General features: G+C 42.8%; 1 protein-coding gene across 3 annotated transcripts; it reads left to right on the top strand.

Moving 5' to 3' along the window:
• The first annotated feature begins 16,502 nt into the window (after positions 1–16,502).
• On the top strand, positions 16,503–63,194 carry RGMB (repulsive guidance molecule BMP co-receptor b). Of its 3 annotated transcripts, XM_083151733.1 has the most exons (5): positions 16,503–16,787; positions 17,946–17,997; positions 30,770–30,963; positions 45,923–46,431; positions 61,528–63,194. In XM_083151733.1, coding segments are annotated over exons 2-5 (1,368 nt in total). In that variant the 5' UTR covers positions 16,503–16,787; positions 17,946–17,995; the 3' UTR covers positions 62,191–63,194. The 3 variants fall into 3 exon arrangements, with proteins under 3 accessions (XP_083007859.1, XP_083007860.1, XP_083007861.1); XM_083151734.1 differs by lacking the exons at positions 16,503–16,787; positions 17,946–17,997 and adding an exon at positions 18,018–18,553; XM_083151735.1 differs by lacking the exons at positions 16,503–16,787; positions 17,946–17,997 and having other exon boundaries at positions 28,083–30,963.
• Positions 63,195–72,089: the final 8,895 nt, after the last annotated feature.

The raw sequence follows: 72,089 nt of genomic DNA, 5'->3' as shown, positions 1-72,089 counted from the left end.
CCCCTGGGCGGTGGGCATCGAGCTGATAGAGGTGTAAAAAAAAGAACAAACTATTGTTTTTGACTGTGGCACTACAAGTGCCAGCAAGCCTCCCCAGCAAGCTGGGACTTGGAGAACCACAAGTCCCAGCCTGCTGGGCATTAAAGGGCCCGCTGGCACTTGTAGTGCCACAGTAAAAAAAATAGTGAAATAAAACACACTGACACCCATTTAAAATAAAAGTTTAATACACACATAACAAACATACTGATACTTACCTATCTTGATCCCGTAGGTAGGTCGCTGGCTCTGGTGTCGGCGGCTCCGGGGTCGGCGGCTCCGTGTTGGCGGCTCCTGTGTCGGCGGCTCCGGGGTCGGCGTCCTGTCCGAGGATAATCCATGTTGGACCTGTGGAAGGAAATCCTACTCACCAGGTCCACCATGGATGGTCTTCTGTCTTCATCTGTCGACATCCTGGAAGTCGTCAGCAGCTGCCGGCATCTTCCGCGACGCTCCCCGGCTTTCAGAGCCGGAGAGATCCTCTCTCTTCGCCGTCTGGGCTCAGAATGAATTCTGGCCAATCAGGAGGCGCCTAGCCGCCTAGCGGCCAATCAGGAATGAATTCTGGCCAATCAGGAGGCGCCTAGCCGCCTAGCGGCCAATCAGGAGAGACCTCTCCTGATTGGCCGCTAGGCGGCTAGGCGCCTCCTGATTGGCCAGAATTCATTCTGAGCCCAGACGGCGAAGAGAGAGGATCTCTCCGGCTCTGAAAGCCGGGGAGCGTCGCGGAAGATGCCGGCAGCTGCTGACGACTTCCAGGATGTCGACAGATGAAGACAGAAGACCATCCATGGTGGACCTGGTGAGTAGGATTTCCTTCCACAGGTCCAACATGGATTATCCTCGGACAGGACGCCGACCCCGGAGCCGCCGACACAGGAGCCGCCAACACGGAGCCGCCGACCCCGGAGCCGCCGACGCCAGAGCCAGCGACCTACCTACGGGATCAAGATAGGTAAGTATCAGTATGTTTGTTATGTGTGTATTAAACTTTTATTTTAAATGGGTGTCAGTGTGTTTTATTTCACTATTTTTTTTACTGTGGCACTACAAGTGCCAGCGGGCCCTTTAATGCCCAGCAGGCTGGGACTTGTGGTTCTCCAAGTCCCAGCTTGCTGGGGAGGCTTGCTGGCACTTGTAGTGCCACAGTCAAAAACAATAGTTTGTTCTTTTTTTTACACCTCTATCAGCTCGATGCCCACCGCCCAGGGGCATCGAGGACAGCACCAGGCTTCAGCCTGGTCAGGTAAGTCCTGGAGGGGGGGGACCCCTTTATTGGGGGGGTCCCCACTCCCCCAGGGCCCCTGGCCAGGCTGACTGGTCGGTAGGGTTAATGCTTTGGCCGGGGGGACTTGCATAAAAAGTCTCCCCTCGGCTGTGGCATTACCCTGCTGGCTGGTTTTGCCTGGGGCTGGTTCTTAAAATACGGGGGACCCCTACTCATTTTGTCCCCCGTATTTTGGGAACCAGCCCCAGAGTAGGAGCCTGGGGCTGGTTGTTAAAAATCGGGGAACCCCTATTTGTCGGGTTCCCTGATTTTTAATTACCGGCTCCAGGCTCCGTCAGCCTGGTGCTGGTTTCGGCTGTGGGAGGGACCCCACGCCGTTTTTTTTTAAATTTATTTAATTTTTCTATTTTTTTACACCGAAGCCTGCACGGATCTGACTGATCCGTGCAGGCTAAAACGCAAATAGAACAGGAAAATGGTGTTCTATTTTCCTGTCGTATTTGCGTGGGTGTTTTACACCACTAAGCAGCCGTATTATCAGTATGGCTGCTTAGTAAATCAGAAACCACCATTCTTTGAATGGTGATTTCTGTCGTATTCTATCGATGGTGTAGACATTCGTATTTGTAACTACAAATACGAATGTTCCATCTTTAGGACTACGAATTGTTGTATTTTTGGGATTGTAAATCCCGAAAATACAAATTCGTAAAAAAAAGGTGTATTTCTCCCTACGAATACACCTTTTTTCTACGAATCCATTTTGGTAAATGTCCCCCATAATATCCAGGTAGGTATATTTTTAGATATAAAAACCAACCAAAAGGAGAGTCTCTGTGTACTTCACAAATGTATAATGTCTCGTGTAAGTGGAGACTTTTATCTCACCCATATTTTGCTCAGCACAAAGGATCCTCTGAGCAGAGAAAAATACGGCAAATAATATATTAGTTGGGGAGCTGAGAAAGCTATACTACATATACTATAGAGCATGGGGATAGACATACATATTCATGATAATAAAAAAATGAGGATGTTAATGGAAAAATGATGACAGGCTTTTCTGTTGGAATTACTATGTAGGGCTGGTGGGTGGTTCCACCCCCTGCTCCCCCCCCCACCCCCCTTTAACTCCTGCATACACCTATGCAACAATGGGTGCCAAAATTATTTGAACTTTAAATGCGGGCCAATTTTTTCAAATAAAAATGTTCAACTCCAACTAGAAGTAACAGAATTGCTGACCTCTAAGTCCAAGGGTGATTCTTGTTTTAAATGATTTTTTTTTCAGTTTAAAAAAGATCTAAAAAGAAATATAAAACCAGCATTGTATTAGCTGAAACACCATTAGATAAAACCTTCTCTGGGGCTAAAGTACACTTTTACAGTATTGACTGTCATCATTATTTTATGCACATCACATCTTGTACTATAAGCATGATCGGAGAGGGGCTGAATACACTCCTAGGATTTTATTATCAAGCTAACGTCCTGCTTTACTGATTACAGCAGAGCTGCATTTCATAAATGAAAGCACCGAGTAAATTACCACCTCATGTTAATACAGACTGCAAGAAGGGATTTCTAAATCCTTCTTAATGAGAAGAACATATTCAATTGTGTGTCTCAAGCCCATCAATTTCAGGTCTGCCTAAGAAAAGAAGCCAACCTATTATGTCCAATAGGACTTGCTAATATAACAGTGGCATCGTTAGGAGGATAAATAAACCAAGACCTATTTTCTCTAAGCACGGAAAATAGTATCGCCTTACAGGAGGATTAGTGTATGCAGTCTCGTGGCTCTTGTATGGGTGTCTAATTTAAATTTGAATAGATTAACTAGTTTTGCAGTTTTTCCTATCATTTGTGTCATTTATAGGAAAAAATATATTCTAAAGGGATTTGGGTTTTAACTGAAAAAGTCCTAAAAATCCAAAAAAAATATTACTGAATGGTGTTTTACAGGAATTTTCAGTTAAAACTTCTGTGTTGTCACTTCATATGTGGGGCAGTATGGATGGTGTAATGGTTAGTATTACTGATTTACAGTGCTGAGGTCATGGGTTCAATTCCCACCATGGCCCTAAATTTGTATATTCTCCCCGTGCTTGCGTGGGTTTCCTCCAGGTTCTCCGGCTTCCTCCCACAATCCAAAATGGCTCCCAACAAATTAACCCTATAATGTCTGTGTGTGCATCTACATGTGGTAGGGAATATAGATTATAAGCTCCACTGTGGCAGGGACTGGTGTGAATGTTCAAATAGTCTCTGTAAAGCGCTGCGGAATATGCGTGCACTATATAAGAAACTGTTAATAAATAAAATAATAAATATGGGGGCACAGAAAGCAATGTGGTGAGGTTATTCAGCTGATCTGTAAATCCCACTGGCTCATTCAAGCTTTACTATAAAAATATGCCCCTCTCCTGGGCTGGACATAGAGGCCTTCAGATTTGAGATAATAATATCCTCTTGTCTGGAACCTTCTCCTTTGCCCCATGTCACAGTCTAATGTGAGATCTCTCCTTGACATCTATAGTTCCATTGGCTCCATTTCCACTGACCTACTAAGGTGACCTCTAATACAAGTTCATCTTCAAAATGTATATACAGTAGTTATTATGGAATGACATTTTATGGTATATTTATTTAGCACTGGAAGACAAAAACACACGAAAAATAGAAATAATAAAGATCAAGATTTCAAAGAACACTGCAAAGTGAAAGCCCCAATTGTATGTCATAAGTCATATTCTATAAGTGTCAGACATAGAACTTCTCCCTGTTACTGATGAGGCTTCTAGCGCAAGTCAGTTCAAAGGCTGTGATACAATGAGAGTAAATGATATGATGAATATGGATTCTGATAGATAGCTGTAAACAAGTGAGTTCCCGAGGCATGATCACTATTGTTGGGCTGTTTTACAGAATAAACAGAATACTTAATTATTAAAACAATACAGATATGGGAAAAATGTTCAAAGCAGTTATGAATAGTGACAATCGTCAAAAACAAATAGATTGGATAATAACTGTGCTACGGCATTTGTGTTCTCTTTTCCCAAATTGGTTACCTATTATCGATTAAACCCACGACTTAAAACAACAACAACTAAAAAAACACTTGTCTCTGCTGCGTGAAAGTAACAATCTGTCCAATCATCTGATTCCTATAACTATTGCTGGGCATATATTATAAATATATCTATGTGATTCTTTATATTAAATAAAATCTATATGTCTTTACACTTTTGAAAAAGTGTATTTTTCAGAGGGCCTGTAACCAATATATTGGTTCACTAATAACTAAAACATTGTGACATACCTGATTTGCATTTGTGTCTCTCTGCAGCCAGCTGGGTATACGCAGTGAGACTGAGGTCTTCTTCATCTACATTTTCCTGGCAGGTAGTTATCTCTACAACCATGGGGAGGGCAGGTGCATAGGGCTGCAGTGATCAGTTGCACAGCAGCCACATGGCATGGATACAAGGATACAGAAGAACTGGGAGGTCTGACAGTTGCATATGCTGAAAGATTTTCTTCCAGCAGCTGTAAAAGTAGGCATTTGTAACTGGTCACATAAGATGTTACCATGGCAGGGAAAGATCAGCCTGGCATGGTTGCACCAGCCAGGCAAATAGTTACATCATTATGGGGTATATTCCATTAGAGTCGGATTCATTCCGACAGACATTTGTCGGAATGGATCCGGCAATGCCTATTCAATGCAGCCAAATCCAACTGTCGGATTTGACTGGTGCTGCTCACCCGGCCCGGCGCTGGGACCAGGTGAGCGATGGCAGGACAGCACCGGGAGATGGGTAGACAGGAGGCGGGAGGATGGTGGACGGGAGGACAGTGCCGGATGAGCTACTGCTGCTCACCCAGTGCCGGGAACGGATGAGTGGCGGGAGAACGGCAGAAGGGAGGATGGCACTGGGTGAGCTGCTGCTGCTGTCCACCCTGGCTCATCTCTTCAATCCGACTTAAAGTCGGATTGAGAATGTCAGAATCGAGTCAAAACCTGTTGAATTTGGCCCCGTTTCCAAGAAAAGCACGCAGATTCACGGCTATTACACCAATCCACATGGTTCCCTTCAGGTCAGAATTCCAACCTGTCGGAAAAATTTTTAATAGGTTGAATCACGGATTCAACCTAAAAATGTTGGAAACTGACATTTTTCGACAAACAGCAGTTTCCAACTCTAATTGAATATACACCTATATCTTTTATTCATGCATAGAGACCACTAAAGTGGACATCTGTTCTTAAGCCATTATCTCCTATAGAAAGTCTCTTTTGACATGACTAGTGCATGATCTTCTTTGGGCCCCTACCAAATTTAGAAGGTATGTGAGTATCCTACACACTGTACGATACACTCCCCAAGCGATATTATCAATGAGTTTCCTATAACTGCCTCCCGAACAATATAGTGCATGCACATGGAATGATATTGTTAATAACATTGTTCAGGGATGTCATCAGCTTCCTGCTCCGTATATATAGTCATTAACAATATGGTCAGATTGAGCTGATGGTACAGACCACGAGTGTGTGTGTGTGTGTGTGTGTGTGTGGGGGGGGGGGTGTTGTTGTTAACGGCCCATGGGAGTGCGTATCATTCATAGTGTACACACTGGGGCGATATTTTAAATGGTATTGCTCAGAAGGGCCAAAAGAATGTTATCCTTTAAAATATCACATAGTGTGTAATTGAGAGCTTTATGCAAAAAGGGAAAAAAAGAAATAGCTGAAGTTCATCACTAACACACAGGTGGGTTCCATGTGATCTAGAATGGCGGTGGAAACCCATAAGACGCTGAGCGGACCCCTGTGAACGCCCCCCTTGTGTCCATCATTATGCGAACGCCCCGCATGAGCATTGCACATGAGCATTCCCCCACCATTGGGGATGAGGCCAAATTCGGACCTGTGCAAACAGCTGCACCGACCACAGTGGTGCAAGTAAGGGGATACGTCGTGGTATGGCGTACTTTTAAAAAATATGCGGTACTGAATACCACCCTGCATTGCCTCCTGCCACTCATAGGCGTGTGCACGGGTGGTGACGGGCACCTCCTAATGACCGCCGGCATGCAAAATGGATTCACAGCGGCACCTCGCGGCAGTCAGGACTTGCCTGCTGCCGCAGGTCTCCAGCCGGCACGCCAACAAACAGATCACAGCAGCCTGGTGCATACCAGGTGTTGCCGCTACAATGGACGGACCTGTGGTGCTGGTTAGGCCCCGCTCCTAAAGACGCATGTCTGCTCCATCCCAGAGCATGTAACCCCCCTCCTCATATAAGCATATAACTCCCCCCTGGCAAAGAGTATGGAACTCCCTAGCACGGTACATGTAATTCACCCTAGCAATGAGTATGTAACTCTCTCTTAGCAATGAGCATGTAATTCCCCCTAGCAATGAGCATGTAACTTCCCCCTGGCAATGAGCATTCATGGAAATGAGAATGAAACCCCTGGCAAGAAGCATGTAACCCCTAGGAACAAGCGTGTAGGTAAGCGTCACTTATGTGGCATAATATGTATTAGGCATTATTGTGTGTAGTGTAATGTGTAGTAGGCATATATGTGTGGTATAATTAGTACTGGATATTACAGTTGGTGTCATGATGTGTAATGGGCATTACCGTGGGTGGCATTGTGTAATGGGCATTACCGTGGGTAGCATAATGTTTCATGGGCATTACGGTAGGTGAAATTATGTTTGATGGGCATTACGGTGTGTGGCAGTATGTGGAATGGGCATTACGGTGTATAGCATTATGTGGAATGAGCATTATGGTGTGGGGCATTATGTGAAATGGGCATTATGGTGTGGGGCATTATGTGAAATGGGCATTATGGTGTGTGGCATTATGTGGAATGAGCATTACAGTGTGTGGCATTGTATGGAATGGGCATTAAAGTGTACATTTTTTGCAGCGCGCCTATGGTGCAAACTGTCCCCTTTTCTATGTTTAGGGGGAATGATTCATTCTGAAGTACATATACATAAGTAAGTCACCTTCTATTTTGTTTGCATTGATGTCCAATAGGCATTGATAGATACACCCAGTAGATGGTGATAGACATGCCCAGAAGGCAGTGATGGACACACTCAATAGGTGGTGACGGATATGCCCCTACAATGGTGCACCCCCTAAGACAATGGGCTGCGCATGCCTATTCTGCCGCTGCTGAGAGAGCAGAAAGCAGCACCGCAACTTCCCCCACCCCTTCGGCGCCTCCACCAATGCATTCCCGGTGAGAGTAGAAGAGCGGAGCACATCGCTTTCGCCCACCCCTCCAGCGGCTATCGGCCATTTCAAATGCGCTGCTGCTGGCCCACGAGCTCCGATTGGCTCACAAGTCAACATGCCATATTTTAAATGGCCGAAGGGATGTGATGTGAGGCCAGGGCCCTGTGACTTGTGGTTTTCCCACATTGTGCATTGACCCAGTTTGCAGCACCAAGCTGCCTGCATCTTCCATCTGGAAGTCTATGCCATGATCACCAGGAGTGAACACTGACAAAGTGAGCAGATATGGCTATAGGGTGCAAACTTCCACCTAACTGCCAAAGTACCCCCCATCCCTCCCCAACCCCACAGTATTCTGTTATTGCATCTTATAGATGAATTTTCTACTGACTCTGAAGCCCCTACACACTAACCGATCCCTGCTGATGCCAATATTGGCGGTGGTGGGAACTGGCAGGGGAGCCGGCATTGATGGGCAACATTTATTAAATATATATATTTGTTATTATGAGAAATATACCCATGCACCTGCCCTGGTCAAGTTTAATATATGTATGCTGCAAAGTAGCACTTCTCTCGCTGCGTCCTGCCTCAGTCATTTATTATGTATGTAAGCTGCACAGTACTACCAAATAATTAACAGGTTAAGGGGCTATAAATGTGGTTATGCCCCATTTGTCATGTAGCCACTCCCCCTTGTGTCATATGGCCATCCCCCTGACCATGCCCATTTTTTCGGGCGCGTGGCACAGTGACAAAAAAGCACAATGGGGGTGTTCCCGCACAGGGAAATCCCATCGATCTGCAGATTACATGGAATCAATAAATTTCAGTGCTGTAATCCCTGATTTTAGGCATGGGGAAAAAAAAACTATTTATTTTAAAAACCTTAGCTAGATTTATCAAGCGTGCTGTATATTAATCGCTGGGGCGACATGGACGCTTAGGGCCGCACATCGCTATCGCTATGCCCTTACACGCGGAGCAATGTAGGGGCACTTTCTAAGCGATCTAGTGAGATTGCTTAGAAAATACCCCTTAATTGCTACGTGTGTAGGCCCCATTACGCTTTGCGTCTGTCACTTTAATTCAGTCGGCAGAACAATGATATTGAGAAATCTAGATCGCATAGCACCTAGGCCCTCATTCTCGTTGGCTCACAAAGCAGCATTAGTTTGCCCAACATGCGCTACAAGCCCGCCCACTCACTACTTGACGATTTTCCCTGCAGCACTGCGAATGGATGTTTTGCATATACATCAATTTGCAGCCTTGCATGGGTGCCCGAAACCATTCCATGGTCGCCGACCATCAAATGATTTCTGTAGCACTCTCTGGTGACATACATTAGCGGCAACCTTCTCCGAGAACAGGGCGGGCAGCTCACATCTGGTGATGTCAGCCGCCCACCCCAGAAGGCAGGTGGCCGCCTCCGTTCACATGGAGACACCCAGCTGTTTCCTGGTTGCACCCAGCGGTTTCGTGGTTATGCCCAGGAAATGCAGGGCATTCATATGCCAACGCTTCCTACTTGCCTCCTGCATGCATACCCCCACATCCCCGCGAGTGCCACGGAGACTATGCAAGTCTCCGAGGGTGCCCACAGTGAAGACCTGCACATGCGCAGAAGATTATGAATGTAAACCGGCAGTAAACATCGATCACAGTTGCGAATTTGCAACGTAACGATCAGCTCAGAATCGCCCCCCTACATCAAAACACATGCGATGTGCTAAAGCACTGTGCGTTTTCAACGGGTGTGGTATAGGGGTTTGACAGTCGGGATCCCGACTGGCCAGACTCAGACAGCATGGTAAGCACAACAAAGCCCCTTGCGGGAACGGTGGCTTGATACGCTCGCCACCTATTCTATTCTCTCTCTCTATGGGGGTCCACAAGGGAGAATAGCAGATGACCGTCGGGAACCCGGCTGTCTGCGTTTTGACAGTCGGGATCCTGACGTCGGGTAAATGCCTGTCAGGATCCCGACTGTCGGACCCCATCCGGCACCCGTTTTGAACTAGATACAATGCGATCTATTGCAAAAAAGTATGTGCAGCACACTTTTTGTACTATACGATGTGATGTGTGCGGGAGCGCGCATTGCATCAGCAACCCAAAACGATCCGTGTATGGGCACCTTCAGTCCTAGGTGCTAGAGTATCATCATTCTTCTAACAATTTATATTTTTTCCTTACATAAGGTAAGATTTTCTTTTAATTGCAATGTAGTGACACCAGCTGCGTGCTGGTTTTTTGGTGATGACATTAAGGAATGCCCCATGGGGATCTCTCACTAGTCTTCTATCATTGCCAGGAAGTATGAGCTCAGACGGATAGTAGTAATCCAAAGCTAATAGAAATGATTTGCTTACAGTAAGAACCTTGCTGGTATGAGAATCACGTGCTGAAGTACCAGACAATAAAAGTCAAACATAGCCAGAAGAAAAAAAGGATAATATAATGGTTTTCAGCAATTGAAGGGAAAATAATATTATATGATTAAAAGATTATGTAAAACAATGTCCTTTGAGGATCAGTATAGCGGTGTATAAATATGCAGATAAGTAAGTTAACATAGAACTAATACTGAATGTGTAATTCATGAAGACAATATAGAATCAGAATCAGGTATGAAAAAAGACTTTAGAGATGAATTGGTTTTATTACACTTTTTTAAATAACATTTTGGTTTTATTAACATTTTTTAATCCTAGCACATGTAGCTTACTAGTTATGGGAATATTAATGTTGGCTGTTCCATGAAGGGCATTATTGGGTAATACTTTGCTTATCACTAACAGAATGGATAATACCAGGACTGGTCATCCAGTTTAAATTTACCAAATTATCAAAAAGATCATTCAAAAGCTAATTTTATAGTTGTTCTATTTAATAAGAGACACTCGTCATGAATATCCCAGATCTTTCCATTACATACTGTACATGCTTTCAGTTCACATTGCATTATAACAAGTAATTAAAATTTTTTATGACCATACAAGAATGGGGTACACAACTTTTTTGGTGGCATACACTGAACAAATTTCAGTATTGTCACCACGGGATGCAGTCAATTTACCTACAATCAAAATCCCGACGGTCAAAATACCGACAACCATTGACCGACGGTCAAAATACTGACATTTAAAATGTCGACACGGTCAAAATACCGTGTCACGGTCAAAAAATTTAGACAGGTCCAAAAATCAATATGAGTTTTTCATGATGTTTTTTCATTGAAACCAACTTGTACATACTTTACCATCCCAGTGGACATGGAGGGGGAATATAAGGTACTTGTTTCCTAGAACGGCCACAATCGTGAGTGATCGTGGCTCTTAATTAAGGGACACGATCCTCACGATGTGGCCGATTTTTTACAATTTTTTCCCTTTGATTGACAGAAATCGGGTCAATCGGTCGGTCGCGACCAATTAAAATCGGCCGCGATGCGACCGACCGATTGACCCGATTTTTCCATAGACTTCAATGTTAAAAAATCTTTTAACATTGAAATCGGTCGGTCTTGTGCCATTATAATGGCACAAGATGAGATGGGCTTGATTAAGTCCATCTCACATAGGGAAAAATGATAAAAAAGGTGAAATGGGCCAATATGACCCATTTCACATTTTTTATGTGCCCGCCATGACCCCACGATAGACGTGAACCCGAAGCGTGGCGAGCGCAGCGAGCCCGCGAGGGGCGGCGGTGCGCGTCCTCCGACCTTTTCATTCCCCTACTATCCACTAGGGCGTGGAGTGAGAATAAAATAGTGTGGCGAGCGCAGCGAGCCACCGAGCCCGAAGCGTGGCGAGCGCAGCGAGCCCCGCGAGGGGACGCGTATACCAGTGAAGTTATACGCGTCCCCTCGCGGGGCTCGCTACGCTTCGGGCTCGGTGGCTCGCTGCGCTCGCCACACTATTCTATTCTCACTCCACGCCCTAGTGGATAGTAGGGGAATGAAAAGGTCGGAGGACGCGCACCGCCGCCCCTCGCGGGCTCGCTGCACTCGCCACGCTTCGGGTTGACGTCTATCGTGGGGTCTAGCCCACTTAGTAACATTTGGGGGGGCAATTGAAAATAAGCATGTGAAAAAAAAAAAAAATCGGGTGAAAAATCGGTCGATCGGATCGGTCGCATCGTATGCGACCAAATCGCATGCGATGCGATCGATCCGATTTTTTATCTTACGACCACAACGATCTAAATCGTTGTGGCCGTTCTAGGAAACAAGTACCGAATATAATAGTGTGCCCGAAGCATGGGGTTCATGTTGACCTATGTCAACATACAGACCCAAAAAATATGACAAACATGTGTCTAATTTTTGACCTGTCTATATTTCAAATGTAGGTATTTTGACCATGTCAGTATTTTGACCGTCAGTCAATTGCTGTCGGTATTTTGACCATCAGGATTTTGATTGTAGGTAAATCATAACGAACGCGTCACCACTATTACCACATGTATAACTATTTACAAAAGTAATAGATAGGTAATAATAATGTAAGTGGATTCCTATCCTTGAGATTTTGAAACGAGCTCAGGTTTATGCTTTTAGTTTGATGTCCGGAAATTAAGATATTTCAGAATTTCGGGCGTAGTTCCAATGTCTGCAAATCTGTTCACCAGGCCTTTGCATCTGTTTCTGCAACGTTGGTTGCAGTTCTCCAAAACCTGCAGCATGATTGATATGCTACTGGTGTTTAGGGCTTGGATGGGGAGTGTTTCAGTAATGAAGGTATCTAGGCTCCATTTTCAGGGATTGGTGAGGCCAAGAGCTGCATCCTTGGACACACTTTTACTGACTTTGGAAGTGCGATTTAACCATAATGTCTTGAGTAATCTGAGGGTCATTCAGATGATTCCGCAGATCATTTGATGCTGCATCTTCACCTCCTGCAGCATTTGCCTATTGTCACACAGTCTATTGTCACTGCAGTAGCAGTGACAATAGCATTTATCTCTGAATCAGTCTCTTTGTAGTTTTATTCACTGTGAGCAGGACTGTTGTGGCTAGGTTCACTCCCCATTGACTCAGGCTTCGCTGACTGCCACACTTGTTTCCTCTGGGTTGGAGAGGAACAAATAAGGTCTCCTCTTTGAAGAAGATAGAGTAGGAGGAAAGGAGCAGCATGCCTAGTAGGTGAGGGACTAATATATGGGTGTTACTCAAAAAATCCTTGTGTGCAACCTTGTAACAATAGGAGCAAGTGCTGCTTATGTCTGCTCTATCTCCTGCATTCTGTTCAGAGAAGAAGACAGATGGGCTCATACATAACCTTGGGCACACTACTGGAAACTGTTCTGTGCGCTACTTCTGGTTGTATGCACCTTAGAGATGGATGACTGATATAGGAGCATTAATTAATGGGCCAATGCCCTTACATATAACATGGAATTTTGAAACTCTGAATTATGAAACTTAAACTCATATATGCAACAGTGAAATATATCTTTATTGCCTGCATAGCTCTCAAATGTTTATATGGTCATGGAAATTATTATTGAAATAAGTTTTTGGATGCACAAAAAGTATTATATTTACAACAAAGTGAACATTACATCTTTTCAAAGTATTTGTCAGAAGAGTCTATTTTGCAAAGCTCCAAAGCAGACAGATGAAGGTCTCTGGACCTTCATGCTTCCAGCTAATCAAAATGAATCCCCAGGACCAGTGGCATAGCTTTGTTTTGGGCGCCCCCCGCCGTTAATGGGGGGGCGCCCCCCCTCTCTCCCCCCCCAGCTGCCCGTGCCCCCATGTCCCCTCCCCCCATTGCCGCAGGCTTACCTGTCCGCCGCGCGTCCCGGCTCCCCTCCTGGCTTCAATTAATTCTATGCAGACGGACCACGATAAAATGGCCGCCCCCATACCGCAGACAGTTTCCGAGAACAGTCTGCTTTATGGGGCGGCCATTTTATCGTGGTCCGTCTCCATAGCATTGATTGAAGCCAGGAGGGGAGCCGGGACGCGCGGACACTGGACAGGTAAGCCTGCAGGGGATGGGGGGCGGGGGGGATTACTATAGCACCGCAGCCCCCCCCCCCAAGCGCCCCCATATGCACAGCGCCCCCCCCGCGACCGCGGGGGCTGCGGTGCTATAGCTACGCCCCTGCCCAGGACCATTCTTGGCCACAAAAACAGCCACTACCTGCTTGGACATGCTGCATTCTCATCAGAACTTCTTTGACGGCACACTTCAAATTGGAGTCCACTAGGCCGACTGTTTCTTTGTTGGCCTCAGGTTGAAAACTGTAGATTCATTATTCATTGTCACAAATGATCTCCCAGACTGAGTTTTAGCAACCACTGCAAACCTGGCCAGCATGTTGCGGCACTAACTCACCCAAGCCTCCTTATCCTCTTGAGTCGGCTGATGCAGTGTGCACAAACCTTGCTCGGGCAAAGCTTTTTCTGATGTAGGACACAGGTCGGCCACAGCATTCCTCATCTTCCACTGACCATCTCCCACTCCAAAATTACACCTATCACTCAAACACAGTGGTTTTGGACAATGCTTCCACCCAAAAAAAGCTCACAGTCAGTAAAAACTGTTCTGGTTTTGCAGACCACTCTTGTAGTGGTAGAGGATCATGACTCTCCAGTGGCCTCTGTTGAGCTCCAACAAGTGAACATTATGACTTCTTCTGTTTTTAATGCAGCTTATATACGGTTCAGTGCCGTGGACTTTAGTAAGAGATTACAGTTCACAACCAGATAGTAAGATTGTGTCAACTGTACCTATGCACTGCACATCTGGAAACTTATTGTATGCCTCTCATATGTAATCATTGCCTGCATTATAACTGTCAAGCTAATAGACAGAGCTTCTGAACTATGATGCTGAAACAAGTTTAGAGATGAAGGACCAATCATTCAGACAAGGCTGCAATATTCTAGAGCTAGCTCCATGACCTTCAAAGAGCATAAGCAAAACAAAAGGTGAAGAATAGATGCCATGCGCATTGGCCAATGCAGGTGGATGGGGGAGGGGGGGTTGTTCTTGGGTGCCCAGAAACCCCCTTCTTTTGGCCAAGAACTTATTTTATGACCGCAATAGTATATAATATAACTAGAGTTCTTGCCACAACATGCAGTTTAAGGGACAGAGCGGAGCTGCTGTACATGTCCAGTGGTAGCAGGTTTTTCTACCTAGGTTGCTTTGTGTGTGTGGATCTGAGCCATAAATCAGTGCTCTGGACCAGAGAGCAGTTGCCAGGAAGAATTTACAGGTGACTTAACATGAGATGGAAGGATGGCGGAAGAATATGTGCTTAGAAAATGTGGTCTGGTTTATTCATGTCCAGGGTCAGTATTTAGTTCTTCTACCACTGCCTCAGATGTCTGTGCTTGCTTCAGTGTTCCATAGAGTGGGATACTGTGTAATTGCATTTGGAAACTCTCTTCTGGAAATCCTGTGTTTGCTCCTGGTGCGCATGTGCATAGCATCTGTCCACTGAAAAGAGGGTTTGGGGCAGCGCAGCAGCTCTAGGAGTGCTGGGCATGCCCCCAGCATAATGAAATGAAGTCACAGCATACTGTACCAAAGAATAAGAGAACGTAAAACAGCAGGACAGAGGTAAGATGAGGACCCAGGTGTACTCCAGAGAATCATGTAGAAAATGGGTGATTTCTTTTGGAGCAGAGTACATGGGTGCCACTGCCAGTGGTGCTAATTAGCTTTTTGATATTGGCTACATATCCTACATTAGGCTTTTGTTACATAACTAATACTAAAAATAATGCAGAAACTTTAATGTCCACATGATTTAAGTAAAAAAAAAAAAACTACTAGGCTTGATATATGCAGGCCAAGTGATGTGATTTATCACCCTCTCCATTCCAGTTGCAGGCTGGCACCCAGATGCTATATAAATAAGATATGGACATTATAGGAAATACTTCCCTGTAAGCCTTCTGTGCGCCCCTTTACATGGTTGATGGGACTATAGCTTGACCCTGTTTAAGTAATATTGCTGACTTGTGTAAAAGAAAGTGGGACTACCGGTGAAGGCAATGCGCACTTGTATATATGGAGTATCTCGGCATTCTAATAACAGGTTCACCAAGATTACGTTATTTCCTACAGAAATAGTTCTAGTACTGTCTGATGTATACTATATTATTATAAAGATAATGGGGGTTATTTTGGTTCACTCCTTCTGGCAAATTCCTTCTTAGATGGACAAAACCATGTGCACTGCAGGTGGGGTAGATGTAACATGTGCAGAGAGAATTAGATTTGGGTGGGGTTTTACTTCAAAGTGAGATCTATATTGCAGTGTAAAAATAAAGCAGCCAGTATTTACCCTGCACAGAAACAAAATAACTCACCCAAATCTAATTCTCTCTGCACATTTTACATCTGCCCCACCTGCAGTGCACTTGGTCACTGTTGACCATTAGTGGTTGACCTAGTGACTGTCAACCTACACATTGTCTACCCAGTGACCACATACCCCCAGCATGCCAGCAGCCAGCACTCATGTACAGTACCGTGTTATTACCACTGCAGTACTGTGTCAAGCAACAGACTACTAGCCTTGAAAGAAAAAGTAAAGATGCACGTCTGTCATATATAAGTGACAAGTATTCATTAACAATGTCTCTGATGCTTCCAACACATGTTTAAATCTGACAAGCCATCATAATATAAATGTGCCTATATCATTTATGTATTCTTATATCACCCATGGAAAAATAATATAAAACGTATCTGTAATAAATGGATGTTATATATTTTTTTATAAGTTTACATAGAAAAATAGCTGTTTTGAGCTGTAACAAAATACAAAATATGTGCATATAATACGCAGGTCACAGCCGTAGGTTCATTCCTCTGATTGCTGATCAGCTTTTACAAACAATAGTTGTGAATGTAGCCTGCAGCTAGCTTGGACCACCCTTTGTCTGTAATGATGTGCAGTGAATTGTACACACAGAGACCTGCTATCTGGCTTCTGACAGTGGCTTATACTGTATGTGCCAAAACACCACACCAGGCTGTCTTTACTTCATGCTAGTGTGTCACTCTTGCAGTGTTGAGAACCTTAATTTTCCTCTTACAGCTGAGAAATAAAACACACACACAAAGAAGGCGAGAGCGCAGCAAGTAGAGGCAATGCAGGCACTTCCAAGCCCCAGATAGAGGCAGCAGCTCCCTGACCTGTCTCTGGTATGTGTCAGCACCGCTACATGCAACAGCTGGGCATCAGGCACAAAGTCCTCTTCTGTCTCCTTACTGGTAAGTGACTTCACAACCATTATGCGTTTTTCTTCACTTGTTTGTCCAGATGCAGATCATTATCACATCTTCTGAGGTGGGGGACACCTTCTTTTATCCATGCACCTGTCATTGCAAATAAATAAATGTCAAGTTGATAGAGGTGTCAGGCGTGTAGCTTAAGGTTGGCAAAATTGAAATCTATTTGTACAGCTTGGTACCTGAGTCTGCTAGGCTGCATGCAAATATTGAATATACAAATACCCTAAATACACATTGCATAGTATTTCCATGTTATTACAGAGGGACACTTCCAATGGCTTACTGTGCACTTGCATTCATTGTAATTGTTGTGCAGTGTTATAGACTACAGTATATACTAGGATATAAGCTGCTTCTTTGTTTGTCTGCTCTGTACATAGTAACTGAAGGATTTGTGCAACATTTTTTTAAATAGGTCATACATATGTGTAACTGTAAGTAACATTGTAACATGCTATACTCATTTTAATCATTTCGGAACCTAAAGTAAATGGAAGTTGTTATAATACTTTATAGTCAGAGAATGGGACCATTTGGTGTTTATTCGCTTCTTCCTCTGTGATTTATAGATAAAATATAAATATTTTTGCATCATAACAGAGAACAAATTCAAATATCATTGCACGTCCAATTTAGAAGGTCACAACGTGATTTTTGTAGTAGCTATTGAGTTTTGTGTTGGAACCAGAAGTGGCATAAATAAAGATCAGAAGGGCCAAAAAGCATCTGCTCCTGTTGGTAATTGACTTTACATTACTTCACCTTGAAAATACATTATTGACTAAGTATTCACTGCAAAGCTTTCCTGAGTGCTTGACTAATGGGGAGCTAAAAGTGTTTTAGGAGTGGAGGCTGCGTGCCGTTTAGCAACTTACCTTAGGCAGTGATAGGCATGGAACTCTGTGCATCTGACCTGGAGAACCAACTTCCCAATCCTTAGCAAATGACTACCATTGCGATTATTTATTTATAATCTGTCATCCGTCTATGATTAGGGAGTTGTTCTATAGAGAAAGCTGCTGTTGTGGCTTATGTGAGTGCTAATAATGAAGCTGATGTTCTGCAGAGCTTACAATCTCTGCAGTACTATGTCCGCATAAACCAATTATCCAAAATAATTCTGATAATGTTTTTCAGCTTGAAGACTGCAATGACTCACTGACTCATTATCTTACATCTATTGTACCATGTAAGTATTAATACAGGTCCTGAGTAATATTGTCTGTCTGTGTATCCATCCACCTGTTACCATTCCTCCTGCAATGACTCACTGACTCGTTATCTTACATCTATTGTACCATGTAAGTATTAATACATGTCCTGAGTAATACTGTCTGTCTGTGTATCCACCTGTTATCATTCCTCCTGCAATGACTCACTGACTCGTTATCTTACATCTATTGTACCATGTAAGTATTAATACATGTCCTGAGTAATATTGTCTGTCTGTGTATCCATCTACCTGTTACCATTCCTCCTGCAATGACTCACTGACTCGTTATCTTACATCTATTGTACCATGTAAGTATTAATACATGTCCTGAGTAATATTGTCTGTCTGTGTATCCATCCACCTGTTACCATTCCTCCTGCAATGACTCACTGACTCGTTATCTTACATCTATTGTACCATGTAAGTATTAATACATGTCCTGAATAATACTGTCTGTCTGTGTATCCATCCACCTGTTACCATTCCTCCTGCAATGACTCACTGACTCATTATCTTACATCTATTGTACCATGTAAGTATTAATACATGTCCTGAATAATACTGTCTGTCTGTGTATCCATCCACCTGTTACTATTCCTCCTGTCCACTATCTTTCTAGTTACTTTCCCTCCCTCCATGTCCCTTTTTCTCTTCATCACACCAACATCCCATATCTTTCCAGTCTTTCCCTCCATCATTCTCCATTCTCTTATATCTCCCCCCTTCATCTCACTCTTCCAGGTCTCCGCTCTCCCAATACTATACATCAGGCATGTCCAACGTTGGCCCTCCAGATGTTGTGAAACTACACATCCCAGCATGCTTTGCCACAGTTTTGCTATTAGAGAATGCTAAAACTATTGCAAAGCATGCTGGGATGTGTAGTTTTCAAAACATCTGGAGGGCCAACGTTGGACATGCCTGCTATACATACTGGCCTTTATTCAAATCTGATTTGTTCTCAAAATGGGCAAGCCCATGTTGCAGTGCAGGTGGGGCAGATGTGACATGTATACAGAGAGTTAAATTTGGGTGGGGTGTGTTGAAACTGAAATCTAAATTGCAGTGTAAAAATAATGCAGCCAGTATTTACCCTGCACAGAAACAAAAGAACTCACACAAATCTAACTCTCTCTGCACATTTCGTCTCTTTATTCACCTCCATCTCCGTGCCTGAATCTTTCTGTCTCTAGTCATTCTTTCTCTCTGATCTATTTTCCTTTCCTCTGTTCCCAACATCTGTCATCCTTTCTGTCTTTGCCTTACCATATAGCATTACAGTGGATGATGTACTACAACTCCCAGCATCATTTTAAACAGTTAAAAGAGATCACATTTTTCTGGCCAAGTTTGCAGGTTCTGTTTTATACTCCTAACATGTGACCTTCTCACTAGCAGCATAACTGTTGGAGTTTCACATATGGCTTCCGGAAAAGGAGAATTCATTCCTTTGAAAAATCCATTAATGTGTGTTGCATGTGTTTCAGCTCAGAGCAGCTGCATATCCATTTTGCTGTGTTCCTGGCAGTCCCTAGGCAAAACTAAGGAAATGTGATGTCGCCAAAGGATCGTAGTTATAACAATATTTGGCAAATCAATGATGTGTTGAATCAATAAAGGGAAATATCAAAACATTGTATTTCTTAACATGGGTTCAGGTCAGAGAGTCTCAGTGCTGGATTATGCCCAGAGAATATTGAATATATAAGAAAATATTAGAAACACTGATGCATGCAGTTAGTCATTTAGAAGATTGTGCCCAGAGTGTCATAAAAAGTGACTAGTGTAATTGCATTGTAAAAGCTGTGTAATCTTGAAGTATAGCTATGAAAATTAATATTTTCTAACATGGCTATCAATGCATAATAATCATAAATATTCAAATGCGGGCGCACTAAATTATTACCAGACTTTTCCTTTCCGGCTGAGCTAAAGATGATTTGCTGTCTGTTACGATTTCAAATTTTCTAACTCAACACTGCCCTCTGTTGTTTGTATTGGGAAAGCACAAATTATTGGCTATAAAAAACATAAGTAGATTATAGCAGATACACTTGCGGCCAGTAGCTCTAAAGCTATTGTGAATTACAAGTTTTAGAAGTCCCTGACTGGTGTTGTTAGTAAATGCTGTGACTTGTAGTTCAAAAGCAGATGAAGATTATATGTGTGTCTTAAATATTTATAATTTTTTTTTTATTAACAGTTATTTATATAGCGCACACATATTCCACAGCGCTTTACAGAGAACATTTAAACATTCACATCAGTCTCTGCCCCAGTGGAGCTTACAATCTATATTCCCTACCACATGTACACGCACACACAGACATTCTAGGGTTCATTTTTTGATGGAAGCCATTTAACCTACCAGTATATTTTTGGATTCTGGGAGGAAACCAGAGTACCCGGAGTAAACCCACGCAAGCACGGGGAGAATATACAAACTCCATACAGTTAGGGTCATGGTGGGAATTGAACCCATGACCACAGTGCTGTGAGGCAGTAATGCTAGTCATCACACGGTCCATGCTGTCCACATACACTTTCACTTAATTTTACAGACAATAAAAAGTAGAATTTGAATATTTATGATTTAAGTATTTTAATGCATATTAGTACTAGCAGGTAACCTAAGTTTGGGGAAAAAAAAAAAAAAAACCCTTACAAACAGACTTATACGGGATGATGTTTAGGGAAAAGCACCCGTCAAAGAGCAGGGATGCAGTTCAGTAAGACCATACAGAGAGTTAACAGATTGTGTGAAGATGGGTGTGGGGGATGGGAATTGGCAATGTGTATTCAAGTGGCAGAGAGCATTCATGTAGATTAGATGGCACTTCACACTTACTGATAACAAACCACTTTAATCTTTCCTCACTACCACTGAATGTGATTGTCATTTATTGTTGTATATTATTTATATAGACTAATTACATAACAAGTTGCTTTTACCTGTCCCAGATCTTAAAGTAAGCTAATGAACAAGTATCTGTGTGCTCTGCATCAAATCCCTGCCTTGTGCAGAACACTTTCCCCATCCCCCTCTATTATATACATGTTGTCAGTACATTCCTCTCCCTTTGGCTTCAACTAAAACTGTGAACTAATTAGGTGAAGACAGACCCTAGATAATAGACAGTAAAGAAGATATGTTTGAAAATGCAGAGTACGCACAAGAGACATTGACTTTGTCTGTTTTATACGGCTACTGAGAACAATCAGACAATATTTGATTATTTTTTTATTATACATGTATATTTTATGAAATGTGCTACACTACAAAACAGTCAATGGTTCAGGGTAAAGTGTACTTAAGCATTCTATTTAAATAAATTATCAAACTGGTTTAAGGCAGAATATTAAAAAAAATGATTACACAAAATAAAAAAAAATAAAAAACAAAAGAAAACACAACAAAGCAATACTACAATTCAAGAAAGCCTTGCTCAACGGATCAATGGATCTATGGGGTAGTAAGGATGATGTAATGGTTAGCATTACTGCTTCCCAGCGCTGAGGTCATGGGTTCAATTCCCACCATGGCCATAACTGTGCAGAGTTTGTATTTTCTCCCCATACTTGTGTGGGTTTCCTCCCACAATCCAAAAATATACTGGTAGCTTATTTGGCTCCTAACAAAATTAACTCTAGAATGTCTGTGTGTGCGTGTACATGATGTAGTAGGGATTGTAAGCTCCACTGGGGCAGGGACTGATGTGAATGTTCAAATATTCTCTGTAAAGCGCTGCAGAATATGTGTGCGCTATATAAGAAACTGTTAATAAATAAATCTACGATATTATGGTCAACCACGCTTAGTCAAACCTGTCTAGTTAGACTCCTAAAGTTAGTTGACCATGTCTAGATCAACAGTAACAGAAGTTAGATGCCAGCGTTAGAGCGACGGGAGTGTGGTTGACGGTCACATGGTCAACATGACTTTTTCACGTTTTTTTGGTGCCGAATGTCACAGGTCGACTTGGTTCATACTTTGCTATCCAAGTGAACATAGAGTGAGATTATAATAGTGTACCGAGCGTAGCGAGTCATTTTGCCTGAAGCATGGCGAGCGCAGCGAGCCATGCGAGGAGACACTGTGCACATATACAGTGGCCACAGGGACCCCTGTGACATTTGGCACCATTAAAACGTGAAAAACTTATGTCAACCATGTGACCATCGACCACTCTCCCGTCGCTCTAACGCTGGCTTCTATCTACTGTAAAGGCCCCCATACATTAGTCCGACTTTTCCTAAGGACAAGTCGGACCTGATTTCACCCTGCAGCTCCCCGGGAGGGGGACACACGATTAGGCACTTGATGTGCCAAGGTTTGCATATGATAAATCGCATGGATTTATCATATGCGGTCCCCGGGGAGCTGCAGGAGGAGGGAGCCGTGCGGGGGGGGTCATCAGCGGGCGGGGGATGCCGGCTAATAGAGAGCCGAGCAGGGGGAGGCTGCATAGGGAGCCGGGCAGGAGGAGGGTGACAGCGGGAGCAGCGCGCTGGGCAGGGAGGATGACGCTGGCTGCCGGGCAGTGGCGGGAGCCGGGAGGAACACAGATAACTTGAAAAAAAAAAAAGCCCATACAGAATGACTAGCAAGCCATTGATTGGCTGATACCTCTCAGCCCGGCAGCCAGCATCATCCTCCCTGCCCAGCGCGCTGCTCCCGCTGTCACCCTCCTCCTGCCCGGCTCCCTATGCAGCCTCCCCCTGCTCGGCTCTCTATAGCCGGCATCCCCCGCCCGCTGTCATCCCCCGCACGGCTCCGGGGCTGGGCTGCACATAATATTTAGCAAATCTTATGTGCAGCCCGTCCGACCTCCCGTCCCCGATCCGATGCGCACGGTACCGCGCATCGGATCGGACGGGGTGTCTGCAAGTGCGATTTGGACCGATTTCACGTCCCGATTCATCCGAATCGGGTGAAATCGTGCCCAAATCGCATAGTGTATGGGGGCCTTTACTGTTGATCTAGACGTGGTTGACTGTCTAACTAGACAGATTCGACTAAGGGTGCTAGACCATAACATGGTCAATAAATACAGCGTGGATCCGCTATACCATAAGTGCTCAAAACAGCTAGTCAGAGAGAAAGAGATCCATAGTGAACCATGTATATAGGTAAGCCCGCATGGTACAATAGATGGACCAAAAGCTTTAAAAGGCTGAGCTGGCCGTGACCAATGAATATAAATGATAATGTTTAATAGTGTGTAGCTGAAGAGATGTATCACTATTCAGCTCTCTGCACTATAAAACTTCTACTAACAATAAATCTACATAATCCAATGTCAGACATGTTTTAATCAACATTATGTGTGATGCCACCAGATATGCCTCTATATTTTGTAGTAATTAGACCAATAGGTTCCAGTTTTCATGTCTATGATTACGATGATTTAGTGATGTACGCCACTCTTCCAAACTCCGGCAATGTCATTTGTGTGCAAACATTTTTAGCTGCAACATTGTTATTGGAGGAAAAAGTTGGTGTAGATAATGAAGTTGGTCACCATCGCAGTCATAGCTGCAGCAATACTGGGTGACTAGTCCAATTTTGTGTTGTCACCCAAAAATCCTTTTGCCAGATAATAGTGTGATCCAGTGGCGTAAGTTCGTTCCATAGTGTGATCCAGTGGCGTAATTTCTGTTCAGAAATATAGAAAGATAGAAATAACATATATATTTCAGAACTCAGCCACAGAAGCAATATTGTTGGCTTTTAAATGACTAATTTAAACTTCCAGGGGGAGGAGAGGTGCTCCCATGGGAGCAGGAGCCCGGCGGCAGATGACTCCATTGCCTCCCAGAGTTCTGCCTCTGGTGTGATCATGTTGCTAAATGTGGAGTTAAGAACTACTGGCCTATGACTACAGAAATCTGCTGACAGTGCTATCCCATTGTTGCTGGATTAGACCAGACCGAGAGACAGGATAGCAGCTTGCTTGGCCAGCTTGACCATTTGCATCTTAGCAACTGTTGCCACGCCCACCACCCACAATAGTAAGCTAGATCTTTCACTCATAACTTCCTATTTTTTTTCTAGCCGACAGGCTGTATTTCATGCGCTACCATCCACTATTGTGTGGTGGGAGATTAAAATATTGTGCTGAGCTCAGCAAGGCACCATGCCCAAAGCGTGGCGAGTGCAGCGGTATACTTTGACGGTGTCCATGTTGACTATCTCGACATTTGGGAGAAAAAAAACTCATGTCCACCTTTTGACTGTCGACATTGCCATTGTCGACCTAATGCATGTATCGACTTTCCAACCCTGTCGACCTAAGCCATGTAGACCTATTTCAGGTGTCGACCTAAGGCCTGTCGACTTTCAGTGGTCAACCCAATACATGTCGACCTAAATTGGGTCGACCCAATGTCCCATGTGAGTTCAGGGAGATTGCTAGACTCTGCAGTGAGACAGGGAGACTGCTGCTATTTCAGGGAGTCTCCTGCAGCAACTGTGCCATAAAGCCTCTCTATGGTGAATAAATGGCATCATGCTATTCACCACTTGCTCTGCTACAGTGGGTGATAGGGGGCCCACAGAGTTCCCTGCCCATCTCTGCTTCAGGGAGATGGGAAGGGCAAGTGGGGTTGCGGGGGGGGGGGGGGGGGGGAGCAGCGGGGAGCCGGTGGAGGGCGGCGGCGGGCTCCGACAGAACGGGCACCTGAACGTCTCATGCACGCGCGCCCTCTTCTGTCGGATGGCACACAGCGGCGATTCTTTCACCAGGAGCAGCTCCATTTGAGAGTTGCTTCATCTGTACATTACAAATACAAGAGAAGTACATGCAAGCAAGAAGTCATTCCAATAGTCTATAAAGGTCCATACACACTGAGTGACGCATTCATCGCTGGGGGAAAAGCCCCTCGGTGCATACACACTGAGCGGCTCCCCCCCGGCGCCGACGGAGGGGGGGAGGACAGCGTTGTATATTTGCTATGCAAAGCCGCAGTGAAAGCCGCTCATCTGCTGGTATAACCAGCAGATGAACGGCTTTCCCGGCGATGTTGCGGGAGTGCGCAACAGCGCTCACCGCTGAGGCATACACACTGGGCGGCTTTGAGTCGAAAGCCGCTCAAACCTGCTGTTTTGAGCGACTTTCAGCTCAAAGTCGCCCAGTGTGTATGGGCCTTAAGGGTGAGTTTACCTTGGGACTAAAAAAATATATAAAAAACAAAGTATAAAATAAATACATTTAGTAAACATATTTCATTATTTACACTATAGCAAGTAAATATGCAATTAGAGATGACACGTGCTTCATAGTTTCAAAGCATTTCTCTGCCACCTATTTTCCATACGCAAACACCATACAGGTGATAAGTGAAAATATCTCGACTAAATACCGTTTTTCTTACCTTAAAAGGAAAATATTTTCCCTGGTTTGTAAACATACGCTTGGCACTAGAATATTAATCTGTACTTCAGCACATTAACAGGAAAACGACACATTGTAGGTGGCAGTTGTCAACACATTCCTGGGGCGGCCGTGAATGGACACTATTATAAGAGGTCTGCCAAGAAAAAAAAAACAAGTGAGTACATAGTTCAGTTCACAGAGCTTACTGGTGGCTTCCTCTGGATGCTGGGTAGCATGTAGAAACATTGCTCTAGGATGGCAGGAACATGCCAGAAATTTGTCAGAGTAAAATTATTTGGAGGACCACCCATAAATAATAGATTTCACACTCTGTAGACAGTTCTTGCAGGGGCTACGTGCCTCCCAGTCCCAACGTTCCCACTACTGAATTCATGTTCTGCGTATAATTAGAACTAATGGGGCCTACACACGGGGCATTTTGCTGAGCGTTGTGAGTGATGCTAGATCGCTCAGGTGAGAACACTGGCGCTTCCCACCTGCACGTACGATATTAATTGCTGGGCGATAGCAACACGCGGGGGCCGCACATCGCTATGGCCCTACACACGGAGTAATTTGATTTAAATTACTTGAAAATCCCTGAAATCGCCCCATGTGTAGGCCCCATTAGGGGTAAATTTACTAAGGAGTTCTAATAAAGAGGGGATGTTGCCATAGCAACCAATCAGATTCTATTATGTTTTCTAGAAAAGGCTAAATAAAAAAGTAGAATCTGATTGGTTGCTATGGGCAACATCCTATCTTCAAAAGAACACCCATTTTAGTAAATTTACAACCTCCTAAATACTGTCACTACATTGTATAATGTGTGACCAATTAACAATATGTTGCAGCACTCTTTGGGTTCAATTCACTTACTTTATTCGGAAGCGGTACATCTGTCAGAACAGACTTAGGTCTACAGTCATTAGGTCGACTGTCCCCAAGGTCAACAGGGTTAAAGGTCGACATGGCTCAAGGTTGACATGACTTAAGGTAGACATGGGCCAAGGTCGACATGGTTTTAGGTCGACAGTCATTAGGTCGACATGAGTTTTTCACTGTTTTTTTACCCGAATATCGACACAGTCGACATGGACACAGTTGGAGTCGAACCGCAGCCCCTCGCTTCGCTCACAATGCTTCGGGCACGGTGCCTCGCTGAGCTTGGCACACTATTTTATTCTCCCACTACGCCCTAGTGGATAGTAGGGCATGAAATACCGCCTTTCGGCACGTCGGCTCAAAAAAACAGTGAAAAACTCTTGTCGACCTAATGATTGTCGACCTAAAACCATGTCGACCTTGGCCCATGTCGACCTTGAGCCATGTCGACCTTGGGGACAGTCGACCTTCCGGGGTCGACCTAAGTCTGGTCTGACAGATGACCATTTCCCCTTTATTCGGCACTTACACAGTAGCCTCAGACTCCCTGATTTTTGTTCTCAGTCTCATAGGACCACTTCTATCACTCTTTGAGTCTGGGATAAGATCAGATGGCAGGATGGGGGACAGGTTGACGTGCTGTTACCAGTGTTCCCATGCTGATTCAATAGCAAATCACCCAATCGCAGCTAAGTGAATTCAACACTATAAGTTCAAATATGATGAAAGAGAAATAAAATAAAGTCATACGAAAGCCTTCACAGAAACACAATATTCAGAAATGATTGGAAATAATCATGTGTCTGTGAGATGTATACATGAGTAATCACCCAGCAGGGATTGTCCCCTTTATTACAAGTGGAAGGCCATGGGCACTGTTGCTTTTTCACTTACGCATTGTCTGCAAGTGTACTGAAGATCCCTGTAACAAGACAGAAGGGGCCCTGGCTGTTAGGATGAGGAGGTGGGATGCTTTAAAGTAGCCTTTTTCCTGCCCACTTTCCTCTCTCATCCAATGACATTTGCTGGCTAGTTAAGGTTACATTCCAGTTTGGAAGCCTGGACAACACCAGGAACTTTCACCTGTTCTCTGTGCTGGCTCAGTGGTTACATTTACAGAAGTGATACACATTATACACACATAAAAACAGATGATCAGCAGTCTTCTTGTTCTTTTGTTACCTAATAGCAATAGTGTACTTATTATGCCGCTTAATTACTGTTAGCATTAATGTACTTATCATGCAGCTGTGTCACTATTACCAGTGGTGTACTTATTATACAGCTGTGTCACTATTACCAGTGGTGTATTTATTATACAGCTGTGTCACTATTACCAGTGGTGTACTTATTATACAGCTGTGTCACTATAACCAGTGGTGTACTTATCATGCAACTGTGTCACTATTACCAGTGGTGTACTTATTATACAGCTGTGTCACTATTACCAGTGGTGTACTTATTATACAGCTGTGTCACTATTGCCAGTGGTGTACTTATTATACAGCTGTGTCACTATTACCAGTGGTGTACTTATCATGCAGCTGTGTCACTATTACCAGTGGTGTACTTATCATGCAGCTGTGTCACTATTACCAGTGGTGTACTTATTATACAGCTGTGTCACTATTACCAGTGGTGTACTTATCATACAGCTGTGTCACTATTACCAGTGGTGTACTTATTATACAGCTGTGTCACTATTACCAGTGGTGTACTTATTATACAGCTGTGTCACTATTACCAGTGGTGTACTTATCATGCAACTGTGTCACTATTACCAGTGGTGTACTTATTATACAGCTGTGTCACTATTACCAGTGGTGTACTTATTATACAGCTGTGTCACTATTACCAGTGGTGTACTTATCATGCAACTGTGTCACTATTACCAGTGGTGTACTTATCATGCAGCTGTGTCACTATTACCAGTGGTATAGTTATTATACAGCTGTGTCACTATTACCATGCAACTGTGTCACTATTACCAATGGTGTACTTATCATGCATTTGTGTCAATATTATAAATTGTGTACTTAGCATGCAACTGTGTCACTATTATCAATGGTGTACTTAGCATGCAACTGTGTCTATATTAGCAATAACATACTTATTATACAGTTGTGTCACTATTATCAGTGGTGTAGTAAACATGCAGTTGTGTCACTAATAGCATTAATGCACTTATTATACAGCAGTGCCACTATTAGTATTAATGTACCTTTTTATACAGTTGTGCCACTATTATCTGTGGTGTAGTTATCATGCAGTTGTATCATTAATAACAGTAGTGTAGTTAAGCAGCTGTGTCACTTTTAGCAATAATGTACTTATTATACAGCTCTATTATCTGTGATGTACTTATCACGTACCGTAGATGTGTCACTATTAGCAGTAGTGTAATTATAATGCAGATTTGCCACTATTAGCAGTATTGTAGTTATCCGGGTTATTGGCTTGTACAGGGGCATAACTAGATATTCATAGGCATCATAGATAAAGTTTGTAAGGGCCCCCTATTTACCAACTGATGGTAATAAATGTATGTAAAACATATTACTTATACAGTAAATATGGGCCCCCTTCAGCTCTAGGCCCCATTACAGCTGCACCCCTTGCACCTATGGTAGTTACGCCCTTGGGCATGTACTTTATCTCCGTCTCCACTTTATCATTTTCCAAGGCTTAGCACATCTGTCCTTTAAGTAGTTATGTCACTAATATCAGTGGTGCATATGCAGTGGTAAGCAGCCATATTGTCAACAGTGACAATGTCAACATTTATGATGTCAACATGTGGTTAAACTGTCATATATGAAATGTTGGTAGTATTAAAATATCTACTGGATTATTGGGATATGTCAGCATTTCATCAGTATTAACATGATGCATGTTGACCTAATATACAGTATTAACCCAAAAGGTAATTTCTGACTGACAAACATCCAGGGGCACAAATAAAAATAATCATCTTTAAAATATCAGTATTCACTATAGAAAACAGGGTTTAAGCTAATAATCCAAGGTTGAACTAGATGGACGCAAGTCTTTTTTTTAGCCTTAACTACTATGTAACTATATAGAGTAACTCACCTGCACTGTGCAAGATTAAAAACAAAATCCTAAAAAAACATTGGCAGTAGCTAAGGATTGGGACATTCTGGGAGTAGCCGAGGACTGGGATACGTTGGGAGTAGCTGAGGACTGGGACAATCTGGAAGTAGCTGAAGACTGGACGTGTTGAGAGTAGGCGAGGACTGGGACATGTTGCGAGTAGCCGAGGACTGAACACATTGTGTGGGGCATGTTGGGATGAGGACAGGGACACATTGGGAGTAGCCTAGGACTGGGACATGTTGGGACTGGAGTAGCCAAGGACTGGGAAATGTAGGAGTAGCTAAGACTGGAAGATGTTGGGATGAGGACTGAGACACATTGATTGAATGGGACATGTTGGGATCATAGGTGCCGATTCTGTGGGTGCTCAAGGGCCTGAGCACCCATGGAAATTGATGAGCACCCACGGGCCCGAGTCCCGATGCTAGGCCGCCATATTAACTTGCTAATTTGCGGCTGCAGCACCCACTTTGCCGGACCCTCCACCTGGGAAACAGTATGCTGGGAAGAGTGTATTATGTCCGCGGAGAACCTGCTCTGTGGGGGCATTTATGTACCTGCACTGTGGGGGCATTTATGTACCTGCACTGTGGGGGCATTTATGTATGTGGAACTCTGTTGCCGTAATTTTAATATTGGAGACAACTGCGCTCCGTAATATAAATTGGTATTATTTTGTGGCCACACCCCTTCCCCAAGAAGCCACTCCTCTATATTTTTGGCTTGAGCACCCACCAGCAAAACCATAAATCGGCATCTATGGTTGGGATGAGTACTGCTGTAAGTTGGGAGAAGCAAAGGACTGGTACATGTTAGGAGTAGCTGAGGACTGGGACATGTTGGGCATAGCTGAGGAAAATGTTTGGTAGATTGGGACACGTTGGGAGTAACCGTGGACTGGGACACGTTGAGAGTAGCTGAGGACTGGAGTGGAGAGCCCGAGCAGTAGGACTTGGAGGGTAGGCGCCGGGTGCTGCTACTGAGTGTGTGAGTGTGTGACAGAAGCAGTAAGGAAGCGGCTGCCCGGGCTGGGACTGGCATAGTGGAGTGACAGGCGTGCGGCTGGGAGGAGGAGGCGGGGGCTGTCACTGGGGCAGAGGAGGAGGAGGGAGCGGTGCGGGGTCTGGGAGACGCCCAGTGAGCAGCCGCCGCCTCCCTCCCTCTTCCTGCACAGCATCAGCACTCTCTGCCCGGGACCTGCCTGCTGCTCACCCGTCTAACCATATCTCTGTCTCTTTCTCTCTCCCCGTATCCTGTCTTCCCGCTTCCCGTGTCCCGGCTCATCTCCCCCCGGCTCTGTCCTCTCCCCCCTCCCGCCGCTCCCATTGTGATCCGTGTCTCCTGGAAACTTTCCCGCGGCGGCCGCTCAGGAAGAAGAGGAAGCGAGCCCGGTGCGCCCCCAACCAGCGCTGCCAGCCTTGCCCTGTGCCCCGGAGCCCGGCACTGCGACCTGGATGGATGGGTATGGGGAGAAGGGCCGCACTCTGCTACCCCGGGGCTGACCGCCGCGGCACGCTGGGCCCCCTGCACCTCTTGCTGCTGCTGGCCCTCTGGGGGGACACAGGTAAGCGCCTCCTTTGTTACTTGTCAGATGCAGGATGTGACCGGGATCGGTGACAGCTTTGATCTATTATGTGTTCTGCCACTAAGCAATATACAGAATGGGAAGTTTGTGCAAAAAAAAAAAAATATATAAAATGCATATAAATAAATATTATTAATAACAATGGGGATGCATCTGTTTTGTTAAGGAAAGGTTTAAATCTGTTATTTGTATTTGTGTAGTGGAGAGGGCACAGTGCTGTGTCTGACAGTGACCAGTATGGGCCCCCTGGAGATGGTCCCTGAGAGTGTCCCAGCAGAGTGACAGCCCATCATCCATGCTCATCCCCAGGATGAGGGTGCTATCCCTGTGACTCTTCTTCATGAGGCCCTTTACTAATGCTCCTACCCTGGACATAGGAGCTCTATGCGGACACTCACTCCAGACCTCTTATTGATATTTTTTCATTTTATCCTGATTATTTATTGATAAAGTGCCGACATCTTCTGCCACTCAGCTACAGCCAGGTTATATACAATGTGATGTGCATTCACCTTCTCAGCATAAAGGGGGCACAGGGCCTGGCTTGTGTAACATTTTATGTGAACAGTGGCATACTCCTCCAAATAGTATCAATGACATGTTTAAGGCCAGCATTGGTATTTCACTAGCGTAATTGTGCTGAGGTTAGACCTGAGGGGCCTAGGGCACAATGTTAATCATGATTAAGGAATGATAAAAAGTATTGAGGACTTATATGTCACATGAAGTTAGCAAAGCTGCAGGTACCCTGATGGGGAAGATCATGGGATTTCTGGAACTGGCACCCCTTGCCCTGCCATAAAGCCAAGACCGAGCGATCATTAGCCATCTAGAGTGTATAAAAAGCTTGGATGTGAAGTACATACTGTAAGTCAGTGTTTTACTGCTGAGCTTATTATTTATAAGGTAGCATTTTACATGATGACTGAACATTGTGTACATTTAGATGAGGTGTGTAGGCTGATGCCACTCAACTGGCACAGCTGGCGTGCAGCCCCAATGTTGTGCATCTATGATCTCTTCAAGGTTGCCGTATATCTACATTTCATAATCAGAACTCCATGCAGTGTTGGCTTCAGAACTTCCCAGCACCTTTGCTTACACAGTACCTGATGTAACTACTATAAATGTAAAAATAATAATTTCACCATTCACACTTTTAATGTTTTAGTTTGCATATTTTTAATTTTGCAGATCTGACTGCGTTAGAGAATGTCCATGAGCAAAATTCCATTAATTTCATTAAAACTGCAAGGGAAATGTTTTCCCGTATTCTTTTTTGGTACATTTTATTACAGACAAGAAGGAGTTAAGTCATCCCTGTTAGGTATATGGTGTGTAATGATCCAGATGTCTATTTTTTTTTTTTCTTCCCTGCAAACCCCCCCTCCCAGCCCCCCCAATTCCTTTCCTGGTGTTTGCTGAGAGTCAGACTGAGATCAGATTTCCAGCTTCTACAAGGAGAAAGGGGAGCCTTGTGCTGATTCTGCTATGGATGGGAGTTGGAAAGAATTTAACCCCTGCGAGACATTTGCTGCGATAGACTGTTTAAAAGCAGCAGCTAACTTATTTGTAGTACAATGTATTAAAAAATGCCAACATAGATGGGGTAGAGTGCGTGGATTCCCCTCATGATGTTTGTTTCAGGCATTTTGAGGCTAATCATGGTTGTAATTGTTACAGTTGATGTGTGCAATAATATGTGGTTTGCAAGAGCCATTCACAAGAAAGAGATTGTATTACATCTCTGAAGCTGCTTCCTCCCCTCTGGCAGTGAATGGGTACGTTTGGGTTGCTCAGGAGAGGTTAGGATTGCATTCTAGACTTTTTGAAACATGCAGGGTCCACATATGTGATTTGACCTTTGCATAACGTCCTAATATTTGTGGCTTGTGACTAATTTGAACAGTTTGTACTGGGGCTGGATGGTTGAGAGGTGCTTTTGTTCAAGATCATTACCTTGAATAATTCCTGCAGCGATTAGCTGGGTAAGGTTGAGGCAGGCTAATCTAAATCTGATCAACAAAGACTGATTATCTATTAAATGTTTACATCTGGATTTCCATCAGCATGTTATTAAGTGACCACATTGCTAGATCTTTGCAGTGGTTTAAAGAACAAATTTAAGATAACATCTTTTATCTGTTAATCATTTATTAATATCTCAATCGTTTTAAGGTGAGGGTTCTAGTATTACAGATTAATATTTCAATTTAAATCTGTCTTCAGATTTGTAGACATTTTTGGCTGTTGATGTGTTTTTATTCTAGTATTGTTTGTGGAAATGAGAAAAGGTATGTTATTTATTACCGTTATTTTTCTATAGTGCACACATATTCTGCAGCGCTTTACAAAGAATAATTACACATTAACATCAGTCCCTGTTCCAGTGGAGATTACAATCTATATTCCCTACCACATGTACACGCACACACAGACCTTCTAGGGTTCGTTTCTTGTTATGAGCCAATTAACCTACCAGTATATTTTTGGATTGTGGGAGGAAACTGGAGAACCCAGAGGAAACCCACCCAAGCATAGGGAGACTATACAGTTATGGCCATGGTCGGAATCGAACCCATGACTTCAGTGATGAGGCAGTAATTCTACCATTACACCGTCCTTTAAAATAAAGGATATTGCCTTTGCACATCCCGTACTTGTCAAGGTGATAAATAGTATTTTATATAGACTTAAAGAGGGTTGCATCAATAATGCTTTGCTCCAATAGTCTCTGTTCTTTAACTATTTATCTGCTGCACCCCAGGCTTTTCTGGTAACATTGATGTTTACTTATTGATCCAAGTCACTGATTCTGGGACAGACTCTTTCATATAAATATTTCTGTGAACAGTGAACACCTTGTGTATTTTCTAAATAAGACATGTTTTCTGACATCATGGTAAACGCTCAGACAAAATACAATTGGGTACAGGGGAACTTGAAAAGTCCTTGGGTTAATAAACCCTGAAAAAGCGTTCATTTGTCTTACCTGGCTAATTTAGGCGATTGGTTTCTACAGTAGGCCTGACTTTCCTGACGCTTTTTCTTCTGTTCGTTGTTATTAAAGGACGAGTTGTGTAACCAGTAGTAAAAGCCAAAGTTGTCCAAATACAACTTAAAACTCTGGCCTAGTGTTTGCACTCCCATTCTTCTGAAGTTTAGTATCTTCTTGTAAGGTGTAGCTATGGATTTTGGTACAAGATTATGTCGTTTTGGCAGGGCCGGTGCAAGGCACCAGAGCGCCCCAGGCAAGGGGGGGTGGGGCGCCCCGGTGCCTACGGGGGGGGGGGGGGGGGGGGTACCTGCGGCGCTGTGTGATCTGGCGGCGGGGTCCCTGCAGTGATGCGCGCTATCCGGCAGCCAGGAGGCGCGGGAAGCGCTGATGGGTTTGAAAACTCGCCGCACGCTGATTGGCTGAATCTCAGCCAATCAGCATGCGGAATGTTTTCAATCCCAGCAGCGCTTCCCGCACCGCCTGGCTGCCGGATAGCGCGCATCACTGCAGGGACCCCGCACAGTGCCGCAGGTACCCGGCACGGACACCCCTGCAGCCTCAATGCGAGAGGCAAAGTGCCGCCCTCCAGTGGCTGGTGCCCTAGGCAAATGCCTAGATTTGCCTAGTGGTGGCGCCGGCCCTGCGTTTTGGAAGTATACTTGAAGGCTGTACTGTGTTTGTTGCCTTCTACTGCCTACAAAACACATTGGTTCCACTGGTGCATGAACTTGTGTGTCAGCATTGTGCAACTCAAGCACTTCACATGGACATTGAACACTTGTGTGTACACATATGGCTAGCTATATGTAGAGCAATGCCCCATTTTTTGAGGTGCATTTTAACAGCATTTATTGCAATTTATAACACCTAGCTCCTTGAAAAATGGGTGTAGGGCAGGCAATACACCTATGTGTTACAAAAACCCTTAATGGCTTTGTACTGAACACTGTAGGATCTTATTTCTATATTTACGTATGTATTTTATTGTGTCTTCACTGTTGTAGTATTAACTGAATTTGCTAAAAGATGTAATTTCCTCCTCTCAGCTAGCAGTCTGTAGCTGGGTACATACTGGGCCTTATATCGGCCCCTCGTTTGACCGGCCCATATATGGAAAGTGGGCTTGATTGGTGTTGACACCCTATTGTTCAAGACATATAGTTACAGTGTCATAGCTGATGGCGCATCTGGCTGGTTGTATGGGCAGGCCGCTGGCTGCCTGTAACATGCTAAAAGAACTGACATCACAGCTGGGCGGACAAATTCAAATATCAAGCGGACGATCGGAAAGTATATCTGTTTACCAGAATCAGCCGCCCTGTCTGTGCTTTCTCCAATGTGTACCCAACTTTAGACTTACTGGTTCACAGACAGATACAATGCATCCAGTTTAGTTAGATATGGTTATTTGGTAGTCAGGCTCAATGCGGGTTAATCAATTAACATCGCTGTGAATACAGCCGGGTGTTTAGTTGCGAGAATCAGCATTTAGATTTAAATGCCCCCTCCCGCTAGGTCACAAAACAGCAGCGCTGAACTAGTCTTGTTGGTTTTCTGCTCACACCCCAGGAATGGTACACACAGAAATCCACTAGATGAAATAGAATACCTCCAGAAGCTCCCTCTCTGCATTATTCACAGCGTGCTGAATTAAATCGACCTCAGTTTATATCATTGGACACAAGACATTAGCCAGCGGCACCAAGTACATGACTGTGGCCATTGGCTAACCACTTGGTTATTTGTTGCCCTTACATATGGTAAAGTCAGTGCAGTTTGGCTGTATGACCATCATGTGGTTAACCTCATTGTACCATGTATGCCCATTAGTTGCACAGAGGCACCAGCCTGTACCCAGGCGGCAGAAGTAATTTGCTTGTTTTTTCTTTCCCGTCATGCCCCCAGGTTTTTTGTGACACAAGCTTTTACTCCAGAAACATCAGTAGTCTTTTTTTGGCGTAACTTTGCGATTGCCAACAATTACATTTTTCCCTTTCCCATAGAAATGTGCAAGAAAATTTATGTTGGTGCACCGTATTATGCTAACACCATGGCACTTGCTATCGCGAGATCCAAAATGCTAATGTCACAGTTCCCACCTAAACCTATGAGGACAATGTGAATGAGAATAGAAGGAGCCGTACCTCGTTTGATACCCTCTTATTAAATAAATGCAAGAGTTGCCTAATCCATAAATTATGGTATTTTTCAGATGATTTTTTTCCCCCAAATCATTTTCAATATGTTCTTCAGAATGCTCTATGAAATATTAATTACAATTGCTCTACTGGTTAATGTTGATTCCCCATTTCAGTCTTCCTTCTCTTACTAAATATATAACATGTAGCATAATTGCATTAATATGCATTTTAATATGAAGTTGGTTTTTCGTTTTTTGGGTAAAAAGCCAGACCCAAACACACTCTCCTGACCATACTATCATAATACTGATTAGGAAAAATAGAGAAAATAATGTAATTACCGGTCAGCAGACACCCATTTGAAAGCACTTTGTTAGGTAATGCGTGGTGTTTATTTCACATTCATGTGTTGTCACTTTAGAAAAAGCCCAACAAATGCAGCATTAATCTCTTTTCGGGTGGCCAGAATGTGAATTTAAAACCCTGCTTTGCTTTTTACCAGGATTCCATTTGTTAGTTGAGTCTTTCAGAGAAATGATGAGAATGTATGATATGTTGTATTAATCCTACAAGATTAAAGTGTGAGGCATGTCATTATGTGGTAAAACAGTGTAGTAACACAGTGCCGCCTTATCTGCCTGACACCCTTTCTTTTACAGTCCTATTTCACAGATATGCTTTAATGTTGAGGTAAATATGAAAAATACATTGCATGTGATGCATCCCGCCACTCTCCGCATGCACAGCTGTTGCGGTAAAAGCCGTCCTTTGCAATGATAGGACTCTGGGTCCTAAACCCAGAAATACTATCTGCACCTGCGAGTGACGCCCTTACTTTGTGGAATGCTGGGAGGGATCTGGTTGCAGTTCATAAGCTTCTATAGGGCATTGCCGATCTGGAGATGATGTTGCCCACTGTATCCATACCTGGAATCTCCATCCAAACCTCAGAAAATGCAATTTTGGTTGCATTTTAAGCATTGCTGCATCTTGCCCATTGTATTACAATATGTTCTGTCCGTTCTATCACTCTTCTTCAGGACACCGGATTTGGCCTGTGTTTTAGGCCATATAAACACTGGGGATTATGCCACTTGTCAAGTGACACATTAAAAAAAGTTATTTTTCATAGATAAGCTTCTTATGATAAAATCACTACAGCAGAAATTGACACCTTAGTGAAGTGTATGGTCACCACTTTATAGGCCCCCATACATTAGGCCGACTTGTCCTAGGGACAAGTCGGACCCAATTTACCTGCGAGCCGCCCGGGAGGCTCACATACAATTTGGCACTTGATGTGCCATTTTTTACATGGGATAAATCGCATGCGATTTATCCCATGTAAAAAAAACCCCGGGGAGCTGCAGGGCGGTGAGGAGTAGTGGGGGCGGGCGGCGGCAGTGGTCGGGGCGGGCGGCGGGTGCGGTGAACGCTGCTGACCTGGCCGGGCAGTGTACTTACACATAGCAGCAGCGGGGACGGGCAGCGCAGTGGCGGCTATTATATTTTTAAAATACTTGTCAAATGACCGGCCGCTCTCTGATTGGCCGGAGAGCTCTCAGCCAATCAGAGAGCGGCCGGTCATTTGACAAGTATTTTAAAAATATAATAGCCGCCACTGCGCTGCCCGTCCCCGCTGCTGCTATGTGTAAGTACACTGCCCGGCCAGGTCAGCAGCGCTCACCGCACCCGCCGCCCGCCCCCACCACCGCTGCCTGCCCCCACCACCGCCCTGCCAGGTCGGTCAGCAGCACTCGCCGGTGCTCATGGACCCGCTGCCCGCCCCACTGCTCCCCCGGTGTCTGCATGCATATGCCTGTCAGGTGGCAGGCATATGCATACAGGGAGGTCGGACGTGATCGTATGTACAGACCGTCCGACCTCCCTGATCCGGTCCGATGCGCACGAGACCGCGCATCGGATCAGATATCACACACCTACGATTTTGGGCCGATTTCACCCGATTATCGGCACAAAGTGCCGAAATCGGATGAAATCGTCCCAAAATCGCATAGTGTATGGGGGCCTTAAGATCCCTAACCATAAAATATATTAAAAAAATTAGTTGGAACTTTAATTCAATGCACATTGTAATCTTATCCACATGCTAGGTTGAGGCTTACGATTCCAACAGAGCAATGTGGCGTATTCTGAGTGGAGAGCAAATTAGGCATAGTCTACTTACTCATATTGGCCCAGATGCACCAAGCTTTAAAAAAATTATAAAGTGGAGAGTGATAACAACCAGCTAATCAGCTCCTACCTGTCATCTGACAGGCTTGGGTTGAAAAATGACACCCTGCACATTTCAAGAAAGTTCCTCTTTCCTGCTTGGGGAGTCGCTGTCTGCTTGGGGCTTTTGTGTTGAGATACAGGCCACAATGTGATAAAGACACCACAGCAGAGAGCGACACACCAGGCAGGAAAGAGGAACTGCATGGTTTTTTAAATGTGCAGGGTGCTAGAATAAGTACTGCTCATACACCGGTTGGCTGGCTCCCCCAGCGTCTATTTACTAAGTATTGTTTTGGCATATTAAAGTATAACATATCATTTTTCTGGATGTAGTGTGTATAGGATGTTCAAAGATCAACAAGCTAAAATGTAAATTGATAATACTTTTAATTTAAATCAAAAATCCCTATATGGAAAGGCTGAGAAGGATAACTTTATTTTAAAACATCCATTATTATGTTCTCCATATACAAATATCTTACTTGCACGCACATACATACATACATACATACATACATACATACATACATACATACATACATACATACATACATACAGATGGTAGATATGGGTTTGTGTGATTTCGCACTGGATTGCTGCCTAGTGGTACAATGTACCATTTGAAAGTAACAAAGCAGTAAATACTCCTATACCCTATGTAGATAGCTATTAGTGGCTATAATTAGTTGTGGGTAGGAGGTGCTCCCCTAAGTCAGAAATAATATGAAAATACACAGAAGAAAGAAGACTTGTGTCTTCTGTGTATTTTCATACATACAGATGGGGCAGGCCTCTTCCTGGCTGGCGAATCGCCAGCTATCAGACTGAGATGCGCGTGCGTCTCACTCGCACGCACGTCTCAATCTCCGTTGGCGGGGCAACGGGAACCCTGTCCGTCTCTTCCTCAGGGAGACGTACAGGGTTAGGGGGGTTTAGGGGGGGGGGGGTGCGGGCAGGCGGCGGGGACCTGGGGGAGCAGCTGGAAGCGCCGTCGGAAGGGGACACACGCGCCTATCGTGCGCGCGCGTCCCCTTCTCTCAATTGATATGGCACTGACGGGAGATGGCGGCTGGCGTCGCCGTCGCCATCCCATGCCAAGATGGGACCTGCCCCATCTGTACATGCATACATACATGCATATGCATACAACCTTGTATGCCAGAAGAGTATTTTAAAAAATAGGCACTATTACAAATTGAAGGCATAAAAGGATCACATGTTATATTATAGGTTTGGGTGCATTCACAATTTTTCTTTGAGCTAATAAGGTGTTAAAAAGTCAGAACTAATGGAATAAGTGGTCCGGTTCTATGGACAGAGATCCCTAGTGGTGGTGGTGATGTAGACATTGCATTTTCTTTTTGGTGCCAGTGTGGTTCACACGGTCTCTGCACAGAATCCGGCCACGCCCCATCTGGGTGGATTTTGTATAAATCCCTGTGTTTTGTGGAATCCTATGGGTGCTCTTTTCTTTGTGTGTCTATGTATAATAGAGAATGTAGACTGTAAGGGGCAGATTCAACATTTTGGTTGGGTGACCTTTCTCAGCAATTCAATTGTTGCCTTAATCAGGATCTGGTTGTTTTCTAAGTGCCCAAATAGGCAGGGTTTAGCCACAAATATCGACTGATCCAGTCTCAAGTTATGGTCCGTGCAGTTATTGGGAACCTTAACCGCTCACTTTTCCACATTTTTTTTTCTCTAAAGCCCCATACACACTAGGATATAGTCAAATATATTGCTCAAAAATGGCTGTCTGAGCGATACCTTTAACTATATTTTCTAGTGTGTACACTCAATATTGTTAACAATGTACGCTCCCTCGCATCGTTAACGACCATTGATGTCTGCGGAACATGCAGGACAGTTTGGCTATACAACCAAACGATCCATACGTTCAACGGGTCCGTGACCTCACTGAGCGATTTTGTGTACCGATATTGCACAGTGTGTACACTTAATATCGGCTACGGGCAGACAATATTATTAGCTATATTGGTGGTGGTCAGAGTTGGCCTCATGAGGTGGCAATAACAAAGATCTCTTCCACAGCTATTGGGTACTTAATTGAAGCAACAATTGAATTGCTCCAGGTTGCCTTCCCTAGCGTTAGCTGCTTTGGGATTAAATAGGATCATCCCTTAGGAGCCCATGGGGCAGGGAATGCCGTGAAAGAATACATAGTAGGTGCGCAGGGAGTAATGCGTAATATTATTAAGGTCCTACAAACGAACAGTAATAGATGCACAACATTCCAATGGATAATAAAATGCAATTTATTAATTACAGCCACGAAAAATAGAACAGTGCCACTACCTACCCTGGGATTTTATTACATTACCAATCAGTGCTTCAGATGTGGAAATGACCTTATTTTGCTCAGCAAGAGAGTCCTTGCTTTAAACATAGCTAATTTGTGATTTTCCTCATCTCCGATTTCTGCAAAGCCTCCACATTTGACACCAGCTAACTGATTCTCTTCAGTTCAGTACATGTCGTGTCCGAAATGTACAATTCTCCCAGAGGTACAATTTTATAGACATGTTTTGTGAGCGAAAAAAACCCCCCTCATTTAATCAGCGGAGGCCCTGTTAAAAGTGGCAAGTCTATTTGTTTGGATTTTTCTGACCTTTTGAAAAAGTGACAGTCTGCAAATGTATTTTGTCTGATTGCAGCATGCTTTGTTTTTGTTCCAAGATGTCTTGTAAAAGACAGCGCAAGCTTCAAATGTGAGTTGCTCCAGGCCCCACTGGACTCGATTGTTCTGTCTGTGAGCAGTGTAGATGGATTATTTTTTTTTTTTTTTAATAGTCTGAAATTGGAGATGATTTTTTTCACCCCATTTCTCCTCTGTATGTACATGGACTGCAATATTAGCTTACCACCTGGGTTTCTCTGGCAGGCTTTCCCAGGCTGTAAAGTAACATCGGCATGATCATACTGTACCTAATACCCACAAAAATGTGTTGCAGCAAGGGTTTGTTTTTTTCGTGTGATTAGTCAGGGTTTTATGCTGTTGTGTCTACGCTGTGACATCATAATGTCATGGATCAGGTTCAACATGTGGGTAATCACAAGTTTGGTTCCTTTGTAATTATTCAAAGTGCAAAAAGGTCAAACTTTACTCTACATGAAAAGTATTGCGTTGTAAATCATAAGCCATTTTCCTGCTACAAACCTGGCATGTTGCACCTACTGTACTTGCTGTTACAGTGATTTAAATTCTGATATGACCTGCAAGACTGACTTGAATGTGACCTTTTTAAATAGCTAGGGAAATGAGTGCGCAGAGCTATTCAATTGGCCGTGCTGTAAAAAAAACCTGCTATTAGAGAAACCCTGCTTCCACTCTCCTGATGTGTGATCCGACATCTGACTAGACTACTGCTGTGAGTCCTGCACTATAAGAGCATTGTGCCTGACACTTAACTATGAAAATGCAGTCTACTGTGATTAAACCCTGGGTTTCAGGCACCTACGAACCTAAGTGTCGGGCACCACGCAGGTAATTGAATAGCTCTGGGCACTCCTAACCGGAGCTAAACAAAATTGCATTAAACTTAATTCAACCCCATTGCAAAATTATTATTATTATTATTGGAGTTGGTTCATCAAATTGTCCATGGGTCAAATGTAATAGGGTGAGAGAATCAGAAAGTGAGAGATTTGGTAAGAAATCTCCAGTTTTGTTTAAAGCCGCAATCATTTACACTGCAAAACCAGTTTGATTTTGCAGTGTAAATGATTGCCGCTTTAAACAAAACTGGAGATTTCTTACCAAATCTCTCACTTTCTGAATCTATCATCCTATTACATTTCACCCCATGTCTTTTGCAGACTATTCAAGGTTATAGATTGCCAGCGCATGGTAACTATCAGCTGTTTTGCAGACCATTTGTGTGATCCAGGGACTAGTAAAAAGATGACCCTTTAGTTGATTTATGGGCACTTTAATGATTCGCAGATTTGATCTTCGGTTGAAAATAGTAATAATAATTCAGCGCTATTTCTCCCATAGGCCCCAAGGCACTTTACAGACATCAAAAACATTGTACAAAGGTTTTAGTATCACACAAGTAGAAAAACCACACCGAACTAAGAGCATGAGAAGAAAACCTAGAGAGCACATTAAATCTAATGTAGGGGTGGCGCAGTCATTTTTGGTAATAAGTTCCATGGGTTGTATAATCCACCCATGAAAAGTACCAGGGGAGGCTGCCATCTTGGGATCACTGCGTAGGTACCTTAAGTGGAATAAGTCACACCTAGAAGAGATGACCCAAAATCAGTGGTTGCAGTGTTCTAATGTGTGTATGTATATATGTGTATATATGTATGTATGTGTATGTATATGTATGTATGTATGTATATATATATATATATATATATATATATATATATATATATATATATATAAATACAGAATACCCAAACCGCGCACAGTAATAGCGTAGCAGCAGCTCTGAGGGTCCCCTGTTAGACAGGACCCCGGTTAGTTTAGAGATAGGGAAAAGAGGTTCAGAGTGCGCTATCAGAAATTATTAGACAATTTGTAAATTACATACAATTTAATAAAAGGTGCCTAATTCAAGGCGACATATAAAACAAAAACACTTTTTACAGCATGTAATGATTCGTTCTCAGTTATTTATGTTGTTCTTTTGGTGAAGCAGGCCCAACGCGTTTCGTCAGAAAAGTGACTTCATCAGGGGCTTATAAGCAGAGAACTTTAACAACCAAATGGCACTTTATGTAGGCTAAAAGAGTTTTACAGAATTTCCCAGGTAGTTCCGCAGTGCATACCATTACAATACATATATAAAACAGGACAACAGGATGTGTACTCTCTGGAAGTGTACCGTTAAAGCACATATATACTATTCAGAAATTTAATAGCAAAGACCTATAAGGTCGGACCCGGTTGGCGGGGATGAGACTCTGCTCAAAACAGATGCGGTCAAAATAAAGGATTTAATTCCACAATAAAAAATCGCCCATATGGGTCAGGATAACCGGATGTGTACTCTCTGGAGTCCAGAACTGAATCAGTTCAGTTGAATTCAGTTCTGGACTCCAGAGAGTACACATCCGGTTATCCTGACCCATATGGGCGATTTTTTATTGTGGAATTAAATCCTTTATTTTGACCGCATCTGTTTTGAGCAGAGTCTCATCCCCGCCAACCGGGTCCGACCTTATAGGTCTTTGCTATTAAATTTCTGAATAGTATATATGTGCTTTAACGGTACACTTCCAGAGAGTACACATCCTGTTGTCCTGTTCTATATATGTATTGTAATGGTATGCACTGCGGAACTACCTGGGAAATTCTGTAAAACTCTTTTAGCCTACATAAAGTGCCATTTGGTTGTTAAAGTTCTCTGCTTATAAGCCCCTGATGAAGTCACTTTTCTGACGAAACGCGTTGGGCCTGCTTCACCAAAAGAACAACATAAATAACTGAGAACGAATCATTACATGCTGTAAAAAGTGTTTTTGTTTTATATGTCGCCTTGAATTAGGCACCTTTTTATTAAATTGTATGTAATTTACAAATTGTCTAATAATTTCTGATAGCGCACTCTGAACCTCTTTTCCATATATATATATATATATATATATATATATATATATATATATATATATATATATATATATATATATATATATATATATATATATATATATATATATATATATATTCCAAAGTGAAATGATCTATTATAGTACATATTCAAATGTAGAGGTTCAAAATCCCGGGTCTAACCTGGGTTTGTGATGTGAAAGCGATATTAGTGAATCTTTAAATCAGTAGAAAATTCAATGAATATCCTCCCCCCCCCCCCCCCCCCCCCCCCCCCCCCCCCCACACACACACACACAATGTTTCAGTCCCAAGATCCTATTGCTGGACAGAAATTGCTGCCGATTCTTCTGTTTTGTTGTGTTTCATGGTATGTGTTCTAAATGGATACACCACTTTCTAGGCTTTTGAGAAATGATTAATTGGCTCTTGGGTTTGACCCAGTGTTTCTTTCATTTTGTATTCACACACTGGAATGTAAACTGTTAAAGTCCTTCACTTTCATTACCTGTGTGTAACTGTATAGTTGTATGCTCTCTTATCCCAACAACTACAAACTGCATAATAAGCTAGTGATTTATTGTAGAGGAGTTTATGGATGTCAGCACACACTAGGAATAAATGCTAGAAGGGCATTCCGTAAGATACATTTTTTGTTTTGATTTAGATACCTTCCACATGATTAATGTTGCAATCTGGAATTTCAGTAGGTGTGTAACCTATGTATACAGCATCCTAGCCAATAGCGCAATGATACTAAGGAAGAGAGATTTTTGTGTGTGTGTTGAATACAATCCCTTGCAATTATTAGTATCATTAAGTGATAAGATACCATATCACTCCATGGCGGCACAGATTGAGGAAATCAGAGAATTCCCGAAATATAGAAATAATTGTAAACTTAATACATGCACACATGAAAAATATTAACACTGCACATTATTATTTATGCTCTAATGTAAAAACAATTCCAGGAATACTAATTTAAAACATTGCTATTTAACTCCATGAAACTCCCCAAGGCTGACAGCTTACATATACTGTATATATCATTATTATAGTGTGTCTGAGTACCCTCTATTACATTTGGAATTGCTATCTACTATTTATGCACAATGTCCTGAGGTTTCAAGTGGTCAAGGATAGAAAAAGATGCAGCCAATTAGATTACTGGAATGAGTTCCCTGACCTTGTAGGAGACAGCGAGCTGTCGTTTTATGTGATCACGTCAGTGAGAATACTGCTGATTGTGACGGAGGCAGTGTCATGGTAGGATAAAGGGACCAAATGGAAACCACAGAACGATAGTTGATCAGCAAAAGGAACAGGGTCCTCCAAAAGCACATTGTAGTGATGGCGTGAAAGACGTTTGGTTATAGCAATGTAGCAACGAAGACAAATGGCTTTATGGTTTGTGCAAATCTGAAGCTTCTTTATAAACTATTCATTTGATCTGATTCCTGGAACAATTATATAAGATTTCTAGGTGTATTTATACACCCAAGTTCTATTTATTATGGGTGGAGAGTACATTGGGAAATGTTAGGTAGTGATTGTAGGTAGTGTACATCATCATGACCTTTGGCACTATAGAGTGTATTTTTAAATATGTATTATATGGTACATTATACCAGTTCCCCAATCTTTTACTGCGTGTTCATTCTAGCACCCTGCATCTTCCAAAACCCATGCAGTTACTCTTTCCTACCTGGGGTGTCACTCTCTGCTATGGTGGTATAGCACAAGTCTGGGCTCACTATCAGTGCTGAAGTACAGACCACACTTTGTTAGAAGCAGCAGGTAGAAACACCCCAGGCAGGGTAGAGGAACCGCATGGATTTTGGAAGATGCTGGGTTCTACTAGAATGAACACTATTACCATTGTCTTACATGAATTGACATCAAGTTCTAAGTATTCAGTGCTATACTGTGTTTAACTTTGTAGTGGTTTATCATATTTTTATTTTTCCCCAATAGGTTACTGCCAGCAGCAAACGCAGTGCCGCATCCAGAAGTGCACAACAGACTTTGTCTCTCTGACTTCCCACCTGAATTCAGGGAGTGATGGCTTTGATTCTGAGTTCTGTAAAGCCCTGCGGGCATATGCTGGTTGCACACATAGGACTTCAAAGGCTTGCCGTGGAAACCTAGTTTACCATTCTGCTGTGCTGGGTATCAGTGATCTGATGAGTCAGAGAAATTGCTCAAAGGATGGTCCTACATCTTCTACAAACCCGGAGTTTTCCAATGACGTTTGTAACTTCCACAGTAGGGTGACGGCAAGAGAATTACATGCTGCCGAGCAGGCACAGCCCAATTACCTCTTCTGTGGCTTGTTCGGGGACCCACACCTGAGGACTTTTAAAGACCATTTTCAAACTTGTAAGGTGGAAGGAGCCTGGCCATTAATAGACAACAATTATGTGTCCGTTCAAGTGACAAATGTGCCCGTGGTCCCTGGATCCAGTGCTACTGCTACAAACAAGGTAACTGAATGTCTAACAAGTTTTTTACGATAGCAACTTGGGTTCATTGTCCCTCTTTGTAGGTTCGTTACTTATTGATGTCATAACAGGGGCTTCTACCAGGGTTTTCCAGTGATAGCTAAGATAATTTAAACAGCAAATCTCCATTATCCTGTTGTCTTAGTTCGGGGATGACAAAATCCAAGATGTTAGAAATTCTTGATTCTCTGATTTCAACACAAAAAATGATTGGAGTCAGTGAGTCAGGGATTTCAACATGGCTGGTTTGGCTTATTTAATAGATTGATGATCACCAGGGCCTGTACATTGACAGAACAGGGAATTGAGCTGTAGAAATATGGCCCTACGGTACTTTCATTTTGCTTTAAATGGTCCTCTTTTTAAGTTGTAACATACCTGCAAAAGGAACCTTTCCTCATACTTTAAGGACTTTATAATAATAAGTTATGTTTTTGGGAGATGTTTTACAGATGTGGACTTTTTATTTGTTTAAGACTGTTATAAATAACATGAAATTTGTGTGTTAGACTACATGAGCAGCAATTTGTACCTATTGTTTCTTCTTTTGTTCACTGCAACTTGAGGCATACACTAAGCCAAGGTACCCAACAGCTTCCTGGTGGCTAGGCTTGCGTAGGATACATAGTATGCTCTAATTTTTGCATGTTGTATCATACGCAATGTCATTGACTGCACAGGATCTGACAAATCCTTGTGGCAGCCATGTCTATTTCCGAATCCGATCTAAAGCATGGACCACACTTTGGATCAGATCCGGAGGTAAAACATTTATCATACCTTTGACTGCCTGTAAATACCCAGTTTGTTGTATCACTGTCTCCTATTGTAAAGTGCAACGGAATATGCTGCGCTATATAAGAAACTGTTAATAAATAATAAATAGATACGGTTTTTCGGGTCAAAATCGTGTGAAGAAGGGACCTATATTGGTGGTAGTTCTGCTCGTAAACACTGAGGAACAAGGCACACATTAGTGTCAGGTATCCTATGTGAACTCACATGTTTGAGATTAAAGATTTAAGACTGCTGCTTCCAGCATGGGTTGTGACGGATATCTTATAAGAATCTTTAACTTAAGCAGAATTTTTTTTTTTCTGTTAAAATCTTCTAACGCTTGTAAAATGGATTTATTTGTTCTTGATTGGCCATACAGGCTGTGCTCTGTCCAGCTTGGTCACCTTCGACCTCATGGCCCCATCATCTGTGGGACGCGGTCATTTTCTGCAGACAAACCTCATTGGCTTTTAGTTAAGAAAAAGTTGGATGTGTAATAGTTGAATCTTTCATCCCTATAATATATTATGTAACAACGTGGCAAAGAAAGGGTTAGACTTCGTGGCAGCTAATAACATGCATTTTATTCAAGTCTCTCTTTGTACAGACTGAATGCTGCATTCATGGACTGTGGGCACCCAGCCCTCGCAAGGTGTGTGTTATGTGTAAACTGTTCGGCATCTGTCTGCTCTGGCTGACTTGTGCATTGTGTTTAGCAAACAGGCATGTTGTTACAATATGCTTTTATAACAGGTTTCAATTTGTGGTTAATCTGTGTATTTGTGCGGTTTATGGCCAGTTTCACACTTGGCCTGTTTTTTCAGAGATAAATTAATAATTTACTAATATAACAGTAAATCCACTTTTGTGCGTGGTTTTCTTTTTCTTTCCTTTTTTTGGTTTATTCCTTCTGGTGTGCAGACACATGTACAAAAGGGTTTCTTAACTTCAGTCCTTACTTCACCACAACAGCTCATGTTTTCATGATATCCATATTCATGCATAGGGGACTTTTGTATACTTTGCTTATCAGAACTTTTTCTTCTAGTTTAATTTAAAAAAAGGAAATCCTCAAACCATGAGCTGTTGAGGGTGGATGTGGGCTGGCATTAATAAACTCTTATTTCTGCTCTGCTAGCACATTTTCTGCTACATTTAAGGACACGTTTCACCTACAGACTATGGAGGCAGCCATTTTGTGAACTGAACCACTTTGTGTTTGTTCTTTTTTTTTTTAAACCAGTGACATTGGCTAATATTCCGTAGCCCTGATCCGTGCATGAGGTACTGATTCCAGGGAAATTGTCTGGCTACATTAGTTTCCCACATTCTGCCATTACAGTCCTGGTTTTATGGCTGTCCAAGCATGGGCACAGGTGAATTGAGCACGATTTAACTATCTGTGCTCAAACAAGTATACCCTTAAAACCTGAAATGTAGTGGCGGCAATTGAGCTGCAGCATAGTTTGCTAGTCTGAAATATCGGAGAGACTCTAATTAGAACAAGTCCTCCAGGACTGCAGACAATTCTCCCACAAGGGTGTTTGCCTTTCTCTAAGGTGGGTGTGAACCATGATGATGCTGATTGTTGTCAAGCCCACTTACGTAACTAGTGAGGTAGACTCTGTAGAATGTTAAGTCATGGACATGTGATACGTTGCCATCTCTTTTAATATCGTTCCTCTATGGGCAGTATTCAATGAGGTTGATTTGCCATGTTGTACGGGGAATGTGTGCTATTTTCGTGCTCTAATGTGAATCTTTTTACTGAAAAACTGATTCACCCTATTCAACATGCAATATTCGCTGATGGCGAACAGTGAATGACGGACAATTCGCCGTAATTCGCTGTGGTTTTCCAATGGGATTCGCCGTGAGTGTATTCAATGATCAGATGGCGAATTGTTTTCTAAGTGATTTTCGCCGTGTGTCACCGTGTAGCAATCGCCATCTTATTATGGTGGACTGAACTGTGATCTTTTAAAATAAAGGTGTTTTTTTTTTTATTATTTGGTGTCACAAAATCTGTATTTTTTTTTTTTTTCTGTGAAGGGGCATGCTATTTTTTTTTTCAGGTACTTACTGCACATGAATATATATTTCATTTTAAAAAAAAAAAATTTTTACACATAGCAGCCAGCAGGGGGCTGAGAGACGCTCATTAGATATTCATATATTCACTGCTCCCACTCATTACATATGCGGAGCGGGAGCAGTGCAGCGGCTCCCTACCCCAGTCCCCTGCCAGCTCTCCCGGGGGGCAGCTTCTGCTGCCTGTGTCCCCGGGAGCCCTGCTTCTGCCCCACAGTGTCCGGCACAGGCAGGGAGGCTTCCATCTCCCTGCCGCCTGCGGTGTTCGCCGCGGGGGGTTAAAATTCGCCATCAGGGACAGCGAGCCCCTGCGGCATTGAATACGGTGACAGGGAAGGCTGGCAGCGAATGCTCCAGCCCTCTGGAACATGCGACTGTGCAGCGAATCCTAAACAGGATTCGCTGCACATCGCGATTTTTCACATTGAATACTGCCCTATATCTCCTGAAAGGCATCTGGCCATTTAAGGCTGAAAAATGTTCCAAACATGTTGTATAAAACTTACATAGGTCAAGGTATTCTTAGCCTTGGAAGTATACTTACCAAGTGATGGATCTCTCATTGGAATTGACCTTTAAAATTTAAAACCACACTTGCAGTACACACTGGGTTAATATTAGTGCTGCTCTAAACTTTCAGGTCAAACCTGCGGAGAAGCTCTGGCTTCGTATCTTTCATTTGCTTAATCCAACAGTAATCTTTAAAATAATTTAAGACTGTGATGAAAGACCATTCTTTTGATGGAAACCTCGGAAATTGAATTACAGAACTCATTAATCTATTGATCTCATGTTAGAAATTAATTTGGAGACCTATTAAAGATGGCATCTAGCAGGAACTCCATGCTATGTATGAGCACAACATAAACTGCATTCATTAAAGCAGTAATGCAATAAATGAATGTGCTATGTGTGTGCTACAGTATCTAGGGGATGTGCTTTCCACCACTGAAAAGCCAGTCTGACCATTGCTCAGATGGGGCGGGCCTGTGTAATGTGCAGATAGTCACTGACTGAACCCAAAAAGTTTAAACATCATGGATTTTTTTGTGAGTTCAATCGTTTTTGTTGGTTTGTTTTTTGCCTACCTCGAGTCACAAATTGCAAAATGCAAACGCTACAGCAGTACTTACCAATTGGACTGTCCCAACAAAGCAATTCGGTTAGCAGAATCCAGCACCTTGCTAGCCAAAAGGATTGTTGATTTTTCTACTCGCCCTGTTGGGCAGGCACTTTATACACGCTTAACACTATATGTCAGACCAGACATTGCAATTTGGTGGGCATTTGAGTTTACCCACCTAGTGGTTACGTCATTGTCAGCTGTTCCTGTCCCTGGCATAATGTCGGCAGGTTGGCCATACACACAGCCAGACATGCTGATGTATCTGTAAAACATCAAATGTGCTGCAGGCCTGACCTGATGTCTATGATAGTCATTCACAGACAGATCAGTTGGGATTACATACGAATATCTGGTGGATGGAATGCTGGTGACCAGAAGACCAACAGCAGCATCCTGAGAATTCTCCCTGTCCATACTCTTTCCCCCACCCAACCCATACCTTCCTGACCGGATGCCTAACCTCAAACCCCCCCCCCCACACACCCCATGCGGCTATATCCTAACCTTCCCCCTTAGTGCCTAAACCTAACCCTCCGTTCCAGCACCCTAACTCTAACCACTCCTCCACCCTAACTTTGACCAACAGTGACATATTTAGACTCAAGATGCCGGCAGTCAGGATTCAGGCATAGGCATTGAAATCAATGTGGCTATCGTTCATAAATCTTTGCAGCAAACCCTTTGCTGTGTCCTGCAATAAGGGCTGCCATCAGAGTATGCTCATGGAAACTGCTGACAGGTTGAACCTGTGCTGATTCTCTTGTATCAGATACAGCAACCAGTGTGTAGAGACTCTATACCAGATGATGGTTACCAGGGTCCATGTGACAAAGTAGAGAAGTAACCAGGAGCTTTACAGGTAATCACTCATGAGCTGATTAACATCTGTTGGCTCCAGTAAGAAGTTTTCAGATTGTGATGACAAATGGTTAAACATCCCTATGACTATTGCCGTTGCTGTGTCCTTGTTTCTCCTTCTCCTGTTGTCTCACTGCTCTGCTGTTCCTTGACACCCAGGGCGTTTATTGAGACACCCACTTCCTTCCTTCCTTCCTTCCTGTATGATGATGTGTATGGTGTTTGCTCCAAATGCCCCGGGTGCCAAGGTTTGCATAGCAGTGAAGGGCAGCACAAAGTGCTCTAAAGGTTTATGTATTTTGATTGTGGTTTACTGGTATCCAACAAATGCTATTTGTGTTTATAGGGTGTGGGAGTTGATCCATTATAAGGATCATTTTGTGTACAGTTTTCTTATTGATCATATGGATGTCATACCACCCTAATGATGTACATTCTATAGTTCTAAATTAAAACCATTTCTGTGCCATATGCTTTTTACTCCGTAAATATTATTATTTACTAACCCAAAGGACCCAATACTAGGGACGGAATAGTAACAAAGCTTTAATGAGCATTAAATGCGCATCAAACTCATTGGTTTATAAAAAAACACATGACATTAGTTCTTAGCTCATTTGCAAATGAAATTGTCCATAAATGGCAAGTTGTATAACTTTTCCAGATCTCCGTGCACAATGTGTTCTACTGAGGATGTTTTATATCCTAGACACTACTTTTTTTATATTAGGTTCCCATACTTAGTGGAGTTTTTTTTCCTTTCCCTTTTTTTCTTTAAAGACACAAGTACAGATGTATTCACGCTCATTGTTGCTGCGCCAATCGCCACGTGTAACATACGTGGCAATTGTCGAGATCCCATCGCCACACGCATGCATCTAGTTTGCTCCCTTGGCTCGTAGTAAAAGCATTGAGCGGCGAAGTCGCAGCGTGACGATTCCAGCCAGCTGGTGCGATTTTTGGAGCGAAGAACACGCATGAGTGGCCGCATCTGTAAAAACACAGTTTAAAAATACAATCCCTTTAAACGTAAGGTTTTTGCTTCTGGATGAGCAGGCATTGGGGATCTCCTGGGCTTTGCCCAGTGCACCCACAATGCAAGAGATTGGAGCAAGAAATTAGCAGTATGACACAACTGGCCCACAACACACTGGAAGACCAGTATCGATGCAAGTGTCTACCGATAGGGTGATCAGCAACATTGGTTTCCATATTGGTTTGCATGTGTTACACTAATGGGAAAAACAATAGCAGAACACACACCAATGGACACACTAACATTCTGCAAAAAGTTGAATAGATTGTAGTGTCATGCAAAACAACCGGTTCACAGATTGTGTTTCAGGAGACACAGTCCATACATAGTCTTCTGGAAGGGCTGATTGCATTACATGGAATGCTAATGGAAACATGAACAGATGTCTTGCTTAATGATTCTAATTGTAGAAAATGAGCTTTTCTAATCATACTGGGATTCAGCAGTTCTATTTTACAGCTGGCTTCCTAACCCCATTGTGATGTGTAAGTAATTACAGAAAAAGACATTCATTGGAACTTGTTGATCACTTATCCAGTACGGTAATTATGGCCATATGGAGAAGACATTTCCTGAGCTTTAATGACAGGACCAGAACGGATAAACATTTGTTTGACGCTCTGTATTGATGGAATTAACTTATAATGTCCTAATATACTGATGGACATATCTCTGTGTTTATTGTTCCTTTTTGTCTAGACCTTGGATATTTTCCATGTTTTTACACAGGTTGATGAGTGATTGCACACTTCATGAAGCACCATTATCATAGAATAAAAATAACATCATTGCATAGGTCATGAAAATTTCGCAAAGTGGGTGACACCTGTAGACTAGTAACTCCAGTTTGGAATACGTCACACAGGGTGTTTGTAAGGATTTGGTTAAGCAGTGTTGGGATTATTCAGATTGGTCAGAGCTACTGGTTCCTCTGGCTTTAGGTGGTATGAAACGTCTACACCAAGGCTAAAAGCCATACGATGGAAGAGTGGATCTCTTCCTGATGCCTCTGAGCTGTCAGGACAGGGACAATATTGGGACCCCTAGAGTGGCAAAAGGTCCCTGTGGTCACAATATAATGGTAAAATGGGATAGAGACGTAAGACATCTTGTCCAAGAAAGTAAACCTAAATTGTATAGACTTTGAAATTAACCTTAACTTAAGAGGTACACGGTTGTTAGGTTGACATACCAAAGGTTGACGTGCATTGGGTGGACCACTGAGGATCGACATGGCTTAGGTCAGGGCTCGACAAACCCCGGTCGCCAGGTCGCCATGGCGACCAGATTTTATTATCTGGCGACTAGATTCAGTGAGTGGGGCCTGCTGCCTGTTGAGGTGGTAGGACGCAGCGGCAGTGTCCCTGCTCCTGCCTGCCTAAGCCACATAGCCGCGGATAGCAGTCACACCTCCTCTCAGCATGGTGATCAGCTTAGTATCCAGGACCAGCAGCAGGAAGCTTGGATGTCCGCCCTCCTGCTGATTGTGAGTATTACTGGCTGGCCCGCCCCCCTCTCAGCATACTCCGGAGATCCGGACCTCCGCGCCAACCCCTCCTCCCCCCTCCCAACACGCACATTGCTCCGTCCGTCCTCACAAGGGTGTTAGCGCAGGAGCTGGTGTCAGTAACCGTCACTGCTCCTGCGCTGTGGCTGTCTATTTGAATCCCGCTCCACCTGCCCGCATAGCTGAGCGGAGTGCTGCGGGTTTTACTGTTAGCGTAGGAGCTGGTGTCCGTAACAGTCACTGCTCCTGCGCTGTGTGTAGGGGCCGGCTATTTGAATCCCGCTCACCTACCTAGTGAGGGCACTGACTTTGTTAAAAAGAGACCTCAGCGGGGCTATCCCCTATGCTGGGACTGGCATCTGCAATGGCTGACTGCAGACAAGCAGTCTGCTGAGGCATGGGGGACACACAGCCGGCTGTGTAAGTATTCTATATGTTAACGCAGCTTCGCACGCCAATTGGAGGTCAGGTGCCGGCATCTGTGATTGGCTAACAAGTGGGCTCCATATTTCAGATGGCTGTCGGGGCAATCTCTGCTTCTTCCCTAACATAAGTTTGGAGCATCAGCACCAGGAGAGGGCGGGGTGGTGAGCATTACTGGTGCACTACGTCTGTGTCACTGCTGGGGGCATTAAACATTGTATGTGTCACTGCAGGGGGATTATATGGGTGTCACTGCTGGGGGCATTATACACTATGATTCACTGCTGGGGGCATTATACACTGTATGTGTCACTGCCGGGGGCATTATACACTATATGTGTCACTGCCGGTGTGTATATATGTGTCAAGATTGTAAGCTTGAGAGCAGGGCCCTCCTACCTTTTGACTGTCTGTAAATACCCAGTTTGTTGTATCACTGTCTCCTTTTGTAAAGCGCAACGGAATATTCTGCGCTATATAAGAAACTAAATAAATAAAATAAAATGCTGCGGAAATTATGGCTATGGCACTATTGGGATAATTATATCTGTGTCACTACTGGCAGCATGGCACTACTGGGGCATTGGGGCAGATGTATTAAGCTTGAACAAGAGATAAATGCAAGAATGATAAGGCGAGATAAACGTCCAGCCAATCAGCTCCTTACTGACTTTTTTCAAACACAGGCTGTAACATGGCAGTTAGCAGGTGATTGGCTGGACGTTTATCTCTCCTTATCACCCTTGGATTTATCTCTTGTTAAAGCTTAATACATCTGCCCCATTATTACTGTATAATGTGCCCTGCTTGGTGGTCAGCACACAGCCTTAAAAAATATCCTAGAGTGAACACTACCTGCCCGCATAGCTAAGCAGAGTTCAGCTCCGTCCTCATCAGGTGTCAGCACAGGAGCTGGTATAGTGACAATGAGCAGATGTTTTTTATTTTTTAAATTTTGAAAGGGACAATCGGGGTTAATTTTATTTTTGGGGGCAATTTAGTTTGTCTGGCTCCTACATTTTTGTCCTGGCTCCTAGATTTTAGAAAAATTTGTCAAGCCCTGGCTTAGGTTGACACCTGAAATAGGTCGACATGCCTACGGTCGATGATGTAAGGTTGACACAAACAATCGGTCAACAATGGCTAGGTCGACAGTCAAAAGGGCGACATGTGTTCGCCTTTTTTTTTTTTTTTTTGAGCCGACATGTAACAGTTGGTATTTCATGCCCTACCACCCACTAGGGCATGGAGGAAGAATAGAATAGTGCCCGAAGCATGGCAAGCGCAACGGTGCACCAATACGCTGGCCATGTCAACATTCGGGACACAAAAAGTGAAAACCCCATGTTGACCTAGTCATTGTCGGCCTTCCATCCATGTTGACCTTCAGCGGTCGACCTTTGGTTGGTCCACCCAATGATCCCGGATATATATGTAACTGTGGGCGAACTGTGACTACTTCATAGATGTCGGCACTAGTTACTAGGTCTGTTTAGATTATGATGGATGAATTTTTTGTTTTAAATGAACGGGTTCTTTTGAAGATGGGATGTTGCCCATAGCAACCAATCAGATTCTACTTCTTATTTTGCACCTTCTATATGATACTATATAATTTAGTCGCCATTTGTTGTGTATAGGGGATACTCCTTTTTTTTTTGACTCTTTAAACAGTGCTTTATCTGGCATTTTTATCCATTCTTTTACTTTTTTCTATCTAGTGGTCAAACTGGAAACCATTAATGAATGGTGTAAAGCCCAGTTTATTTGAAAAAAAAAACAATATTTTTAAATTGCTACAAATCACACACGTGAGAATACCCGTGTTTTATTGTTTAGTTAAATTTTGGGCGGGGAGGTGGGCTTCGTAGTCGTTTTTTAGATAGATTTGGCATAATTTTATGCTGTATTCATGCCATATTACCAATGAACATTTGCATGATCTAGAAGGGAAATCTTTACGCCTGAAATAATATTGATCAGTCCTAAAGCCATAAAGCAAAGGTCGGCCTAGCGCGATGTGTCCGTTATCCTCACTTGAGCACTCTAAAATTACAGCCTGTTTTCATCAGCACTTGAGAACTTTACATAAACTTTTCCATCTTGTTTGGTGCCAAGTTTAAAATTAAACTTTCTCCCGCTCTGTTCCCCACAATCATTGTATTTTATGTACATTTATTTTGTTTCCAACCATGTGTAAGTAACTTAACATCATAGAGATAACCAAAGGTGACAAGTCCTAAGAGATTAACAAATAAGATTGGTTTGCATGTGTTGGTTTAATGTACATATTTATAAAAGAGTGTATAGATCTTGTCTGAATTTTTGTATGTGGAAAAGCAGTGTTCTCCATTTTTTATTGTCCTGGAGTCTACTGATCTCTCCTCCCCGCCCCCTTTTAACATTGTTCTGTTTTAAATGTGTCCATTTATAAAAGTCCCAACTATAACTATTTGTCAACGGGTTAGACCAGAGAAAACCCCAGCAATGCCGAATTTTGTAGTTCCACTGCAAATGGGCTGTTGCAAGTTGCCGAAGTCTCTGGTTAGACCCTATCGGAGCAAACCTACTGTAGGTGATTTATGTATGTTAGTATAAAAACCTATACCTTAGGGTTTATTGACCATTGGCGTTACATGATGGCCGGCAATGTTGCATGTAATGCTAAGGCCTGTGATTACTCTTGGCTGGTTACTGGGGAATTAGGAAACACTGCATTAACCCTTAATGGGATCTGTAGCTGGCAGCACAAGTAATGGATATATTTTTAATGCTAGTGGTTATGTGGTCATAGGAAACAATGCGTTCTATTGCCAAAGCTGACTTGCATGCATTTGCTAGCGTTTTACACCCGTACAAATGTTTTGGCTCCAGGGGGTAAACGGATTGCAATGCTTCACAATGGAACTATGTAACAAGTAGTCTGGAGATTAGTATTATATTGTGTTTATTTATTTTTTTGCTTGTTTCTGTAATGAATAGATGTGAAAAGATTACCATAGTTCCAGGCATTTTACATTTACTGATGGCACTTATAAGGGGAACTTTGCCTGGAATTTGCAGACGGATCATCTAGCTGACACATAGAGGCGAAATAATGATAACATTACCGTATGAACCGTATGGTTTTGTGGTGGACTTATTTTTTTCCTCAGCAGTTCTGATTGAAAATCCATATTTGGCCTTGATAAATGTGTATTTCATGTTTCCTTTTGTACCCAATAGCAATGTTCTATTGGTATTGAGTACAAAGGGACTGTGTGAAGTTAATCTCTGGTCCCAGAGTTATAATAAATGATCTATAAAGATGTACTGCATTTCAGTATATTCAAGGTATTCTTTATTACCAGTTATTTGTATAGTCCAAATTTTTTTTTAAAGTTGAATTGGCATCATTAAAAAGTGACAAAATAATGGTGAAATGCCTGCATTTTCGCCAAAAACACGAGGATGAGTGAGTACTTTGCCCAACCACATGTTTTTTTTTCGACCGTGATGTTTTTCTCGACTAGTTAAAAAAAACAGCATTTTAATTGAATAGGTTCAAAATAAGTTCGACCTAAAAAATGCCAAAATGTACAGTGTTTTCAAATGGCACCTAATTTAATCCAAGGTGCAGTAGTAAGGGATACACTGGCCATTATTAAGCAAGTACATGTATTTGCATCTCCACTTTCATATACAGATGCATTCTTCTACATCTAACCTCCGCACGTAATGAGTCATTGGTACACAGGGTGCCTGAGAGCCACTAGCTCCCGTGGGATTAGTCACGGTTTTTTGCTATGTGTATATATTACGCACAAGCAGACTTTGCTATTTAAAATCATATGGTGCGGTGTACCTATGCAAATAAAGGTGCTTGGCATTCTTAAACCCGCACCTGACTAATTGTGACTGGAAGGACTGTTTAATGTGACTGCAGCAACTATGAGAGAGAACACATCTGTAGGTATTACTTACACACTTCCTTGACACCAGTTGGCCACTGTAATACACTGCATAAATCTCTGCGTGAGCATATCCAAATATACAGAGACCCAAGTGTGTATATGAAGATAGCATTGTTAGAGTCAAACAATGTAAAGCACAAACTTAAAAAAGCTGCTGGAAATATTTAACTATGAAATCAAACCTGTTCTTTCAAACCTTTTTGTACTATATAACATTTGTTTACAATGACTGAACATGTTTCTTGCTCATAAATGGTCCTTTTTAAGTGGATTTCAATGTGTCCTATATGAACAATTGCTATTGGTCTCTGTAGGAATGCAAGTTCTGCATATTAGCTACAGTATGGGGAGACTGCAGGTAAATGCTCTAGTGTAAAGTGTTGGTCTGCTCTGTGCCTTAAGGTTCCGTTTTTACAGCTGGTGAGAAGCCAAGGAGTAAATTGTTTAAAAATAAATGAGTGCAGCAGCTCGTCCGGGAAAGAAACTTAACATAAGCATTGATGGTTTAAGAACGCACCATTAATATTTATCAATAAATGACACTAGGAGGGTACAACACTGCCACGTTCCTGAACATTTAAAGTACAAGAACTAAGGACATTTAGCCATATGCAAGGGCTAATCGTTGCAAACCATTCAGTGTGTCTCTGTGTTTAAAGAATAATTGAACCCAAAACTAAAAATGTAGAATTGGGTGTAATTTATATTTGACACTGGAAACTCTCACATGTCCTCCTATGACCTGACTAGGGACAGTTCAGGAGCTCGTATAACAGGCGAGCTTGAGGAAGTGAGAGTTAGCATTTAAAAATGTACTGTTTTGGGTATCCCAGTGGCTAAGGATACCCATGCTTAGGCACAGGTGACTTAATTAGTACCCCAGTCAGTTTGATTATACCATCTGTGAACAAGGTTAATCCTAAAACCCGGACTGTTGGGGTGCCATTTGGGAACCACTGGGGTAGACCTTTTCTTTAAATCAAACCATTCCAACGTATCGGGCATTTGTTTGGGAAATATGTCTCAATCTGTAGAATCATCTGTATATACAAATATTCTATAGCTATTGGGAATATCTCATACGTACTGTGTGAATAAATGGGTTCTACCATTATAAAGGTATTGGCCAGCATCAGCTACAGTGGTATCTTTAGGTGGAGATATATCGGCCATGATGAAGGAGGACCTAGCTTCAGTTTCCTGTCCGGGTAAAGCTTTGGAGTCCTCTGATGGGAGCGGTCATAGAGGATTAATCACAAAAGTTTATTTTTATTGAATAAACTTTCTGGTTTATGTGATGCACTCAAAGTAACCTAGATTCTTTGGTTATCACAAATAGAACTGATCTTGCAACTTGGCCTGAACTATATGCTATTGAGTCACAAATTGTAATATAGACTCTTACATATTCCTGTTAATTGGTAATTAAAAACAAAAATAGCCTTTGGGTAATCAGTGTGTACTTGCAATACACAAACTGTACAATATACAAAGTATATCTTGCACAACATACACCAAAACCTGTCTGGTTCCATCTTGCCTTTCATATCCTCAGCCACCTGGCGGTCTGGTCAAGCAGGCTGATTGTTCTCTGGTCATTTTTATTACTATTGCTAATTTTACATGATATTATTTACGTGCATAAATCCCAGCGTCCATGATAAAGCGTGCATCCTGCTGTTTTCAGAGAACATTTTTCAGTAACAGGAATACACTTGAGAGACTTTTATGAGTCATGGCTGTCAAGCAGACAAATTGCTTAGCTTTGTAAGAAGAGTTGATTCTCTAATTTAGTGCGCTAATGTTATGATTGTGGGTTGCCTAAGGTACCTATTAAATGGAGAGACCTGTCATTTGTCTCTTACTAGAACTGCTCCTCTTACTTCATTTCACTCTCACAGGTGTTGCGTAAACCTGAGTAAAATGTTGCCGGGCATGTCAGTTCTGCTGCACATGGCGGTGTCCCTGCTGCAGTGCTGGGAAAGGAAGGCAGCACTGTGCTGTACTACATGTGTCTTATGTGATGATTCTTTGTGTGTGTGTGTGTGTGTGTGTGTGTGTGTGTACGGCAGGGATAGGGAACCTTCGGCCCTCCGGCTGTTGTTGAACTACACATCCCAGGATGCCCTGCTACAGTTTTGCTGTTTGGCCATGCTAAAACTGTTGCAGGGCATGCTGGGATATGTAGTTCAACAACAGCTGGAGGGCCGGAGGTTCCCCGTCCCTGGTGTACGGTGATGCCCGTATATATGGTGACAAGAGGGCAATCATTCTTTACTGGGAAATAAATCTGCCTGATTACGTGCTCTTTCCTGGGGATGACTCACAAGTTATCCACTCTGCAGCTAATTACTTTGATGTTTCACTTACAGTAGTTGGAACCAGCAGGATTTAGGATAATGATTTGAAAGCAATCTAGTGATGTTTCATTTATCTTTAATCTGCTTACCCCACAGTGTCTATAAAACACCCCTGGGCAGCACTGATTTACATTTTATACCTTTTGAAGACCAAAGTGAAGAAAAAAAATGATTAAATGCAGTTGTTGGCAATTCTTAATTTTAATGGAAAATCTCATGTGCTTTGTTAGTCATGGTCAGGATATGTGGATGGGAGTTTAGAGAGAGGGAATTTCTCATGAAATGACACCCAGGTCCACACACACTGGGCTGCCAGGAGAAATTACTGGTCCTAGAATAAAGGATGTCATAACCAAACTTGGGTGGGGGCGTGGTCACACTCAACATTCTGAGTTAAGTATCTTTCATAGAAATTGGGGTAAGACAGCATCTCTTTAGAATATATTTACTTCCCTTCCAGACGCACACACACATACTGGCCAAAAACTTTTGCATCTATCTTCAGCGTTTATAGGTGATAAATGTACCATACCCTTTGTGACTATAGGCAAATGGTAACTATACACACACATTTGTGTATAGCAAAACTAATATGCTAGAACAATCTATTCGTCTAGGATCTTGAGTATTGAACAGTTTCTATAAAAGTCTGGAAATGTAAATATCCACTCTAAAAATTTAATGCAGTGCCCATATTCCCTTCATTTCTAATTATCTTGTGTGCAGATAGAACCAAGGGCTTTATGTATTGGCTTATTTTACTGTTTGTATAGAACAGATTTCACCACAATTACCTTTACGATACCATAGCCTTAGAAGGTCTCCCGATATCCTTTGATTTCTTCTTGCTATATTACTATTCTGATTTAGAACTTATTTGATCAAGTGGCTGCTGTTATTACTTAGACCTACCCTTTAAACTCACTTTACCATTTCTTCTCTTTCAGATAACAATAATATTTAAATCTTACCAAGAATGCACAGACCAGAAGGTGTACCAGGCCGTGACTGACGATTTGCCTGCGGCATTTGTGGATGGCACAACAAGTGGGGGGGATGGTGACTCAAAGACCTTGCGGATTATAGAGAAAGTCAGTGGAAAGCATGTTGAAATGCATGCCAGGTACATTGGGACAACTGTCATTGTACGGCAGCTTGGAAACTACCTAACATTAGCTATTCGTATGCCAGAGGAGTTGGCAATGGCTTACGAGGAGAGCCAAGACTTGCAATTGTGCATGAATGGCTGTCCGTCTAGTGAACGTATTGACGAGGGTGGACATCTCAGTTTCCCTGTGACCGGAAAACATTTACCAAACTCATCAGGGCAAGCTCGTTCAGTGTACACACTGGAAAGTGCCATTGCGAAATGTCATGAAAAGATCCAAGTCCGGGATATCTACTTTCACTCATGTGTATTCGATCTCCTGACAACCGGGGATGCGAATTTCACTGCCGCCGCTCACAGTGCTTGGGAGGATGTGGAGGCACTGCACCCCAGAAAGGAACTCTGGCAAATTTTCCCAAACAATAGAAACGGGGGCAAGGCACGTGCTATGCCTGCTGTCGTTCTTGGGCTTGTGTGCTTGATCTTTGTTGCTTTTTTGTAGGAGTTTTTTCTTGTGTATAAACAAAAAAAATGTAAAATATATATTGTTATAATATATTGAGCAAGGATAACCGCATATATGTATATACCGTGTATATGAAGGGATGTTTGTCTTAGGATGCCCATGAGATTGTACATATTGTGTCATTGGTTTTACTTAAGCTGGATGTAGTATTATTTGATTTTTTTTTTTTTTCCAGTTGTAAAATGTTTTATATGTTCCATCACTGGAACCTTTTAGAAAGCACTTTATTTTTTATAAGATATTTATGTGCAGTGAGAAATTGTGTGAACACACACATACCAAGCTCTGTTTATGTATTGTGGTGAAACCTAAGAACGTTTTGTATTGTGTGACTCGGCAGGTTAGATGTAGTTTCCATGTAATGGCGGAAGAGTTGCCATGGTAGATCATGGAATTTATTTTTTTTCTTTTTATAGCTGGTTCTTAGAAAACCATGTGAGCAGCTTTCTGCTTTCTGTTCTGAAAGGTCAATATTAGATGATGAAGTCTTAATGCTGTCCACACAGTCATACTATATGTGCTCTAGAGCAATAAAGTAAAGATCCTCGCCAGGTGACTCATTTACTCTGATTTCAACATCTTGTATGGACCGTATATATATTAGGCCATGTTCTCAAAAGTGGAGTCATTTTAAATAATGACTCTTACTGTCTTTCACCTTCTTCATAAATTGGTGTGAACACAACTGATTCTAACACAGCAACGGAGATGGTGTCCTTCCCATGGCTTGCGTGAAATCACAAACCTTGGTATTCTGTACTATAAAAGAGACTTAGTCATTACTCTAAATCAGTCATTTCTGCTAAGGCAGGAAGAACATATTCTATATTGATTCCCTAATTTTGGCAGACCCCCAGATACTGCTGTTTGATAAACTGCCTCAGATTTTCTTTTAGTCCCACCGTTAATATATATACACAAAACGTTATTGTGTATTGGTGAATTTGGCATTTTTTTTATAAACTTTTATCTTGCATTTATTCTTTAAAAAAAAAAACTTTATTCCATTTTTGAGAGTATGGTCTATACATAAATGTTTCCCTATTGTGACTGGGTGTTTATTTATAGATATATGCTTAACTTTCCCACCTTTGCATCTCAGAACTGTGAATTACAAACCAACCATCTTTTTCACTCCATTCTGATGGCTTTTACTAGCACTAAGTACACATGTACATTTTATTGTTTTTGTTTTAATGTACTGTTATTGGGTACAGATTTGCTCTTACAACGGCCTGTTGAATAAGCATGAAAGTCCATACATTTGGACAAGTTGCCTCCTTCCAGCTAAGGATTCATTCATGTTGTTTAATTTCTAGAAAATCCACTTTTTGGGTTTATGGTCTGTAACGATCAAATTAATTGGACTGTGCAACAAAAAAAAGTATTAGAATTTGATACAGTAGAACCTCACAGGTGAAATCTATATAATTTTCAACGGCTTGCTACGTGAACTCAAAAATGGTGGTGCTTTTTGGTTTCATACAAACACTACATAATGTATATGTATTTGTTTTAAAAACTGGTGCTCACACTGTCATTGTCATAATAGCCCTAAAAACTGTTGCTGGAGGATTGTGGCTAAATTTTAATTTTTATTAATCTCCGTATGGAAAAAACAACCAGTGACTGAATACTCACGTGTGCCCAGAAAACTCTAAGTGAGTTATGCCTCTTTCTCTTAGCTTAGCACTTCTTAGTTTTTTCACTCTTGGCCCAGCTCTGGGAATTAAGAAAATGTTATTTGCACATGTTCTTGAAGGCTGTTGTGGTGAAGGGAGATTTAGATAATGCCAAACATATGGATATGTGGAACTTAGTAAATGGTCTCTGGTGAGAGCTTAAAAACTTTTAGAGGATGTGCCGAAAATGGCCGCCTCTTCTCATGCTTGGAGAAACCCACAATGTGTATTTTGCAGAAACTTCTAGATGTGGTTCATAGTTATGCCAATAAGTATCTGTCTGTGTAAGAGTGAATGTGCATTGTGTAAATAGTTTAACTTATTATGCTACAAGAATAAAGTTGATTACCCTAAAGTAATGTGTCATGTTAATAGTGACCTCCTGTGTTTTTGGTCAAAATTCATGCCCTGTTATTCAATGTGTTCAGCAGGCACAGTGTTTGGTGGGGTGTTAACAAGTCCTGATAAGTTCTTACACACCTTGCAGATATGCTGTGACTCATATCTTAGCAATGCTTGGTAATTCTAATCATGTGTCTGCTTGATACTCATTGATCTTTATTTGGTATCTGAATGGCTGACAGACGACATCTAGGTCGACGGTCAATAGGTAGACCCCGCTGAGACAAGGCACAAGGTTGACATTGACAAATTGTCGACACATGAAGATGTCAACCTGAGTTTTTTTTTTTATATATATATACTTTACCAGTGGCGGTTTTTACCTGTGGGCTGCAGCCTCCCCAGGTACAATCCTCCACTGCCTATGAAGCCAGATTCAGTCTGTGAGACTGCTCTGCTTTAATGTGACTGGCAGTGACTTCCTATTGGAAGTCCGACCTGCCAGTCACTCAAGGCAGCCCATTGGGAGGTGTTCCCTCCCTCCGGGATGCCTCTCTGTGCGCAAAGGCGGGGCAGCCCAAAAACGGGTTCTGTGCATGTGCCGTACCGCGGACGACACTGAGCATGCGCCGGACTCGGGAACCTGATTAAGCCTTCGGGGGCTGCTGTAAAGGCAGCCCATGGAGGCTTGGGCCAGCGCATGCATAGTATGTATGAAGTTACTGCGCATGCGCTGGCCCCGCGCAGGGGACCGGCGGCTGGGACTGGCAGCGGGATGGGGGTCACATCATGGCAACCCCCCTCCTCCGCAAGGGTAAGAGCTGCCACTGTACTTTGCCATTCACATGAACTCTAATTGCATGGTAAAGTAGCCCGAAGCATAGCGAGCGAATCCGTACACTTATTCGGGTCCACATGCTCAAGTGTTAACATTAACACAAAAAAGGTGAAAAACGCATGTCAATCTTTTCCTGTGTCATCCTTTTGCTTGAGCATGTTGACTTTCTGCTGTTGACCTTATGACTGCTGACCTAGACATTGTATGTGAGCTATACCACCACCCTTTTATTTTTATAAGAATGTAAATTTGCTGCTTTATGTGTGAAATTGTGTGACCTTTCCTGGAGCAGAGGGAGAAGGCTGTTGGTAAATCTGCAGCTTGTCAATATTCACGTCACTGGCACTGGGGGTTAGCCATGTGCAAAGTACTGGGCATGCTGCATATGGGCCCCTATAAGCCAGACTTTTTCTAGCAACCTGGGAGCAGCAGTCTCACCCATTGGCACAGACCATTAGAAAGCTGCCGCCCTCTGCTGGAATAGCAGAGCACAGAAGTTTTGCATTTGTTTCTGTGTAGTTTCATTACCATGGCAGATTTTTATTAAAGGATGTGTCCACTTGGGGATGTTTAAATAGATTTGGTATATTTCCCAGTATAGGACAAAATACTCAGCTGTTTGTAAAGACTGCTTCCAGCAACTATAGGATCACAGCCATGAGGAGTGCGATGGATGGTGAATGCAGCACCTAGTGGTATTGGTTGTTGCTTCTTCAGTGCTGGAAGGTCTTTACATTAATAATGGGAGATGGCACAAACTGCAAGATGAAGGTAGGGGTTTCAGCTTAATTGCCATACTGGAGAAGCGTATAACGGGGTTTCAGCTGAAATGCCATACTCAAGAGCATATAACAGGGATTTCAGCTGAAATGCCATACTCGAGAGCATATAACAGGGGTTTCAGCTGAATTGCCATACTCAAGAGCATATAACAGGGGTTTCAGCTGAATTGCCATACTCGTGAGCATATATCAGGGGTTTCAACTGAATTGCCATACTTGAGGAACATATAACCGAATCTATGCAAGCATAGTGCTTGCATTAATAATTTCCGGGAAGGTTTATTTAAGGAAGATGAACATCTGACCCTAAAAAATTTGTTACACCTAATGGAAAAGCGAGTAAAATGACATGGTGGCCAGAAAATTGAGGAAGTATAGTTTAATTTCAGAACTAATAAAATGTATAAAATCAATAAAAATTTAGAAATACCAAAGAAAAACAAAATATTGGTTTAGTGTTTAAAAACTATTGCTTGCACATTCTTCCCAATGTATAAATATTATCTTATTCTCTAACTGAGATTAAACTACCGTCATTTCCCCAGTGTGCAGTCTACCTTTATGCAACAACTCTACAAATAATACACATGCTACACAAGCCTCTATTCACGTGCCAAGTCTTTGCTAGCATGGGTAACACATTTTTAAATACGTGTATAAATCCTTTTATACAGGCAGTTATAGATTTGCATAATATATATATTTGCATGCATCCTTCTGTATGAGTAGCAGCTAATATGATACAATTCCTGAGACGCTGCAGCTAGTTCTTTTGACCCATCAATGCCACCCCCTCCCAAATGCCCATGCGGCTTCAGTAAATGTAGCGGCCCAACATGTGTCCTTTTTGTTGCTCAAAAAGGTATGAACTGGAGCAAAGGTTCTCAAACTCTGTCCTCCGGACCCCACACAGTGCATGTTTTGCAAGTGTCCTCACAGAATCACAAGTGAAGCGATTAGCTTCACCTGTGGCTCTTTTAAAATGTGTCAGTGAATAATGAATGCACCTGTGCACCTGCAGGGTGACCTGGAAAATGTGAACTGTGCGGGGTCCTATGAACCGAGTTTGATCATCCCTGATATAGAGTTAATTATGGTGTAATGTAGTGCAAATGGCGACCATGGGGCAGATGTACTAATCTGCCTATAACGTTTTGAGAATAACGAGTCCCGCTTCTCCAGCATAACGTGGAGAAGCGGGCAAACGTTATAGGCAGATGTATTAACCCCCCCAAAGCCGATAAGGAGAGCCGTTATCCCCAGCGTTAACGGCTCTCCTTATCGGCTCCCTCGCCGCCCCGCACATGCGCAGTCGCCGTCGCCCCCCCTGCCCGGCTTACTGGGCATGCGCGAGATCTCGCTAAAACCGCGAGATCTCCAGCGCAGCCCAAGCCAGACGCAGGGCTAGCGTTGTCCCCATAGTGGGGGATAGGACAACGCTAGCCCTGAGCTGGCGAAGCGGCTGGGGTGAATTAACGCCTTGAAGGCTGTTAATACATCACCCCGGCCGTTAATCCCTGGGGGGGATTGCAGGGACAGCCCCGCCGAGCGTAACTCGGCGGGCTGTCACTAGCGCACGTTAGGTGCGCTAGTAATACATTAGGACAAACGTAATCCCCCCCAGTTAACCAGCGTTAAGTGCATTTTTGCACTTAACGCTGGTTAATACATCTGCCCCCATGTCCTCTAAACACTGAGAAAAAAAATGGATGGCTTTTGGGTGACTACAGAAACAGGAGAAAATGAAGCACAGTATTAGAGTGATGCAGGCTACCAAGAAAGATTTATTATACCAGGACCTGTTGGCATTCAAAGGAGAGGTGATTCTTATGGGAGACTTGAATCTACCTGATGTAAACTGGAAGGTGTACAGTATGTTGCGAATTCTGAATTCTTTGCCAACTTTTTTCTGTCAACTTTTTTGTAAATATATAAGTGAAAGGAAAAAAATCCCCGCAAAGTCTGGAGCAATGGGACTTAGGGTAGCCAGTATTGGCAAGTGTGCACGACAAACGATGGCAAAGCGGTTTTTGCTAGCAATATCCTTCATCATACTGCATGTACTGTACTGGCATGTATTTTTGCTCAGTATTCACAATTAAAAGAGAAGGGACCACAGTTAAGTTGCAAATGTATTAATATAAAAGAGCCGAGCCATTATGGGATAAATTACTTGATTTGTGGTCTGATCCTTTTTATAACTTGGCAAAATCTTGTAATCCATTTTGTCCTCAGACAATCTTCTGTCCAACGGTACGCTAAGGGCTGCTTTATGAAACTTAAAGGGTGGATACTGCTAGAACTTTATGAAACCATTTGCAAAGAAATGGCAAGATTTGCGCTGTATCTGTCTTGAGCACATCACACTTGCCCTTCGCCCTGTCAATGAAGATCTTCCAGTTTCTATAGTATATTTCTGAGGACACTTTTCCTAGCTTGCAGAACAAGTTGAACAACAGCTGGAGACAGCCCTTTACTTTCTGATAACTCAATGCCGTCAAAAATAGTTTCTGAGGGTCCTGGTACTGCAAAGGCCCCGGTCACAGTTTAGATGCAATGAACTAATGTCACCCTGCGCACCCCTTTTCTGCTGCCTGGGTCCTTCTTGGTGTTTCTCAAACACCTGTTTAGGTATATTGTATAGGTGGTTAAGAAAGACCCTTTGCGCAAAGGATAAATGGACAAATGTATTTCTTTAAGACAGCAATAAAATAAATGATAAAACATGAGAATAAAATGTGAAGGTAAAACACCCCTTACCCAGTGATTGGAGTGGAGCATAGGATGGTATAACAGTGTTCCAAACAGAAGACACCCTGCTGGCTCCACAAGTCTGCACAGGGCTGGGTCCTGGTAATAAAGCAATCCTTTTTACCAACGTGTTTCGAGTCCGCTGACTCTTTTTCAAGGCTCCCAGTCACAGTATCCGTGGAATTAAGTTAGTGGATCTTTGACTGCCATTCTCAAGACTTTCAGGAACCATGATCTCCCAGGCCAAAATGGTAGGATGATGAACCTCCATTATTTTCCTCAGGACCCTAGAACTGAGAGAAAATGGAGGGAAGACATAAACCATCTTGAAGTCCCACTGTTGAATAGAGCATCTGTTCCGCGGGACCCTGCCATGTTGTTCCTGAAGAAGACGCGTTTCAGCTTGTATTCTTGGAAGTTGCCATCAAATCTATTATTTCAAGAAAGCCTAACCTGTGCACCACTAACTGGATTATGGAATCCTCAAACTCCCACTCTCCTAGACAGACTAGATTTCTGCTTAGGTAATCCGCAACCACATTCTCTTTGCCTGGGACATGTAACAATGCTAATGTCATTAAATATTCTTCTGCCCACCCTAGACCATGATATTTGTGACCTCTTCCATAATGGCCACACTTTGTGTACCAACCTGTTGATTTAAATATGCCGCAACAGTCACTTTGTCTGAAAAGACTCTCAAAAGCTTTCCTGCAATATTGTTTGTAAATTACATATAGCCAACAAAGACTGCCTTTTTCTTTTATCGATTGGAGGAAAAACTTCTCTCTTAAAGGGACCATTCTCCTTGACCGCTCTTGTGCAGCATATGAGACCCCCAGCCACTTGCATCAGTGGTATGAACCAGAACCTATTGATCTGCCAAGGGAGAGACTCATAGACACAATTGATTGTCTTTCCACCAGGATAGGGACGTCTTTGCGGATGCTGATTCTATTCAGTTAACCAAGGGAGTGCTGGGAATACCTTAACAGGCCCCATTGAAGCTCCGGCATTCTTTATCTCAGGGAACAATACCGATGGCCGACGACATCATGCCCAATAGCCTTAAGGCCATAAATAGATGAACCTGTACTCTGTTTTGAATGATACAAGCCAATTCCTGAAATTAATTTTTTTGCATTTTACCATGACATCTACAGTATAGTATCTATTATCATACCTAGAAACTGAACTCTTTGGGATGGTTTTAACTGACTTTTCTCCCAGTTCACCAACCGTCCATGCTTTTGGAGAAAGTTGAATGCAAAATCTGCTGCTTTTGACACTGACTCCTTTCATTGACCTGCGATAAGAAGGTTGTCTAGGTAAGCCCAGATTTTAATGCCCTGCTCTCTTAGACAGGCTTTTAAAGTTACAAAATCTTTTGAAAAGACTCTCTGAGAAGGCGCCTGGCCGAAGGAGAGGCAAGTAGACTGGAAATGCATTCCTTTAATGCTAAATTTTATATGTCGTCCTGACTGATTGGAATATGGAAAAGTGCATCATTTAGATCTATAGAAATTAGAAAGTCTTCTTAGATCCATCAGGATGGATTTTGAGGTTTTGAAACTTTATTTTCCTTATACTCTTGGTTAGACTTCACAGATCCAGTATAGTCCTGAATCCACCAGAAGCCTTCTTCACAATGAATAGGCAGGAATAAATCTCCTTTTTTTCCTCTAATGCTCTAGAGTCTATTAACTCTCTCAAACTCTCTTGTAACGCTGAGTCCTCCATTTCCATACTTGGCATTATTGAATTAAAAAAAAATTGTCTAGTCTTGGCTTGTTGGAAAAACACTACTTAGAGACCTTTTAGTGACTATATCCAGAACCCACTTGCCCTGAATATTTTTTTTTTCCCGGTGTTCTGTAAATTTTTAAAATCTTTACTGCAACTGGTATAGTCAACAAAGTCTTCGAACAGTCACTGCCTCTGGCCTCTCTTATTGGGCTGAAAAAAGGACAATCTTGACATAGCCAAAGAATATCTTTGCTTATATGGACGTCCAGGCCTATAAGACTTTGCCTGCCTATGTTGTTTTTTAAGACACATCCATAAACCTGCCATGCCTGTCCTGAGGCAATTTTACTTATTTTCCTCCCGACCTTCTCAGAATCATGGAATATAATTGGCTTCCAAATAAGAAAGAACCTTCATAAGGCAATGTGGCAAGCCTATATTTAGATTGGGAATCATCCGCCTGAGACATAAGCCGCAAGGCTCTTCTAGCTATTACACCAGTAACAGATTTGGCTGCAATATCCAAGACATCCAAAGATGCCTCACAGATATAATTCGCCACTTTCTGAATCGATGAAAGATTCTACAGATATGATCCCTAGGCACCCTTTCCTGTAGATCATCTTGCAGACATGAACACCATAGTGTTATGGCTCTAGCAACAGAGGCAATAGCCTCTCCAGATTTTATTGCTACTGTATTGAATATATGTAACCTTTAAAAGCACTTTCCATTTTTTTTATCCACATCACTGTCCTATAAATATTTTGTGTTGGGAGATTGCAGACTCTTAAGGCCCGCATATACTAGTCTGACTTGTCTGAAGGGTAAGTTAGACAATACCCTGCAGCCGAGTTTTGTCCATTTGAGTAAAAAATCAGCTCTGCGGTCAGGTCTGAATAACCCCCTATATATGTATGGTCTATCTTTAAATCCACAATCAGAACTAAGGGTCAAATAAGTTTTGAGGTCATTATAAGGTTAAAAAAGGACTCAGTTGTTATCGTCCATCAAATTCATTGTCTAATAAAAGCCACTTCCTTATCTCCACATTTTAAAGCCTCTGTGTAACTATAACCAGTGGCGGATTACCCATGGGGTGACATGGGGCGGTCGCCCCGGAGCTCCAACACCCGCCACCCTACTGCTGTGGCAATAGTGGGTGGGTAGCAAGCCGCAGGGTCGGGCAGCACAGGGCGGGTAGGGGGTCCCTGTGGTGGATGTGAAGTCAGTGGCGGGGTCCCTGCGGTGGATGGGAACTAGTAGTTTCCATATGCTGCAGGGAACCCGCCGCTGACTGCCCATCCGCCGCAAGGACCCCGCTGCCTCTTCACCCCACAATTTTGATGTCCAGGGCCCCCACAGACCTTAATCCGGCTCTGACTATAATTACAGAACATCCCCCATTCTACTCCAAGTACATGCTAAATAATAAACAGTTTTCCTACACTGCCAACAATATCCACTTTCAAGCCCCTCAAGTGAAATTGTGAAGGTGATGTCTTAGAAATTCCACATTACAAACAACAAGGATGTCTTCCTCCTAGACTGTTTTAAATTTGTGATAGGCAGACTAAGGGCCAGATGTATCAAGCTTCACAAAGTGATAAAATGGAGAGTGATAAATAGCCAGCCAATCACTTTATCACTTTTTGAAGCTTGATAAATCTGGCCCTTTTAGTGTTGCCTCCCTAGCTCAGATCCCAGCACCCTTATCAACTTCATAATGTTAGA

Source organism: Crinia signifera, chromosome 1 (assembly GCF_055691185.1).
Source record: "Crinia signifera chromosome 1, ASM5569118v1, whole genome shotgun sequence".
Taxonomy (NCBI): domain Eukaryota; kingdom Metazoa; phylum Chordata; class Amphibia; order Anura; family Myobatrachidae; genus Crinia; species Crinia signifera.
This window is presented reverse-complemented; position numbering and strand designations above follow the sequence as displayed.

What these genes read in the sequence shown, in the direction of transcription:
- RGMB (XM_083151733.1), top strand. An exon ending in GGCCCTCTGGGGGGACACAG is followed by an intron (nt 30,964 to 45,922) that starts GTAAGCGCCTCC and finishes TTTCCCCAATAG; the next exon opens with GTTACTGCCAGCAGCAAACG. An exon ending in GTGCTACTGCTACAAACAAG is followed by an intron (nt 46,432 to 61,527) that starts GTAACTGAATGT and finishes CTTCTCTTTCAG; the next exon opens with ATAACAATAATATTTAAATC.